Source organism: Stenella coeruleoalba (assembly GCF_951394435.1).
Source record: "Stenella coeruleoalba genome assembly, chromosome: 3".
Classification (NCBI taxonomy): Eukaryota; Metazoa; Chordata; class Mammalia; order Artiodactyla; family Delphinidae; genus Stenella; species Stenella coeruleoalba.
In genome coordinates, this window is record NC_137148.1 from 155718895 (window position 1) to 155787454 (window position 68560).

Consider the following 68560-nt stretch of genomic DNA (forward strand, 5'->3'; position numbering starts at 1 on the left):
GTACTGTGGGCCAATCTTGGGGGAAATGAAGTCACAGGCATGCCCTCTGCAGTGGGAGGGCATGGGGACCAACAGGCAGGGTGGCCTGTGAGGGTGGGGTCAGGGTTGCTGGTATGTGCGGGGGCTCTACTACGGGGGTCTTCCTCTTCCTCCACTCAGATGGGCCCAAGGCCTGGAGCAGCAGCACCCTGACTATGTGGCAGTGGTAGGTCCTTATCATTCATCCTCCCCACCTGTCTCCCTCCCTCCCTTCCTTCCTTTTTCTTACCTAAAGGGGATCACACTATACATTTTTCTCTGCCATTTGCTTTTTATCACCAAACAATATCTCATGGGCTTCTCAGCGCATATAAAGCAATCTCCTCCATTTAATGGCTGCCTGGTATTCCATGCCATGCAGCTATATTAATTTATTTAACAAAAATCTCTTCTTGGGGCTCCTATCTTGAAAATGTGGAGGTTTTGCCATACACAGATTGTAACTCAGAGGCACAGAAATATGTTTTTTTACCCATAATTGGATGAAATTATTCTCAAGCACCAATCCTCATTTCCACAGACGTTGTAAACAAACCTGTGCCTACGTGTTTGTTAAACCATTTCTAGACTGACTCTCAGATCCTCCCCCAAGCTAACTCAATCTCCTTTTAGTAAATGCTTGGTCTGTCAAGGTTTCCCTCACTCTCCATCGTCTCCCCTCCTCCCTGAAGGTGATCTAAGTTTGAATGTCATAGAGGCTCCCTGAAGTTCATGCTTCAGCAGCAGGCTTAAAATCTCCTGTCTTGGACCACTGGTATGTGGCTGGCCAGTCCAGTTCTCCGCTGTGGCTTCCAACTGTGACCACAGCTCCTCCAGGCCATACCTGCTGGGTATGTGCTATGGTAACCAGTTCCGGGACCTCTGTTTTGCCCTCCTGGCATGCACCGTACAAAGCTATCTCTGGGAGGCTACCTTGGGCCTGTTATTGCAGGCATCTCCCTTGGGCCTCGCTTGTCTACTCTGCACAGGCTGGGGTGTCCAGCACTGTGCTGGACATGGGCATCTCTGTGGTGTCCACATTATTCCTGGGCCAGCCCCAAGCAAACAAGGCACTGCCTCTGTGCCCTGAGATATCCCCCCAATAATCATCTCGTGACCCCTTCCTGGGGTATGGCCCAAGTATTGGGGACATCAAGTCCCTCTGAGGACCCAGGACTCAGGAGACTCCTACTCCAGTCCCTCCTCTTCCTCCTGTCTACCTATGACACACAGACCTTCCCAGGACAGTGAAACTACCCTGTAATGGTGGATACATGTCATTATACATTTGTCTAAGCCCATAGAATGTACACCACCACAAGTGAACCCTAAAGTAAGCTATGGGCTTTGTGTGATAATAATGTGTCAATGTATGTTCATCCATTGTAAGAAATGTACCACTCTGGTGGGTAATACTGATTATAGGGAAGGCTATGCAGTGCGGGAGCTGGAGGTATAAGGGAAATCTCTGTACCTTCCACTCAATTTTGCTGTGATCCTAAAATTCCTCTTCAAAAGTCGATTTTTTAAAAAATTAATCCATAAAAAGAAAGAAGAAATAAATCAACAGTAAAAAGATTAAACAAATAGAAAACAAATAGCAAGATGGTGGACATAAACCTAAATATATTAGTTATTATATTAAATGTAAATGAACTAAAGTCAAAGATTGTCAGTCTAGTTTTTTGTTTTTTGTTTTTTGTTTTTGTTTTTGTTTTTTTTGGTACGTGGGCCCTCACTGTTGTGGCCTCTACCATTGCGGAGAACAGGCTCCGGACGCGCAAGCTCAGCGGCCATGGCTCATGGGCCCAGCCACTCCGCGGCATGTGGGATCTTCCCGGACCGGGGCACGAATCCGTGTCCCCTGCATCGGCAGGCGGACTCTCAACCACAGTGCCACCAGTCTAGTTTTTTTTAAGCTAACTATATGATTACCAAAGACATTTTATCTTTTACTTTTTTCACATCTTTATTGGAGTATAAATGCTTTACAATATTGTGTAAGTTTCTGCTGTACAACAAAATGAATCAGCTATATGTATATATATATCCCCATATCCTCTCCCTCTTGAGCCTCCCTCCCACCCTCCCTATCCCACCCCTCTAGGTCGTCACAAAGCATCAAGCTGATTTCCCTGTGCTATGCAGCAGCTTCCCACTAGCCATCCATTTTACATTTGGTAGTGTATATACGTCAATACTACTCTCTCACTTCATCCCAGCTTCCCCTTCCCCCCAAGCCCTCAAGTCTGTTCTCTACGTCTGCATCTTTATTCCTGCCCTGCCACTAGGTTCATCAGTACTGCTTTTTAAAATTCCATATATACGTGTTAACATACGGTATTTGGTTTTCTCTTTCTGACTTAACTTCACTCTGTATGACAGATTCTAGGTCCATCCACCTCACTACAAATAACTCAATTTCGTTCCTTTTTATGGCTAATATTCCATTGTATATATGTGCCATATCTTCTTTATCCAATCATCTGTTTATGGATATTTAGGTTGTGTCCATGTCCTGGCTATTGTAAATAGTGCTGCAATGAACATTGTGATACATGCCTCTTTTTGAATTATGGTTTTCTCAGGGTATATGCCGAGTAGTGGAATTGCTGGGTCATATGATAGTTCAATTTTTAGTTTTTTAAGGAACCTCCATATAGTGGCTATATCAATTTACATTTCCACCAACAGTGCAGGAAAGTTCCCTTTTCTCCACACTCTCTCCAACATTTATTGTTTGTAGATTTTTTGATGACGGCCATTCTGACTGGTGCAGGTGATACCTCATTGTGGTTTTGATTTGCATTTCTCTAATGATTAGTGATGATGAGCATCTTTTCCTGCATTTGTTGGCCATCTGTATGTCTTCTTTGGAGAAATGTCTATTTAGGTCTTCTGCCCATTTTTGGACTGTGTTGTTTGTGATATTGAGCTGCATGAGCTGCTTGTATATTTTGGAGATTAATCCTTTGTCAGTTGCTTCATTTGCAAATATTTTCTCCCATTCTGAGGGTTATCTTTTCATCTTGTTTATGGTTTCCCTTGCTGTGCAAAAGCTTTTAAGTTTCATTAGGCTCCATTTGTTTATTTTGTTTTTATTTCCCTTACTCTAGGAGGTGGGTCAAAAAGAATCTTGCTGTGATTTATGTCATAGAGTGTTCTACCTATGTTTTCCTCTAAGAGTTTTATAGTGTCTGGTCTTACATTTAGGTCTTTAATCCATTTTGAGTTTATTTACCAAAGACATTTTAAATATAAGGGAATAGCTACAGTCAATTGTGTTATAATGCTTGCTGTAAATATTTGACTTTGATCCAACACAATTGATATATTAGGGAAAAATTTGAGTATAACATGAATTTTGCATTTGCCCATGTATGATTTCATCTGCAAGAAACAAAAGTGAATGCAGAAAAGTATACCCAGTTTCAGCTGATTCAGTCATGTAGAAGTGCACAAAAAGCACAAATGCACATACTTCCATTGCCCACCAGCTGTGTTATGTGTATGTGTTATGAACTACAGCCATCCACATTTGGTATAACAACTCTCCATCCCATCTTATTTCAGATAACCTTCCTTCAACCACTTCCAGAAGCAACCTTAAAATTTTGTTCATGGTAAAATGCCATATTTATTATACTGTTACTTAACCATTTATTTCTTAACCATTCAATGTGTGTAAAACTGTGCTATTAATTCACATATCATACAGTTCATCCATTTAAAGTATATAATTCAATGGCATTTGTATATTCAGACAATTATACAACCATCACTACAGCCAATTTTAGAATATTTTCATCACTTTGAAAAGAAACCATGTAGTCTTTAGCTATCACTCTCCTATGCTCCCAACCCCCAGCCGTAAGCAACCTCTACTGTACTTTCTGCTGTTATATATTTGTCTACTCTGGACATTTTGTATACAAAGAGTTATATAATATGTGGTCTTTTGTGATTAGCTTTTTTCATAGAATAATGTTTCAAGGTTCATCCATGTTGCAGCATGTATCAGTACTTCATTCCATTTTAGAGCAGAATAACATTCCATTGTATGGATATACCACATTTCACTTATCCATTCATCAGTTGAATATTTGAGTTGTTTCCATCTTTGGGCTTTTCTGAATAATACTGCTCTGAACATTTGTTTACACAGTTTTGTGTGGACATATATTTTCGTTTCTTTTGGATATACATCTAAGAGTAAAATTGTTGGGTCATATGGTAACTCTATGTTTAACTTTTTGAGGCACTGCCCAACTGTTTCCAAAGTGGCTGCACCATTTAATGTTCCCACTAGCAGGGTATAAGGATTCCAACTTGTCCACTTTCTCACCAAAACTTATTTTCCATTGTTTTGATTATGGCCATCTTAATAGGCATGACTTTGATTTGCATTACCTTGATGGCTAGTTATGTTCAGCACCTTTTCATGTTCTTAATGGCCTTTTGTAGCTCTTTTTTGGAATAGTGTCTATTCAGATCCTTTGCCATGTTTAATTAAATTATATGTCTTTTTGTTATTGAGTTATGAGGTCTTTATAGATTCTAGATACAAGTCCCTTATCAGATAGATATATGATTTGCAAATATTTCCTCCCATTCAGTGGTTTGTCTTTTCACTTTCTTGGTAGTGTCTTTTGATGCACAAAATTTCTTAATTTTAATGAAGCCCAATTTGTCCATGTTTTTCTTCTATTGCTTATGCTTTTGGTGTTATAACTAAGAATCCATTGCCAAATCTAAGATTTATCCCTATGTTTTCTTCTAAGAGTTTTATAGTTTTGGTTGTTATATTTTAGTCTTGGTACATTTTGAGTTAATTTTTGTATATGATGTGAGGTAAAGGTTCATTCTTTTGCATGTGGCTATCCAGTTATCTGAGCACCATTTGCTGAAGGGATTACTCCTCCCTGCATTGAATGTCTTGACTACCTTATCAAAAATCTACTGACCATGGATAAATGTTTATTTCTGACTCTCAATTCTATACCATTGATCCTTATATCTACCTTATGCCAGTGCCACACTGTCTGGATTACTGTTGCTTTGTAGTAAGTTTTGAAAACAAAGTTGTGAGTAGTCCAACTTCGTTCTCTTTCAAAATTGTTTGGCAATTTTGGGTACCCTGGGTTTTCATGTAAACTTTAATGTCAGCCTGTCCATATATTCAAAAGGGCCATTTGAATTTCGACAAGGATTACATTACAGTTTGCGGAGTACTGTCATTTTAACAATTTAAGCCTTCCAATCCCAGAACATGAAATATCTTTCTTTCCACTTATCTAGATCTTCTTTAAAGTTTCAACAATGTCTTGTAGTTTTCAGAGTATAAATTTTCCACTTCTTTTGTTAAATTTATCCCTAAGTATTTTGTTTATTTTAATGCTATTGTAAATATAATTGTTTTCTTAATTTCATTTTCAATTGGTTATTGGTAGTTGATTTTTGTAGAGTGAACTTATAATCCCTTGTACCTTATAACCTTGCTGAACTTGCTTTTGGTTCTAATACTTTTTTTTTTTAGAAGAGTACTTAGGCTTTTCTATGTACAAGGTCATATCATCTGTGAATAAAGAAAATTTACATCTTCCTTTACAATCTGGATGCCTGTTATTTCATTTTTGCCTAATTTCCCTGGCTAGAACCTCCAGTACAATGTTGAATAAAAGTGGCAAGAGCAGACATCTTTCTCTTATTTCTGATTTAAGGGAGAAATTATCCAGCATTTCACCATTAAGAACAATGTTAGTTGAGGGATTTTCATAGATGCTGTTTATTAGGTTGTGGAAGTTCACATCTATTCCTATTTTTTTAGTGTTTTTATTATGAAAAGGTGTTGTATTTTGTCAAATGTGCATTCTGCATCTATTAAGGTGATATTGTGGATTTTGATTTTTAGTCTCTTTATATGTATACTACAACAATTGATTTTCAGATGTTACACTTTGCATTGCTAGAATTAATATCTCTTGTCATGGTATATAGTTATTTTAATACATTGATGGAGATGATTTGCTAGTATTTTGTTGAGTATTTTTGCATCTATATTTGTAAAAGACATTGGGGCATAGTTTTCTTTCTTTGTGATGTTTTTGTTGTTTGGGTACCAGGATAATAATGGCCCAATAAAATGAGTTGGTAAGTGTTCCTTCCTCTTCTATATTCAGAAGAGTTTCTGAACTATTGGTATTAATTCTTCTTTAAATGTTTAATTGAACTTACTAGTGAAGCCATCTGGGCTTGAGTTTTTTCTTTGTGGGTAGTTTTTTATTCCTCATTCAATCTCTTTACTTATTATAGGTTCTGAAGTCAGTATTGATAGTTTGTGTCTTTCTGGGAAATTTTCCATTTCATCTCGATTATCTAATGGCATACAATTATTCATAATATTCCTTCATAATCCTTTTTTTCTTGTAAGTTCAGTGGTTATGGCCCATCTTTCATTTCTGATTCTACTAATTTGCATTATCTCCTTTTTTCTTAGTCTAGCTAAAAGTTTGTCAATATTGCTGATCTTTTCAAAGAATCAACTTTGGTTTCATTAATTTTCTGTTGTTTTTCTAGTCTTAATTTTATTAATTTCCACCATAATCTTTATTATTTCTTTTCATCTTCTTGCTTTAGGCTTAGTATATTCTTATTCTAGTGTCTTAGGGTAGAAGGTTAGGTTACAGGTGAGATCTTTCTTCTTTTCTAATATGGGCATTAACAGCTATAAATTTCTTTCTAAGCATTCCCTTAGCTGCACCCCATAAGTTTTGGTGTGTTGTGTCTTCACTTTCAATCATTTCAAATTAGTTTCTAATTTCCCTTTTGATTTCTTCTCTGACCCATTGGGTATTTAGGAATGTGTTGTTTAATTTCCACGTTTGTGAGCTTCCCAAATTTCTCTCTGTGATTGATTTTTAATTTCATTTTATTGTGGTTAGAGAACATACTTTGTATAATTTAAATCATTAAAAATTTTATTAGCATATCATCTCTTCTAAAGACTCTTACATCTGATGTTGAGAAGAATGCATGATTCTGCTGTTGTTGGGTAGAGTGTTCTATATGTTTTATGGGTCTAGTAGGTTTATAGTGTTGTTCAGGTCTTTTATTTCCTTGTCGATCTTGTGCTTACTGGTTCTACTCATTATTGAAAGTAAGTTATTAAAATCGTTAACTTTGCCATTAATAGTCCCTTTATTGCTGCCAGTTTTTTATTTATATATTTTGATGTTCTGATGTTAACGGCATCTATGTCTGTGATTGCTATATCTTCCTGATGGATTGATTCTTTTTTTAAAAAATTAATTAATTAATTAATTAGGCTGTGTTGGGTCTTCATTGCTATGGCTTTCTCTAGTTGTGGCGAGTGGGGGTTACTCTTCATTGCGGTGTGCAGGCTTCACATTGCAGCGGCTTCTCTTGTTGCAGAGCATGGGCTTTAGGTACGCGGGCTCAGTAGTTGTGGTGCCCAGGCTTAGTTGCTCAGCAGCATGTGGGATCCTTCCAGACCAGGGCTCGAACCTGTGTCCTCTGCATTGGCAGGAGGACTCTGAACCACTACACCACCAGGGAAGTGCCTGGATTGATTCTTTAATCATTTTAAAATGTTCCTCTTTATCTCTGGAGACATTATTTATTGATATTTTAAAGTCTGTTTTGTCTATTAGCATAGCCAGTTCAGCTTTCTTATGGCTGCTATTTACATGATATATCTTTTTCTATCCTTTACTTTTAATCTATTTGTATCTTTGAATTTAAAGCATGTCTCCTATAGATAGCATACAAGTGAATCTTATCTTTTTATATAGCCTGACAATCTCTGCTTTTGGCTGGATCATTTAATCCATTCACAATTAACATTATTATTTATACAATTGGATCATGTCTGCCATCTATTTTTTTCTATATGTCTCATGTCTTTTTTGTTCTTCTATTCGTCCTCTACTTTCTCTTACATTACGTGACTATGTTACGTTATGTAATATTTAAGTTACATGCTTATATATGTTACATAATTATGTAACATTTTAAGTTCTTTAATGATTTTTTACACTATATTTTTATTTCCTTAGTGATTGCCCTTGGGCTTACATATACATCTTAGTCAATCAGAATCTATTCAGATATATAGCAACTTAATTCCAATGAGATATAGAAATGTTACTATTATATAGCTCTATTCCTTTTCCCCTTTTTTATGGTATTATTTTTATACACAATTTCATCTATAAATATTAAAAATATAACAATATATTGTATAATTATTACCTTATATAATTTTATGTCTTTTAAACAAGCTGAGAAAAGAAAGGAGATCAAAGATATAGTTAATAGGGCTTCCCTGGTGGCACAGTGGTTGAGAATCTGCCTGCTAATGCAGGGGACACAGGTTCGAGCCCTGGTCTGGGAGGATCCCACATGCCGCAGAGCAACTAGGCCCATGAGCCACAACTACTGAGCCTGCGCGTCTGGAGCCCATGCTGCGCAACAAGGGAGGCCGCGATAGCGAGAGACCCGTGCACCGTTATGAAGAGTGGCCCCCGCTTGCCACAACTAGAGAAAGCCCTCGCACAGAAACGAAGACCCAACACAGCAAAAATAAATAATAAAATTAATTAATAAACTCCTACCCCAACATCTTCTAAAAATAATAATAATAAAAAGATATAGTTAATAGCTTTTGTCATATTAGCCTTCTAATTTACCACTTCTGGTTCTCTTATTTGTTCCTGTGGCTTCAAGTTAACATCTGCAGTCATTTCCTTAGCCCAACACAGATTTGTTCCCATACTCCTCCTGTGAGCTATTGTTTCTATATGCTAAAGGACCAAAACACAAATATATACACATTATTTTATACAAGTTTTTTAGTTCTGCTAGGAGTAGAAAGAAAAGGAAATATGCATTTATACTATCTTCAATATAATTACCTTTACCGGTGTTCTTTGTTTTTTCATGTGGAATTAAATTACTGTCTGAGATTACTTGCTTCCAGCCTGAGGAAATTCCTTTGGTATTTCTTGTAAGATGGGTTTTCAGGAAACAAATTCTCTCAATTTTGTTTATATGAGAATGTCTTTGTTATGTCTTCATTTTTGAAACATAACATTCTTGGGTATATGATTCTTGGTTGACAATTTTTTTTTTAATTGAACACTTTGACTATGTTATCCAAATGTCTTCTGGCATCCACTGTTTCTGCTGAGAAGTAAAGAAATCTTACTGAGGTTACCTTGTAAGTGATGATTTATTTTTCTCTTCTTGATTTAAAGATTTTCTCTTTGTCTTTCAGCATTTTTCCTATGATGTGTCTGCTTGTGAATCTCTTTGTGTTTATCCTACTAACAATTCATTGAGCTTCGCAAATGTGTAAAGTTTTTCCTCAAATCTGGGAAATTTTCAGCCATTTTTTCTTCAAATATTTTTTCTGCTTTCATTATCTCCTATCCTTCCAGCACTCTCATTACACATATGTTGATGAACTTAATGTGGTCCCACATTTCTATGGGCTCTATTCATTTTTATTCTTTTTTATCTCTATTCTTCAGCTGATATAATTTCTGTTGATCTATCTTCAAGCTCACTAATTTTTCTTCTGATAGTTCAGATCTGCTGTTGAGCCTACTATGGTGAATTTTTCATTTCAGTTATTATACTTTGCTCTAGAATTTCCATTGATTCTTTTTAATCATTTCTACCTCTTATTGATATTTTCTATTTGATGAGATATTGTCAACATACCTCCTTTACTTTAAGCATGGTTTTCTTTAGTTCTCTGAAGATATTTATAATGGCTACTATGAAGTATATGTCTGTTAAATCAGACATCTGTCCTTTCTCCAAGCAGTTTCTGTTGCCTGCATTTTTCTCCATGTAATGGTCAGATTTTCCTGTTTTTTTTTTTCCATTTCATGAAATATTTTTTGTTGGAAACCAGACATTTTAGGTAATATATTATAGCAATTCTGGGTACTGATCTCTGTCCTCGGTGTCCCCAGGACTTGTTGTCATTACTTGCTGTTTATTTGTTTAGTGACTCACAATTATTTTAGTGAAAATTTCTCCCCTTCAGTGTGAAGACTTGGAGGGTGCAGCCTTAGGCATGTGCAGACTCACCCTGGGAAGATAATGATTTTAGCCTCTTTGTCTCTCTCCCTGCCCATACCCAGATGTTGAGCTACACTAATTGCTGACTGATTGCTCTGTTGTTTTTAATAATGCCCTGGGGTTTAAATTGCTGCACAGTCTGATCAAATTAAATTTGGGTTCCTGAACAGGGATAGATTTTGAAGTCGGTGTTTGAGATTTGTTCTGACAACAAAGAACCTAAGGAGAGCTATTCTTAGTGGTCTCATTTCCTGGTTGTCTCTGTTAAACTAGGCACCCTATGGCTTAGCTTATAGTTCTAATAAGTCTAGCAGTGTCCCCTTTTATTGTTTTTCACCACAAGCTCTATTATTTTTTAGCATAATGCTAAACAGTCTTTAGGCTTGAATAATCCTACTTTCTGTTGCAAATAAGCTCAGTTCCTTTTGGACAAGCTTCAAAGTATTCTGTTTGACACCTACCTCTCCCTCTGAGAAAAATCTTTGAGCCTCAGCTCTAGAGCTGGGAGTGGGGACAGTGGCATGCTTTTCTCTGAGAAAAACATCTGCTTTAAGAAGAGGGTACTCCGTGGAAGAGGAGGGCAAGCTGCAGCCTCTGGTCTTGGTTTGCCTCTCCTGGTATGGAATCTGCACTTCACATGCTAGCTGGGGTGAGGGCCATTAGGGCCATTGTAATCTCAGTGGACCACACTCAAGGTAGAGCCCCTCTTGTACAAGTAGAGACTAAACAGAATATGGGAGCCCCCACCTCTTGACCACATTCACCAGGAACTTAGCTTCTACAATGGACAGCCAAGGGCAAGAAGAGAAATGTTGATGCCCTGTCCCTCCCGGGCCTCCAACTGGGGGATGAGGAAGAGGATGCCATGTGTTCTTGGCTGCACTGTCTGGAGTGGAGTTTCCACTGGGGGAAGGGAGCTGGGGGAAGGGAGGGAGGGAGCAGGTTGTGCTTCAGTTGCCATAGACTCTCACTGTTTTTACCAAATTTTAGCAGGTTTTCTTGAATAAATATTTCTTCCTTTTCTGTATGCTTCAGGCCATTTCTAAAGAATTTAAATATTTGTTTTAAAATAATTTTCAATAGTGTCCATAGAGCTCCTCATACTGCCATAACAGTGGAATCTGTGCTACCATTTTTACTAGGTTCCTATCTTTTGTATGTATCCCTGATGAAGTTTTTGAGTGTTATGCCCCTGTCCCATTTCCCCCATACACTCTATGGTTTCAATTGTGGAATTTTTGTATGGAATGATGAATTTTAAGAACCCATATGTTGAATTAAAACAGAGTTGATTGTGGGTTGGAAGTAAAAGATAAACCACACAAATTAAAACCAACAGAAAGCAGGTGTGGCTATAACAATGTCAGACAAATTATACTTAGTTAAGATGTATTTCAAGAGTTAAAAGTTACAAATATTATACACAGCTAAAAGGGTAAATTCAATAAGAAGATATAAACAATCTTAAATTTGTATGTCTCTAATAATATTCTTGCAAAATACGTAAAATTGACGATAGGTGCTACCAAGTCACATTGTAAAGGGCATGGATAGAGAAGTAGAGGATGGTGACCACCCTTGCCATCTATCACATTAATAGAAGAGAAAAAAATAATAAAAAATACTTGATTAATCCATTAAAAAGCAAAAAAACTTCATTAACTCATAGAAAACAAATACATAAACATGTAATAATATAAATTGAAATTATGTAAAGCAAAAATTAACAAAACTAAAAGGAAAATTGACAAATCCTAATTATACTTAGAACTTTAGCATACCTCTTTCAGTAATTGAAAAGAACAAGAAAACAAATAGAAAGTTAAGGAGATAGAAGATTTGGACAGCATGATTAAACAACTTGATCTAGGAACGTGTATAGTGTCATGCTACACAAACAACCTTTTCAAGGTTGGTAAGTTTACCAAGATACACCACATACTGAGCCTAAAGGCAAGTTTCAACAAATTTCATAGTATTGAACTCAGTGAGAATACATTCTCTGATCACATAAAATTAAACTAGAAATAAAAAGTCCCCAAGTATTTGTAAATTAAACAACATACTTCTACATAACCCATAGTTCAATGAAGAAATAACACTGGAAATTAGAAAATTGTATGATCTGATTTACAATAAAATAAAGGAAAACTACAAGACATTATAGATATAAATAAAAGAAAAACTAGATAAATGCATGGGCATACCATATTCATAAGTGAAAACTGTTAAGATGACAATTCCTCAAAATTCCTCAATGTAATTCCAATCAAAGTTCTAGCATATTTTTCATTTTTTAAAATTGACAAGGTGATTCTATAGTTAATACAGAAATGCAAAAAGCCAATAAAAAGTAAGACCCTCTGGGAAAAAAAGCATGTACTTCAAGGACCAACACTACTACATATTAAAAGTTATTATAAAACCACAGTAATTACAACTGTGTGGTACTGGGCAAGACAGGTAAGCAGACAAATGAAACATAACAGTCCAGAAACAGATTAATCCATATAAGGTGACATGGTTTATAATAAATGTGCATCTGCAATGCAGTGAGAAAAGGCTGGTTATTTCCAAAAAATAATCTAAATCAACTAAATAGCAATACAAAAAACTCTTGATACCAATCTTACACCATACACAAATCAATTCTAGATGAGTTGTCAATATAAATGTAAAAAAAGAAAACTAACACATTGAGGAAAAAAGTTGAAGAAAATACCTTTATGAGTTTGGAGTAAGCAGAAAATTTTTAGAATAGAACACACAAAAGTGCACAACAGAAAAAATTTTAAAATGTACTACATTAAAAATAACTTCCATACGCCAATAAAAATTAATTTAATAATAACTTCCATTTACCAAAGGTAATGTTAAAGTAATGCAAAGGCAAATCACTGAGTAGATGATATTTGCAATGTAAATGCTTAACAAAGCATTTGTATCCAGAATACATAAAGAAGTTCTACAGATTAAAAACAAAAAGACAACTACATAAGAAAATATTCCAAAGAACTGAACAGAAACTTCAAAACAGAGAGTATCCAAATAACCAATATACACATAAATGCAAATTCAGCTAAAATGAGAAGACTTCCAATTCCACCATGACAAATTATCCCTCTGACTACAAACAATTAGAAAACCATACAAAATGTATCAAACAATGCTTTTCAAATATTGGACAACAAACCAGGTGAGTTCTACAAATAGTCCAACTGTCTGACTGGATGAGTCATGCAAAATTTTCAACTTTCTAGATCATGGCACAAGGAGAAGAAACCCAAATAAAGCACAGTAGACCTGCTGAGTTAAGACAACATACCTTAGAATTAGGGAGGCCAAGGCAGCTTGAATTTGTGGTACAGGGTTCAGGACAAGATTAAGTTATGCATAAGAAGTACTCCTTAAATCTGTAAATGAGTCACCTCAAGTTTTTTGCTGAGTGTTAAGCTGCCTTTGCCTTTGCATAGGCAAAAATCCAAGAGGCTGGGAAGAGGGCTATGGGCCAAGCATTTCCAAGAACACACAAAGGGCTGGAAGCAACAGCCAGAAGAGACCTTTTGAACACTTGAGACATTCAGTAGAAACCAGAAAATAATAAAGCCTTAGTAAGAGAATACTACATCTCCATAACAAAGCTTAAAAATAAGTGTCAAAAGAAACAAGATGATCTACAAATAACTTGACTGTCTACCAGAACAAATATTAATACCCTCAGAAGGAACATAACAAGCCCAGACATTCATAAGTATAATATATAAAATGTAAAACATCCAATAAAAATTACTAGACATGCAAAGAAGCAGAAAAATGTGACACAAAACCAAGAGAAAAACAGTCAACAGAATACAAACTCTTAAATGAGAGCAATGATGGAATTAGCAGACAGTGGCTTTAAAAGTTATAAATAGAGAGGAACCAAGATGGCAGAGTAGAAAGATGTGCTCTCACTCCCTCTTGCGAGAACACCTGAATCACAACTAGCTGCTGGACAATCATCGACAGGAAGACACTGGAACTCACCAAAAAAGATACCCCAGGGCTTCCCTGGTGGTGCAGTGGTTGAGAGTCTGCCTGCTGGTGCAGGGGACACAGGTTCGTGCCCCGGTCCGGGAAGATCCCACGTGCCGTGGAGCGGCTGGGCCCGTGGGCCATGGATGCTGAGCCTGCGCGTCTGGAGCCTGTGCTCTGCAACAGGAGAGGCCACAACAGTGAGAGGCCCGCATACCACAAACAACAACAAAAAAAACCGATACCCGACATCCAAAGACAAAGGAGAAGCCACAATGAGATGGTAGGAGGGGTGCAATCACAGTAAAATCAAATCCCATAACCGCTGGGTGGGTGACTCAAAAACTGGAGAACAATTATACCGCAGAAGTCCACCCACTAAAGTGAAGGTTCTGAGCCCCACGTCAGGCTTCCCAACCTGGGGGACTGGCAATGGGAGGAGGAATTCCTAGAGAATCAGACTTTGAAGCCTAGTGGGAATTGATTTCCCCCAGGACTTTGACAGGACTGGGGGAAACAGAGACTCCACGCTTGGAGGGCACACACAAAGTAGTGTGCACATCGGGACCCAGGGGAAGAAGCAGTGACCCCAGGGGAGACTGAACCAGACCTACCTGCTAGTGTTGGAGGGTCTCCTGCAGAGGCGGGGGGCGGGGGGGCTGTGGCTCACCGTGGGGACAAGGACACTGGCAGCAGAAGTTCTGGGAAGTACTCCTTGGCGTGAGCCCTCCCAGAGTCTGTCATTAGCCCCACCAAAGAGCCCAGGCAGGCTGCAGTGTTGGGTTGCCTCAGGCAAAACAACCAACAGGGAGGGAACCCAGCTCCACCCATCAACAGTCAAGTGGATTAAAGTTTTACTGAGCTCTGTCCACCAGAGCAACAGTCAGCTCTACCCACCACCAGTCCCTCCCATCAGGAAACTTACACAAGCCTCTTAGATAGCCTCATCCACCAGAGGGCACATACACAGCAGAAGCAAGAAGAACTACAATCCTGCAGCCTGGGGAACAAAAACCACATTCACAGAAAGACAGACAAGATGAAAAGGCAGAGGGCTATGTACCAGATGAAGGAACAAGATAAAACCCCAGAAAAACTACTAAATGAAGTGGAGATAGACAACCTTCCAGAAAAAGAATTCAGAAAAATGATAGTGAAGATGATCCAGGACCTCGGAAAAAGAATGGAGACAAAGATCGAGAAGATGTTAGAAATGATTAACAAAGACCTAGAAGAATTAAAGAACAAACAAACAGAGATGAACAATACAATAACTGAAATGAAAACTATACTAGAAGGAATCAATAGCATAATAACTGAGGCAGAAGGACGGATAAGTGACCTAGAAGACAGAATGGTGGAATTCACTGCTGCGGAGAAGAATAAAGAAAAAAGAATGAAAAGAAATGAAGACAGCCTAAGAGACCTCTGGGACAATATTAAACTCAATAACATTTGCATTATAGGGGTCCCAGAGGAGAAGAGAGAGAGAAAGGACCAGAGAAAATATTTGAAGAGATTATGGTCGAAAACTTCCCTAACATGGGAAAGGAAATAGCCACCCGACTCCAGGAAGCGCAGCGAGTCACATACAGAATAAACCAAGGAGAAACACGCCGAGACACATAGTAATCCAACTGGCAAAAATTAATGACAAAGAAAAATTATTGAAAGCAACAAGGGAAAAACGAAAAATAACATACAAGGGAACTCCCATAAGGTTAACAGCTGATTTCTCAGCAGAAACTCTACAAGCCAGAAGGGAGTGGCATGATATACTTAAAGTGATGAAAAGGAAGAACTTACAACCAAGATTACTCTACCCAGCAAGGATCTCATTCAGATTTGATGGGGAAATCAAAAGTTTTACAGACAAGCAAAAGCTAAGAGAATTCAGCACCACCAAACCAGCTCTACAACAAATGCTAAAGGAACTAGAACAAATCATCTCAAAATTTGTATGGTGGAGACACAAAAGACCCCGAATAGCCAATGTAGTCTTGAGGGGAAAAAACGGAGCTGGAGGAATCAGACTCCCTGACTTCAGACTATACAATGAAGCTACAGTAATCAAGAAAATATGGTACTGGTGCAAAAACAGAAACATAGATCAATGGAACAAGATAGAAAGCTCAGAGATTAACTCATGCACCTATGGTCGACTAATCTATGACAAAGGAGGCAAAGATATACAATGGAGAAAAGACAGTCTCTTCAATATGTGGTGCTGGGAAAACTGGACAGCTACATGTAAAAGAATGAAATTAGAACACTCCCTAACACCATACACAAAAATAAATTCAAAATGGATTCTAGACCTAATGTAAGACTATAAAAGTGTTAGAGGAAAACATAGGAAGAACACTCTTTGTCATAAATCACAGCAAGATCTTTTAGACCCACCTCTAGAGTAATGGAAATAAAAATAAACAAACGGGACCTAATGAAACTTCAAAGCTTTTCCACAGCAAAGGAAACCATAAACAAGATGAAAAGACAACCCTCAGAATGGGAGAAAATCTATCTATCTATATATATATATATTTTTTGCGGTACCTGGGCCTCTCACTGTTGTGGCCGGAGCACAGGCTCCGGACGTGCAGGCCCAGCGTCCATGGCCCACGGGCCCAGCCGCTCTGCAGCATGTGGGATCCTCCTGGATGGGGGCACGAACCTGTGTCCCCTGCACTGGCAGGCGGACTCTCAACCACTGCGCCACCAGGGAAGCCCGAGAAAATATTTTTAAATGAATCAACAGACAAAGGATTAATCTCCAAAATATATAAACAGCTCATGCAGCTCAATATTAAAGAAACAAACAAACAAATCCAAAAATGGGCAGAAGACCTAAATAGACATTTCTCTATGGAAGACATACAGATGGCCAAGAAGCAAATGAAAAGCTGCTCAACATCACTAATCATTAGAGAAATGCAAATCAAAACTACAATGAGGTATCACCTCACACCAGTTAGAATGGGCATCATCAGAAAATCTACAAACAACAAATACTGGAGAGGGTGTGGAGAAAAGGGAACCCTCTTGCACTGTTGGTGGGAATATAAATTGATACAGCCACTATGGAGAACAATATGGAGGTTCCTTAAAAAACTAAAAATAGAATTACCATATGATCCAGCAATCCCACTACTGGGCATATACCCAGAGAAAACCATAATTCAAAAAGACACATACACCCCAATGTTCATTGTAGCACAATTTACAATAGCCAGGTTATGGAAGCAACCTAAATGCCCATCGACAGACAAATGGATAAAGAAGGTGTGGTACATATATACAATGGAATATTTCTCAGCCATAAAAAGGAACGAAATTGAGTCATTTGTTGAGACGTGGTTGGACCTAGAGTCTGTCATACATAGTGAAGTAAGTCAGAAAAAGAAAAACAAATATCGTATATTAATGCATGTATGTGGAACCCAGAAAAATGGTACAGATGAACCAGTTTGCAGGGCAGAAGTTGAGACACAGATGTAGAGAACAAACGTATGGACACCAAGGGGGGAAAACTGTGGTGGGGTGGAGATGGTGGTGTGCTGAATTGGGCCATTGGGATTGACATGTATACCCTGATGTGTATAAAATTGATGACTAATAAGAACCTGCAGTATGAAAAAACAAACAAACAAACAAACAACTAATACTAAAGTATCTTTGGGTTATTTGTATGGAAATATGTTAATATACATGTTTCAGACATTACATGAAATTTCTAAAAATCTTACTTGTTCTGATATAATGTTATAAGTCTTAATTCTAGTTATTATGTTAAAATGCATATCTCAGAAATAACTAAATTTCCTTGACAAGGAAAGATATATTGACCATTACATTATTAATAACTTTCATGAATTCTTTAACCATGGTCATTTTTAAGTCTTTTGGCATTTACAGACAGTTCTGGGTGTATTCTGATGCTTTTGCAAAAATGTTCCTATAAAAGGGACAAGGAATTCATGGAAAAGACTCTTGACAAGTACAGGTGTCTGTTAACTGACTATACTGCTGAACTGCATGAATAAGCATTTTCAGAACTCTAATGGAAAACTGATGAATTCATAAAAGTGCTAACAAAAGATCAAGATGAAAAAGAAATTAATTACATGGGACTGAGTGAACTGATGAGGATGATTACAATTTCTGTGACTTTCTGGGTTTTTTTGTTTTTGTTTTTGTTTTTGCGGTACGTGGGCCTCTCACTTTTGTGGCCTCTCCCGTTGCGGAGCACAGGCTCTGGACGCGCAGGCTCAGCGACCATGGCTCACAGGCCTAGCCGCTCTGCGGCATATGGGATCTTCCTGGACCGGGGCACGAACCTGTGTCCCCTGCATCAGCAGGCAGACACTCAACCACTGCGCCACCAGGGAAGCCCTGTGACTTTCTGTTTGAAAAAAAAAAAAAAAATCCCACAAGGACTCATGAGGCAAAAAATATACAAATCAATTTTCACTGCAAAGTAAAGGAGCTGTTACAGTGGAGGATTACTGGACTGAATGTCAATATTATGACATAGTGTGAGCGTGTTTCATGATTGGTAATTGCAATCATTGTTGCTTTTGTTGTGGTCATCCATTTACAATGCTTGGTGTCAGTTTATTTATCTCTTGTAAAAATAAAACACAGTGTGTGTGTGTGAAAAAATAAATATACAAAATAAATTAATTTAAAAAAAGTTATAAATATGTTGAAGAATTTTAAAAGAAAAACAAACAAACACAATGAGCATGGAACTCGAAGATATATAAAAATATCAATTGGAATTCTGGAGCTAATAATTATAATATCAGAAATGAAAAATTCGTTGGAAGGGTTAAATAGAAAATTAGCAGAAGGAAAAAACAGGGATCTTGAAAAACAACAATAGAAACTATCCAACTGAAACACTCTAGAAAAAAAAGGCTAAAGGAAAAACACACAACCCCAATTTTTAAGATGGGCAAAAGACTTGAATAGACATTTCTCCAAAGATGTACAAATGGCCAGTAAGTACAAGAAAAGATGCTCAGCATCACTAACCATGAGGGAACTGCAAATCACAATGACAAGAAGATAACTATCTCACACCCGTTAAGGATGGATACTATCAGGGGAAAAAAAAGGAAATAATAAGTATAGACGAGGATGCAGAGAAATTGGAAGCCTTGTACACTGTTGGTAGGTGTGTAAAATGGTGCAGCTGCTATGGAAACAGTATGAGGGTTCCTTTAAAAATTAAAAATAGAATTATCATAGGATCTAGCAATTCCTTTAGGAATTTAAAACAGGGACTCAAAGATATATATTATATATATATATATATATATATATATATATAATATATATCTTTGATATATATGTTCCAGTGATCCCACTCCTGGGCATATATCTGGACAAAACTATAATCCAAAAAGATACATGCACCCCAATGTTCATAACAGCACTATTTACAACAGCCAAGACATGGAAGCAACCTAAGTATGCATCAGCAGGTGAATGGTAGCAACAGGTAAAGAAGATGTGGTATATATATACAGTGAAATATTACTCAGCCATAAAAAAGAACAAAGTAATTCCATTTTCAGCAACATGGATGAACCTAGAGATTATCATACTAAGTGAAGTAAGTCAGGCCGAGAAAGACAAATATCATATGATATCGCTTATAAAGGGAATCTAAAAAAATGACGCAAATGAACTTATTTACAAAACAGAAATAGACTCACAGACATAGAAAACAATATTAAGGTTACCAAGGGGAAAGGGGGGAGGGATAAATTAGGAGTTTAGGATTAAAATATACACACTACTATATATAAAATAAATAACCAACAAGGACCTACTGTACAACACAGGGAACTATACTCAATATCTTGTAGTAACCTATAATGGAAAAGAATCTAAAAAAGAAAAAAAAAATATAGATCACTTTGCTGTACACCTGAAACTAACACAACATGGTAAATCAACTGTATTTCAATAAAAAAATTTTTAAATAAAAATTGAAAAAAATTCTAAATTTTCTGTTTAGTGTATTTTACCACAATTAAAAAAAATAAAATGGTTAGAAAATAATGAAGAGACTCTCAGGAAACTATGGGATAATATCAAGTTATTAACATTCATAATATTCATATCATCAAAGTCCCAGAATATAGAAGAAGAAATACTTTTCAGACATACCAAAGCTGAAAGAATTCATCACTAGCAAACCCAGAGTAAAAGAAATGTTAAAAGAAGTCCTCCAGGCAGAAGGAAATTGATACCTGATGATACCTGATGAAAATATGAGATCATAAATAATAAATATATAATACTTTTCTTTTTATTTAAATGTCTTTAAAAGATAAGTGACTAGCTTATACAAAAGTAATGACACTATATTGTGGGGTTTATGATACGTACAAATAAAATGAATGACAACAATAGCATAAGGGTTGAGAGGGAAGAATGGAGGTAAACTGTTGTAAGGTTTTTATATTATACATGAAGTGGTATATCTATCAGTTTAAGGTAGACCACTATGAGTTAAAGATGTATACCATAAACCCTAAAGTCAGAAAACAAAGAGATGCACAGCAATGATAACCAGAACAATAATAATGAGAAGTGGCAAAAGACTCATATCCAGAATATATAAAGAACTACAAATAAATAAGAAAAAGGTAGTACTAAGAAGCAAAAGACTTGAAATCCAAATGGACCATTATAAAAATGTGCTCAAACTCAACATTAATTAAGGAAAAGCTAGCGAAAATCATAAAGAGATGCCACTACAAACCAACTAGAATGGCTAAATTTAAAAATTAAAACTGACAGTAAGTGTCAGCAAAGATGTGGAGCACAGGGAGCTAGTTATACTGCTGTGGAGTGCAAAATGATACAAATAATGAAAAAGATAGTTGGTACCATCTACAAAGTTGAAGATACATATACTACGACCTAATAGTGTCACTCCTAGACACATAACTTAGAGAAGAGGGCACATGTACACCAAAAAACATGTAAAAGCATGTTTGTAGCAGCAAAAGTTGGAAACTGGTAACAACTCAAACTTCCATCAACAGTAGATGGACAAGTGAACTATGCTGTATCACACATAAGACTATGCAGCAATGAAAATGAGTGAAGTATAGGTTTTCATAGCAGTACACATTAATCTCACAAAAGATGCTGAGCAAAAGAATATATGTGTGATGAATCCATTTAAGTAAGGTTAAAAAACAAGGAAAACATATTTGGGCAATAAAATGATAAAGAAAAGCAAGGAAAAGATAAAGCCAGGATTTGGGGGTTAGGGAGGGCTTCTGGAAAGCTAGTGCCATTCTATATACCTTGATCTGGAGGGTTGAAACATAGGTGTTTGCTTTAAAATTTACATTTATAATACATTGATATATACTTTCGGTATATTAAAACTAGACAAAAATTGAAAGAAAATCAATATATGGTTGAGAAAAAAAATCTAACTTCGTTTATTTGGTTGCCTACTTTCCCCAACATTACTTATTAAACCATCTATATGTGATTACAACTTAATATATTCCATTCTTACTTGCACTTGAGATTTGGTAACTGTTGTTATCAACAATAGTTTTTGGCAAGGATGAATGGACTTTTGCGAGGGGTGGGTAAAGGGGAGGGATAGTAAAAGTGTAAATAAAAAAGCAGGAGTGGGAGATAGTCATCCTCATGGGATTTGTTTTTAAATAGGAAAATTCTAGAGACAGAACCGAAAAGAGAGAGGAAGTCTGTGAGAGGTTTGCCAAGTCAGAGAGCAAAGTGTCACCTGATAAAAGGACTTATGAATGAGCTCAGAGCAAAACTATTTGGAGGAAATCTAAAGAGGACATGCCTGAAGGATGGAGGTTGGTTATACTGGGTGCCTGGCTCAAGGGTACAGCCTCCATCTACACCACGTAGACGGTAACATAAAGTTTGCTGAATGTTCTCAAATATTTGATATATTGCTATTTTAAAATATGTTTATTGCTCATTTTTCTTACTTTAAACATAGTATTTATTTTTTAACATCTTTATTGGAGTATAATTGCCCTACAGTGGTGTGTTAGTTTCTGCTTTATAACAAAGTGAATCAGCTATACATATACATATGTCCCCATATCTCTTCCCTCTTGCGTCTCCCTCCGTCCCACCCTCCCCATCCCACCCCTCCAGGTGGTCACAAAGCACGGCGCTGATCTCCCTGTGCTATGCGGCTGCGAGTGGCATGGACATATATACACTACCAAACGTAAAATAGATAGCTAGTGGTAAACATAGCATTTATTGATGGAAGAAAATCACAGAAAAATACGTAGTGCCACATCTTGTCCAACCTTGACAGCGGGATTCATTCCCTTTTTAGCGCACAATTTAGGACTGGTCGGAGCAGCCCCAGGGCCGGCATGAAGGGCTGCGGTTGATTTGGAAGTGGGGCACGGACCAGCCTTCCCTCCACAGTGCAAAGCCAGCAACTCTCCTGTCTAGGCGGGATTCTCCCTAGGCTGCAGGGCGGGACTGAGAGGTGCGAGGGCTGCTTTAGATGCCAGGCCCTTTCCCGGGAGCCCCGCCCAGGCCCCGCCCAGGCCCGGCCGCAGCCCCGCCCCGGCCCCGCCCGCGCCTTGCCCCGCGCCCACACTCAGAGCCCGAGCCGCGGTCGCCCATCTGACCCGAGCCACAGCGGCCGGAGATGCAGCGGGGTGCCGCGCTGTGCCTGCGCCTGTGGCTCTGCCTCGGACTGCTCGACAGCGAGCGTGGTGAGCCCTCCGCCTGCCCCAGTGTACAGCTGGCCACGAGGGGGGACATTTTCCCTGGGCAAATGGTGGGACCTCACCGATGGGAGACGGGCGGGGGACAGGGCCCGCGGGACCCTCCGGCACGAGACAGGGTCGGGAGCCAGGGATTCAGACACCGGAAGGAGCACGGCGAGTCGGGCCGGGCTTGCCGGGATGAGGAAAGGGCGGGGACGGGGCGCGGGGCTGCACCGCAGCTTAGAGGTGGTGCTCAGTCCCCGACTGCGCTCCACAGTCTGTGGCTCAGCTCCCTTGGACCTGGGCCCCTTCGCGCTGCACCCTCAGCCTGGATCCTTCGCTTGCTTACACGCTTTCCCGCGAAGTCCAGGCACCGTACTGTTCTGTCCTCGAACCCGAGAGCACTGGGGATTGTACCCCCGCGCAGAGGCTGCAATCCCCGCCGAGTCGTAGACCTGGGTGCGCACTTCCCGACACCTCTAGTCTGCGCTCGAGATTGGTCCTCCAGAGGGAACTCTGGTTGGTGTCTACCTTCCCCAGGCCAAGGACTGCGGGGGCAGGGGCTCGGGATCGTGGGAGATAGGCGCTGTGTGGCGGATTGGGCGCAGGTGCCTGTTGGAACTTGAGGAGAATCTTGAGTCGGCAACTCGTAAGTGATCAGCATGGCAGAAGAGGCAGAAGGCCGGCCCTCGCCGTGTTTGAGGGGTAGGACCCCGGAAGGCCAATCTAAGGATCTTGGATCATAAGGCAGGGGCCGACAAGGACGGGTCTTAAACACAGGAGAGGCAAGGTCTGGTTTGTGATGGGAACACGACTGGAGGTTGCTGCTGAGGGATTGGAGGGAAGAGAGTGTGGGGGATGACGGAGGGAGCAGAGGGGTATGGTTGTTCGGAGATGTCAGGATAAAGCAGCAGGAATAAGGGGAGGATGAGCTGGAAGCCCATGCAAGATCTGGTGACCGTGGAAATCAGAGGGTGGAGGAGGGGTAATGGGTCCCCAGTGGTTGAGGGAGGAGTTCTGGGAGGTCTGAAGGGAAAGATGGGGACCTCGCTATTTGTAAACACCATGGGCATTGAATAGTGGCTTTACATGCTTCATTTCTTTTAATCCTCACAAGGGAGTGTTAGACCCGTTTTACAGATGGGAACACTTAGACGAAGGACACTTATAACTTCCCCCAAAGTCCCCGGGAAGCCAGTAGTAAGGGAAATTGTCAACCCAGGTCTTTGGAATAACAGAGCTCTGTTCTCTGTGCCTATATGGGCTGAAGAGCTGAGGATAGTGGAGGTGAGGAAGGCGTGGGTGAACCTAGGGGGAGGAGGAGGGAGGAAGACATCTATCTGGCCTCCAAGTCAGGGCAGGTCTGAGCAGAGGGGCTGCCACTTGGCCCTTCCTCGCTTCCCTGCACCCTGCCCAGGACCAGGCTCTCACAGGTGCTCAGCATGTGTTAAGTGACTGAATGAGTGTGGGGAAAGAGTTGAATGGCGCCATGGCTGGGCTTTGGGGCAGAGGAGTGGGAGATCCCACCTTGAGGTGACATCCAGCAAGCACTGGGTGTAGTGTCCAAGGCTCAGGAGAGAGGCTGGGCTGGAGAGCTGGAGAGGAAGCAGACCAAAGGGTCTAGGATGGGAACCTCTCCCCCAAGGAGGGGACCAGAGAGGGAGAGGCTTCCAGGGAGACGGGAAACATTCGGCATGCAGGGTTTGAGGAAAACCAGGAGAGGCTTGTGTCCTGGTGCTCCTGAGTGGAGCAGAGTGGAAGGTGGAGGAGGGAGCGGGGATGAGGTCAGTCTTGCAGTGAGTGCAGGTGATTCTTACCAAAGTTGGGCAATGAAGGGGAAGAGAGAGAATGAAGCTAAGTGGCCCTTGGAAGGGGGGTGGACTAGGTCATGGCTCGTGGGGAGATGTCCCATGGAAAACAGACCATTGCCGCTGTCCCTGAGCCTTGCATTTGCACCACCCATTTCTGGGCTGAGGAGGGCCCTAAGAGCTGCCAGCCTGATGGGGGATACTGGCGCAGAAGCATAAACACTCCAGTGCAGCCAAGTGTCAGTGCAGCCAGAGTAGGAGGCCAAGTGCTGGCAGGTGAGCAGCCTGGCCGTGAAGCTGACTTCAAAGGTGTGATGTTGGTCCCAGAACGAGACTCTTGTCCTAACTCTACCCCTAAATTCCTTGCTATATCACCTGGGCTCCTCTCTTCCTTTCCTTGTGCGTCAGTTTCCCCATGCATAGGAGTGCAAGAAGCTGGCAAGCACTGAGGGGCTGTGCTTGGGGTTGGGCTTTTTGCCCCAGTAGTGTCCCTGTAGAGAAGGTAGGTGGCAGAGGTCACCTCCAACAGACTTTGTCTCTTGGAGCTTAGTCTAGAGTGAGGCTATTTGTGCCTCTGAACAGTGGGCAGTCAGCTCAGGGACATGGTGGGGAAGGAGGCAACTGCTGGGAAGCTTGGTTGGCCCAGCCTGAGGCTGCTGGCTCCTGCCATGGGCTGAGGCACACATGACCATCCCAGCTCTTCGCTGTCCCTGCTCCTCAGCCCTGAGCCAGACCCAGGTGTGGGGGTGGGGGTTGTGGATGCAAGTCAGTGCAGGCAGAATGTGGGGGCTGGGCCCATCTTACTTGGTGCCTGTGGATCAGTGGCTCAGTGCTCTGGGGACTCAAGTGTAGGTGCTGCTCACATCCCCAGCATGCCTGAGGCACCAGGTCAGTGTGGCTGAAGGCTCTCTGCCTCCCCAGAGCCCAGTGCCCACATGGCCAGGCACCAGACTGGGCATGAGGTATAACAAGGGGACTGTCTGGCCAGCTCCTTGCTGTGCCATCCCCACCCTGACCCCCAGGCAGTGGCACCCCAACCTGGGGAAGGGGACTGCAGTTTTGTGCAAGTTGAAAGGTATAGTGTCTGCTCTAGGCAGTCTAGGGAGGATTGGACCAAGCACATCCTGCAGGGGTTTCCTGAGCGCCAGACTAGCAGGAACACAAACATGGTATCGTAGCCCAGGGGCGAAAGTGCTCAGTGACCCAGTGGGGCCCAGCTGGTGGCTGTGGGCTGCTTCTAGCTTGGGGCTTCCTGGAGGGGTCTGCAGACTCCAGGGAAAGGGATTCCAGGTAGGGCAAAGACCCCCTCAAAGGCCCAGAGGCAGAAGAGTCAGATGGTGATCAGATGAAGCTAGACTCCTAGGGGCGGAGAGATGAGATGGAGGAGACAGGCAAGTGGAGGTGGCAGGAGCCAGCAGCACACCTGGAAAGGGGAGGTCTGAGCAGGGAGTCACCTGGTCAGATTCCCCTGAAGGCATCACCGGAGGGGTAAAACCAGATGCAAGCCCACAGCAAGGAGGCTGTGGGTGAACCCAGGAGATACGCCAGGGAAGGAGGTAGCAGGGGATGGTGGAGAGAAAGGGACAAGTGCCAGTCTCTGGCTTAAGCAACAAAACAGGTCATGAAATTGTTTACCAGATGGGGACCCTGAGAAGAGGAGGAAATGTGGGGAAAGATGAGACACTCCACTAGGGAGGCAGGGCCTCAAGTCGAAGACAGGGAGGAGGAAAGTTGGGAGCACTTGAGTGTGATGAGGCAGAGGGGAGTCGGGGAACCCAGGGAAATTAAGTGGTGTCTCAGCCATTAGGGGAAGTTCTTCTCTATGTCTAGCTTACACCCCTCCTGCTGCCGCTTGGGTGTCCCCCCACCGCCCCGCCATTGTAGATTTCTCTCCACTAGGGCCTAGCCTGTGCCCCACAGCCCTGAGATACCCCTCAGAGAGGGGGGATGCGTAGGGAGAGGGGTCCGGAGAGCCTCTCACACTCCTTGCACCGACCTCTGAGCAAGACACAGCCGACGTGTCCAGCTGGAGCCAGGGATTCCTGAGTTTCGATCCTTTTCAGACACTGGCTTCCTCTGGGATCTCGGTTTTCCGGTCACGCCGAAGGGAGAAGCCTGGGAGCAGGAAGATGCGGGCTTTGGCGCTGGCTGCCGCTGAGGCTGGGTGTGGCTGACAGCAGGCACGCTGCTGCCTGCCTCTGGTGCCCCAGGCCACCCCCATCCCCGAGGCCTGGCTGGGGTGTGGGTGGCCCAGTGAGCAGGCACAGGTTTCAGGGTGGCAAGTGGGGGAGCCCCGCCACGTGGCCAGCGAGGTCAGCATGGGTTCATGGGAAAGGACTTGTCAGCCACAGGAGAGGACATCCTGCCTGCATTTCCCTCTTCCTGCAGCAGGAGCCCATGGCCCAGATTTAGCAGCGCTGGGGGGCCACCTCTGAGCCAGCTGGGCTGTCTGATAACACCACCCGTCCCGCTGCCACAGAGCAGAGCCCTGATCCCAGAAAGGCCAGGGCGACTGCCTGGCACAGTTGGCTGCACCCACAGCTGTGCTGCACTGGGAGCTCCACATCTATCAGGGTGCCCTTCCTCCCCATCTCACCCCCAGGGGGTACTCAGGCAGCCCACGGTCCCACTCAGCCTCTCCAACACTCCCTGCTTCCCAAAATTGCCTCTAGGCTGCTTCAGCAGGACCACTCTAAAACAAAGATCTGAGCCTTCCTCGGGCCACCCGCCCCCGCCGGCCCCTCTTGGGCTGATAGTACAGGCCCTCCTGCTAGGGTCCCAAGGGCAGCCGTATGTAGCCTGACATCCACCTAGCCTGCAGCCATCACATACCCCAGCCTCAGCACATGACCTTTCTCCTGCTCCAGATACATGCAGAAGGCTACTGAGAATTCCAGGCAGAAGGTGATGCCGCTCCAAGTGGGAGGGGTCTACTAGGGCGGGAGGGGGGCTTCATTCCCACTCCCTGTGTGCCCCAGGAGCACAGAATCTAGGCTTTCAGGTAGGTTCAGGGGAAGCTCTTATCCTTATCCAACCTAAAGCACCATCCTCAAAGCTATCCTGAATTCTACCAAATGGAGTTTCGTTTGTATGAAGCAGCACTTATGTGCACACATACACGCACACACACTTGGAGTGTCTACCAGTGAAATGGTTAATCAAATTTCTTCACACTAGCGTGTGTGAAGATTTTAACCTTGTGACATAGGCTATTGTGCCCATTTTAAAGATTAGAAAATTAAGGCCAGAGGAATGAAATGGCTCATTAGATGCTAGAGCAGCTTTGAGGGAAGTGACAAGTGTCTGGTGCCTGGTGCCAGATGGCATAGGGGCTGAGGGGCAAGAAGGGGCAGGCATGGCAGGTGTTGTCCACATTCTCCAGGGAAAGCACTAGAGAGGTGGGCATGTGGGGTCCTAAATTTCTGACCACCTCGTGGACATTTTCACCTTGATGTCCTGTACAGCTTTCAAAAGCAGCATGCCACTAGACACATTGCTTTCCCCCAGGCCTACCCCTGGCAGATGTGCCTACTTCAGGGCAGGACATCTGCACCTCCATCCCTCGCCTCCACACCTGCCCACACACTGTGTGCTGTTGCTTTGTTCCCTGGATCCTCAAAGCCAGTCAAGAACAATCCAGGGTCAAGTCCATGCTGGGGATGCCACCCTGGAAAGGCTCTCATCCTTGCACTGAGGAACTGTCAAGTGCAGTGAGTCAAGCCGCTGCATGAAGCTGTGGAAACATGCAGAGAAGCCCCCAGGAGGGGACCTAAAATTGCGACCCTGGGGCTAGAGCAGGCACCAGGCAGGTGACGAGAGTGACTGGTGAGTCCCTTGAGAAGATCAGATTCCATCCCTAAGTAGCGGAGAGGCAGGAAATTGTTTTAGGCAGAAGAGTGATTTGTGTTCTAGAAGACTCCTTTGACCACTGGGAAAGGCCTGGACCAGTGGGGAGACACTGGTGTGGTGAGCCAGAGGAGGGATTTTGAGGCTGGCCAGGCAGTGGGGTGGCAAAGAAGGGGACTGGAAAAGGCAGCCCCAGAATGTCTAGGGGTGACACTCGGGCTGGAAGGCATCTACTGCTAAGCGTCTGAGCTCTGCGAGTGCAAAGCACTTTGCCAAGTGGCAGGGAGAGGAGAGGGGCAGGCCTGGTGCTTCCAGCCACGCTGCTGTTGGTGCTAGTTCTGAGGAAGTATAGAGTAAATAGCAGCTTCCCATAATCCTGTCCCCCAAAGATAACCTCTGACTAGCAAGTTAACCTCTGTGCCTTCGTTTTCTCATCTGCAAAATGGTAAGAATAGTACCCAGGGGGGCAATAGAGGGGTGTGGTATGCACAAGTGCATAGGCTGTGCTGGCATACAGAAAATGTTTGCTCTTGTTGTCTGTTGTTGTAACAGGGTATATTGAGGTAAGCAGAATTTGGGGGTCAAAGTATATGAGCATTTTTTTTTATTACTGTGAGTGCCTGTTTGTCCACATCCTTGCCAACACTGGGAATCCTCTATAGTTTTAACACTTGCTCATCTGGGTCGGGGATACTTCTGTGCCCTTTGGCTCATTGTTCTCCTCAGTGGGTGGTGTGGTATGAGGGCTGGGGGCGCCTGGCAGGAGACATCTGGGAAGCAGAGTCCTCTGGGGCTGGAGCTCAGGAGAGCTGCCAGGGAGGGTGGGGGGCTCAGAGGTAGGCTTGAAGCCCTGGGGTTGTGCCACCTCCAGGAGGAAGGAGCGCACCTTGAGCAGCTCCAGTTAAATGAGCCACCAAGAGCCTAAGGCTGGGCCTGTAACCCGGGGCCTTTCTCTGGGGCCTCATTCCTCCACACCATGCTCCATCTGTTCCACCTACCTGACAGTCCAAGGTCACCTGCACTCTGGTCTTTGCACATGTCCCTCTGCCCTCTGTGCCCTCCTCCTGGGCCAGCAAGCTCCTGTTCAGTCTACAAAGCCTATTTCAACTCACAGGAGCACTCCCTCCCACTGGCAAGGCTTTCTCTGACCGTCCCCCACCTTGGCACTTTGACCAAAGCACAGAGTCACAGTGAGATGCAACTGCTGTGACATACAAAACAGTGGACAGACAGTGACAGTGAAGGTCTCAGTGTGCCTGAGCCAGCAACAGTTTATCCTTACAATGGTTCTTAGTGTGGTATTATGGTGGTCTGTGGTTCCCAATAATCTTGGGGACAATTCTCATTTCATAAGTTTGGAGCAGGGGAAGTGACTTGCCTGAGGTCATAGTCAGAATGACATTGTAGGGTGTGCAGCTGGGCTCACGGGGCTTCGGGCACTCTCTCTCAGTACAGCCCCTCCCATCTCAGCCCTGCAGGGTGGGAGGTAGGAGGACTGATGGACTATTGACCTCACCCTTGACCTCTGGAGGCACAGAGGCTGCCATCCAGGTGGTGGTGGGGGGACTCCAAGACAGAACACCCCTGAGCCTTCTTCCAAGGTCTATGCACAAGCCTGGCCCCAAGAATGAAGGGAGAGGGCCTTAGAGCCAGCTCTCCAACTCGGCCCACCCCTGGGACTGATGCATGGAGACCCCAACCTGGCCTCACCTGCCCCCAGTGCTTTCCCCTCAGCTTGCCTTCAATCTGCAGCCATGGGCCTGGCCCTGGCTGCCTCTGTCCTCCAGGGCACAGATGCTAAGGAGAGTGTGGACCAGACTAGCAGGACTGCAGTACAGCGCCTGTCACCCACCAGGTGACCATGACATTTCCTTGAAATAAGGAATTGCAAATGCAAAAACCACTACTGCTACACTCTGCCAGAGTATGTAGGGGCACCCCTGAGCTTACACACCATCCTGACATCATCCCTGGGTTGGTTGTGCTGAACCTGAGGACAGAGCCATGGGCCAATGACATCCTGGCCCCCAGGAGCCACACAAAGGTACAAACCTTCCCCATGTGGTGGGTGAGGGCCTGGTGTGCTCAGCAGGTGGATACTGGGTGTGGCTGGTGTCTTGACTGTGTGGCAGAAGAATTGGGAGGTGAAGCTGGTTAGAAGGGGGGGCCTGTTGGGCAGGGCATCACCCTGGAGGCCGGGCCAAGGGCATTCACAGCTCCAGAGGGCCACAAGGAGCCAGTGAAGGTGTCCGCTGGGCTGAGCAACAAATTGGAGGCCAGGAAGGAGACTGCTAGGGAGCAGAGAGGTAGGGAGACTGGCACTCGGGGTGGCAGTGGGAGAGAAGGAGATGGAGAGATGTGAGGGCTGAGTCCCAGGCAGGGATGGGCCTGGACTTGGTCAGACTTGGGCTCCTGCACAGCTGCTGGTTATCACTGATATGGAGCCTGGAGCCTCAGTTTCCTCATTGCTGACTGGACTCGTGATCCCTCCCTCCCTCCCAGGCTACGTGAGGATCAAATGAGGCAGTGACTGCTGGGCTGTGGTTCAGTGCCTAACCCACAGGACTTCCCACCCCTCCTGCCTGCCCCTCACCCAGGATCCTGGTGTGCTGCTTCCACAGCCAGCGCCTGTGGCTGACCCCAGGGTCCCACTGCCCAAGGCTGCTGACAGCACAGAGAAGAGGAGGTATGCTCTCTGGCCTCCCTGACCTCGGCCTGGCGCCTGCCCGGATTGCTCTGCTCAGGCTAGGGGGCCAGGGCTGCTGGCCAGGGGAAGGAAGAAGCCAGTTCCTGGGTCAGGAACAGGAAGGCAGGGGGAGTGCGGCAGAAGCCAGGATGACAGTGCTTCCTGCTTCGGGAAGGGAAGGACAGCGGGGACAGACAACAGCCAGGCAGGAAGGATGCGCCTTCTTTGGGGTTTCAGGTGGGGGCTGGGCAGCACGGAGCCTCTGGGCATGGCAAACTAGGCCTGAATCTGCCCCAGCTGCTGAGCAGCCTGTACAGATGGTCACCAGGGAGCCTGGCCTTTAAAACCAGAAACATCTTTTCCAAAGGAACAACAAGGTTTGACAAAGCTCCAACCCAAAGAAAGACCTCAGAGGTTTGTTAGGCCAACCAGTCAGCCATTCATCCCTCCTTCCATCCACCCATTCTTCCATCCATCCATCCATTCATCCATCTATCCATCTGCCTGTCCATCCATCTGTCCATCTGTCCTTCCATCTAGCCATTCTTTCTTTTTTCCACCTTTCCATCCTTCCATCCATCCATCCGTCTGTCCATTCAGCTAACCATCTTTCCTTCCATATTTCCACCCATCCATCCATCCACTCAACCTTCCATTCACCCACTCATCCATCCATCCATCCATTCGTCCATCTGTCCATTCGTTTATTCATTCAACAAGGATCTATGGAGCCTTGACTCTCTGTCAGTGCTAGGCATGGAGTGGGGTAGAAAAGAGGACTGTTTGGGTCCCCACAGCCTGGAGGCCATGGTGGCTGGAGGACAAGAATAGGACGTGAGAGTGGACCAAGAGGGTGTGGAGGGGGGGCGGGGGCCAGGCCACGGTCAGAAGTTTGGATTTTCTTTAAAGTGTAGTGGAAAGTCACTGACGAAATTTAAGCAGGAGCATGATTTGTCTCCTTTGCGTTAACTATCTCTGTCAACTGTGTGAAGGATTGGAGGAGGGCAAGAGTGGGCCAGGGGCTACTGTGGGGGTGAGTGCAGTTGGTTAGGCTCCAGCAGGAGAGTGGGGGCTGGCTCTGGGATGCTTTGGTGGTGGGTGAATGGGCCAGGGTGGGAGAGGTGGGTATCCACAGGAGCTCCCATCTGGGGAGATGGGAGCTATCAAGGAGATAGCTTTGGCAGGGGTGGAGAGGATGTGAGTCTGCAGTTCAGCAACAGAAATGTGGAACTCAAGGTGTCTGTGGGATGGCCAAGTGAAGTGGCAGCTGGATACTTAAGGCTGGAGTTGAGCAAAGGGGTCTGGGCTAGAGGTAGAGATTTCGCAAGTATATGGACGCTTAGGAGAGAGACTGGTACAGAAGAGAAAGTGAGGAGCTGCAGCACTTGGTGTTGGACAGAGGGGACGGAGGACGAGGGGAGAGTGAGCTCACAGAAGCTAGCAGAAGAGGGAACAGCTCTGCTCTCTGCCCTGGAGGGCCTCCCACAGCAGCATGGAAGTCACAGGATACCTTGACCAGTGGCTCCATGAAGCAGGGGAGGGGGCTGCACCCTGTGGGAAGATGAGCAAATGTGAGAGCAAGGAGTCAGCGAGCAGAGTTTTTGCTAGGAATGGGAATAGAAAAGAGGAAGGGAATATAGGATCAAGGAATTGAGGAGTTTTTGTTTGTTTATAAGATGCGGGATGATTCCATAGAGAAAAATTGGTAATCAGGAAAGAAAGAAATTATCTACAGTGGTCAGATCTGGGGGGTTGGGATCCCTAGCTCAATGGAGGGCTTTGCCTTGGGAGCAGGAATGTCAGAGAGTTTCCAGGGCCTAGGGCAAGGGTGTGGGATTTAGATGTGGGAAGATGAGGTGTCTCCATCTGATGGCTCTACTTCATTAGTGCTGAGAGTGAGAGAGAAGGGAACACCCTGAACTGCAGCCCGGGGGTCATTTAGGGTCTGCCAAAAGGAAAAGAAAGGGGAGGCAGCAGCATGGGGCTCTGGCTTTGTGCTGCAAGCCGAGCCACTGAGGGACATGGGTGCTGCAGGGTTGCGGTGGAGAGCAGGGGCAAGGGAGCATTCAGAATGATGGGCCATGGGACATGCAGTGCCAAAAGAGAGGTGAGGCCAGGAGGAGGTAGCAATGCAGAGGGGTCCTTGGCCTCAGAGTTTTGATGAGGTTGAAGAACTTAGCAGTGGTGGGACAGTGGCACCTGGCAGGAGGCAGAGGAGGCAAGGAGAGAAGTGCAAGAAGATAGGCACTCAGTGATGGCACAGCTTCTGGTGGGGACCAAGTCCAGGGTATGCCCAGGAAGTGAGGGGCTGAAGGGAGGAGGGAGGACAATGGAGATGAGGACTGCAAAGGCCAGGGTGCTGGTGACTCACCCGTGTGGATGTCGAAGTTATGAGGAATGGCCTGAGTTGGGGTGGAGGGGCCTGAAGAGCTCGGAGCAGAGAATGAGGGGAAGTGACCAGGACAGCAGCTGATGACAGCTTTAGTGGGGAGTGGCTGGTGCTGCTGGAAAAGGGGAAGTGACTGCAAGGAGTTCTCTGATGTGTGCAATGGGAGCAATAATCACCCCAGGGGCAGTGGTGTCCTCAGAAAGCCAGGTTTCAGTTAAGGCAGGAAGGATGGAGGAGGACAGTGATGTCTGCAGTGAAGACTACTGATCACACAGGGTCCAGTGGAAGTGACTGAAGAAAGAGAAGCACTGGGGAAATTCAGGGCACGTGGCAACAAAGGAAAGGCTCTCTCAGATGGGTGAAATGGTTGGCAAACACTATGGATCTTCCCGTTTAGCACACTGATGGAGATGCTTCCTTTGGTGGTATGGTGGCCTCTAGGGAGGAAACTCCTATAGGCTCCATCCCCCATCCATCCACTCAACCCACCCACCCTCCCACATATCCATCCATTTATTCATCTGATCATCCATCTTCCATCCGACCATCCTTCTATCCATACCCTCAATCTTTGGTGTGCACCTCTTTTGTATTAAGGTTAGAAAGATGAATAACATACAGCCTCTGTTCGGATGTGACCAGAAAACCACAGTTCAGTCCAATAAGTGTTCTAACACCATGAGCCTAGGAGACCAACACTGCCTGAGTAACAGTGACTGCCCCACAGAGAAGGGACTCATGAACTAGACCCTGAAGAGGGAGCTCCACAGGAGGGAAGGAAGTACAAATGTCCAGGGCAAAAAAAATTAGCAGACAGAGACTTCAAGATATGAAAAACCTGGCACTTTGGGACAATGGTGAGAGGTCTGTTCCTCTCAGATGTGTCAGGAGTTGAAGCTGGAGAGAAGGGGAGTAGGCAGAAGGGAGAGGGCTGGGGTCCCCCACTTTATCTTAGAAGCAAAGAGGAGTTGCACAAGGAAGCTGGGCTGACAAATGCCATAGCTCTGTTGCCAGGGTGCCAGGTGTGTGCCCTGGAGGAGCACCCCAGAGAAGGGGACCCTTGCTTGGCCTCCCCAGGGGCCCCAGGGCAATGCTGCAGGCCTCACCATGCAGGCATACATAACCCAGGGCAGGTGGGTCCTGGCCGCTGCACCTCTCCTCTGGTGCCCACATGCCAGCCTCAGGCCTGACTCCTGACTGGTCCACAGGGACAGCCAGTTCTTTCATCCCCTCACAAGTCCAAACCCAAGTCCATCATTCCCCTCTCCCCCCACTTATGTAGCTCAGAGGCCAGTTTGCCTGGCATGGCTTTATTCACTTTCCACTGCCTGGAAAATCCTACTTCTCTTTCAAAGCCCATCTTAGTGGTGTCCGCCTCGGATTCCTTCCTGGCCCCTCAACACCAGAGCAGAGCCTACCCACTGTGGGGCTCCTACACCCCAGCAGCCCTGGGGGTACATGGTGGGGAGATGTGATGCGGGGGCTGGTACCACCCTGGGGAGGAGTGGACCTGGTGGCAGAGCCCAGGGCTACTTTCCCATCTCGGGACCCCAGGGTGGGGCGACTGTCCTGAGTGCCAGGAGTGGGTGCACTGGATTCGAGTTAAGGAGAGACTTCAGTGTTCACAGCATCTGGCTAGATGAAGGGCTGCCTTCTTAGGGCTGTGGTGTAGTCCAGCTGGAGGGTCTCAGTTTCCCTGGCTGTACTAGATACTAGTGGGATTAGATGCTGGATGAGGGCCTTCTGCCTCTGACCTACGGTGGTGGGGTACCTAGAAAAGTTTGGCCAGCAGGAGGCACAGAGGGAGAGGCCAGCCAGGCCCTGGCAGCCAACTTGTCCAGGTGATGCTGAAATGAGACCTTGGGGTGCAGAGTGTGCCGTCCTGGTGCCTCTTCCTAGGGCAGCTTGGGGTCAGGGTGGTGTAGAACCAAGTATGGTGGGGATTCCCCCAGCCTCTGCCTCCCACAATTAGCTGCCAGGGCAAGACCCCAAGCCTCAGGGAGCTGGGCTGGAAAGGGCAGAGGAGCTGAACCTGTAGGACTGGGGGCTGGGGCAGGATAGTGCGCTGTGCCCCCCAGGAGGACAGGGACTTGGGGGAGGGACAGGACGCAGCCCTGGGCCTCCGGCCACACAGTCCTCTCTTCCTGTTGTCTCAGGATGGTCCTGGCAGGATGCATCTGCTAGAGTTCCAGGTCCAGACCTCCCCTGGGGCCTGCTCCCACCCTCCCCCAGGATCACACACACACACACAAATTCACATGCGTGCACACGCAGACATGTCAATGACACACACACAAAGTCACACACAACACTCACATATCAGTCCTATAAACACAGATCTATGCACACACAGAGACAACACACACGCGTGCATGTGCACACACACATGCAAACACTACACACACTATCCTGCTGGGAGGAGGATGGGGAGTAAGGAGCTGCGTGGGCAGCAGGGCCAAGGTCCTGGAGGGCCACAGGACGGTGTTTAACCAGGCGAGGCAGTTACCTGTTTGGGGATTAGCCCTTTTGGAGGAATGGGGGGCTGAGGCAGGGAGAACAGGGAGAGGAGAGCTGGGGCAGCCAGAGGGCGCCTTGGGGGTGAAGAGAAACTGATGGAACCAAGGACATGTGAGCTGGACTCCATGGGACATGGGAGAGGGCGAGGTCACAGGCAGGATTCCAGGGAGAAACCGAGGCCTGAGTTCTGTGCATGTTTGGCAGTCTGCACTGTGCAGGTCTCCCTCACAAACAGTAGCTGTGCATCTGGGGGGAGGAGCCTTCAGGCAGAAATGTGGGGGTCACAATGCCGAGGAGATGTGCTCCAGGCCTCACCCAATGTAGGATGAGGCCTGTGGTCTCCCCTATTGACTTCATGTTGACAGCTCTGCTCATGCGGGGCTAGAGGTTCAGTCCAGGGCTCAATCAGGGCTCACTTGGGGCTGGGCCCAGTCTGCAGCCAGGGGGCAACCTGAGGTGGAGGTTACCAGTTGTCTTGGGGCCTTATAGGTACTGGTCAGGGCTGAGAGCCTAGGCAGCCCCTGCCAGGGGAGGGGCCCATCAGCACCGGATGGATGTCACCATGTGAACTCATGACCCAGTCCCCTGCTAACCCTATCTCCCACCCCAGGCCTGGCGAGTGGCTACTCCATGACCCCCCCAACCCTGAACATCACGGAGGAGACACACGTCATCGACTCCAGTGACAGCCTGTCCATCTCCTGCAGGTATTCAGCCCTCAGCCAGGAGGGCAGGGGACTGGGTCCCTCCTACCTGGCAGGCCAAGGAGACTACAGAAGGCCAAGCAGATGGTGGCGGAGCACCCAGAAGGCAGCCTCTCCCCAGGGCAGAGGCCTCGAGGCTTAGGGTTGCTTCCAAGTGGCTTGAGTTGTAGGTGCCTGGAGGCATAGACCATCCCCTGCTCTGCAGACACAGGCACCCTGCACCCACCCCCATTTCACCCATACCCACCCCTCTTAATTTCATATGGACCACAGATCAGTCACCCTGCATCCACCCTTGGGTCACCCACACTGACCCCAGGCCACCCCATGCCCATGCCCAGGTCATCCTGCATGGACCCCAGGTTGCCTGCACCCACCCTCAGCCACCCTTCACTGGCCCCAGGCCCACCCACACAGACCCCAGACCTGTTATCTTCCCTGCAGCCCCAGCTATAATCTGAGGCTCAGGCTTCTCTGCAGGACAGCCTGCCACATGCAGGCCCAGGAGCCAGGCAGAGGCCCCAAGGGTCTCAGGGAGCACCCTGCCCCAGGTTCATGGTATGTGCCCAAACGCTGGTCTGCCCTGACCTCTGGGTGAGATAAGCTATGGGCCAGGCTTGGCTCCTGAGGAGGTTCCACAGGGACTGTCCCCCAGGGCTGCAGCCTGGGCCCCTCTTGATGTCCTGCATCCTCTGCCAGGGGGCAGCACCCCCTGGAGTGGGCCTGGCCAGGGGCTCAGGATGCACCAGTCACAGGGGAGAAGGACGGCGAGGACATGGGGATCGTGCGAGACTGTGAGGGCACAGATGCCCGGCCCTACTGCAAGGTTCTGCTGCTGCAGCAGGCCCACGCCAATGACACGGGCAGCTACCGCTGCTACTACAAGTATATCAAGGCTCGCATTGAGGGCACCACTGCAGCCAGCACCTACGTATTTGTGAGAGGTGAGAGGGGTCCAGCACTCACCCATGCGGCCACTCAGGAGCCACAGGCAGGGTCCTGGGTCCTGGAGGGGTGGCTGGCACCTGCACCCCCACCCCCAGCCTTTGAACCCCATGGGGCTGCCCTGCAGCCTCAGACCTGGGCAGAGACCCCCTGAGCCCCGCCTTCCCCTCCCACAACATGCCCCCTCTCCTCAGACTTGGAGCAGCCATTCATCAACAAGCCGGACACACTGCTGGTCAACAGGAAGGACTCCATGTGGGTGCCCTGCCTGGTGTCCATCCCCGGCCTCAACGTCACGCTGCGCTCGGTACAACCCCACGCCAACACCCACCCTGGATCTGGCCCTCCAGTCCTGTCCCTGGGAAAACTGCTGCTTCTCTGGCCAAGAGGAAGGGGGCAGCTGGGCGCTGACAGCCACCATGTCTCTACAGCAAAGCTCAGCACTGTGGCCTGATGGGCAGGAAGTGGTGTGGGACGACCGCCGGGGCATGCGTGTGCCCACTCCCCTGCTGCGCGATGCCCTGTACCTGCAGTGTGAGACCACTTGGGGTGGCCAGGCCTTCCTATCCAACCCCTTCCTCGTGCATATCACAGGTAGGGGCTGCCTAGGGCTGTAGGGCCCTCACCCAGCAACCACTCCCCATGTCTTGGGAGGAGAACTGCAGGAAGAGGACAGGGACCCCCCATTTCACAGTAATGAAGCTGTAGGTGCCATGGTTTGGCTGGTCTCAGTGGGTGCCCTGTACTCTGTGCACGTTGTCCTATGAGGGACATGGGGGTCACTGTGTGTGTGTCACCAGGAAATGAGCTCTATGACATCCAGCTGTTCCCCAAGAAATCACTGGAGCTGCTGGTTGGGGAAAAGCTGGTCCTGAACTGCACTGTGTGGGCTGAGTTCAATTCGGGTGTCACCTTCGACTGGGACTATCCAGGGAAGCAGGTGAGGTCAGCAGCCCTGCCAGGGGCTGTGACTGAATCATCCCCAGGAATCCCCATCACTACCCACACTCACCCTGGTCAGGCACACACTTACCTCTGTGTAGAAGAGGTGCAGGCTCAGTCCTGCCCCAGGAGCCCCTGTCTGATACAGAAGTTTTCCTATCCTGAGGAAAACTCTGGGTCTGGGTCCAAGGCTTCTGGAGCTATTGCTGGCTGGGCTGGGGTGTGTGCCTATGGGGGTTAGTTCTCTCAGAGCCAGCCTGCTCTGACCCTATGCTTCCCCTGGTCCTGGGCAGGCAGAGCGGGGTAAGTGGGTGCCGGAGCGGCGATCCCAGCAGACTCACACAGAGCTCTCCAGCATCCTCACCATCCACAACGTCAGCCAGCACGACTTGGGCCCATATGTGTGTCTGGCCAACAATGGCATCCAGCAATTCCAGGAGAGCACTGAGGTCATTGTGCATGGTACGGCCTGTCAGGTCATTGTGCCCAGCATGGCCTGGGCTAGGTCAGTTGTCAAGCCTGGGGAACAAGGGTTCTTGTGCAGTGTGGGCCCAGGGTCATAGGTCATGGTGCACCTGAGCAGTGTGGCGTCCAGCCAGAGGGAAGGGAGGGCCGTGAGTGGACGGACTGCCCGGTTCCCACACCACAGAAAGCAGGGCATCTGGCCACTGGGGGTGGCTGTGAATCCCTGGGTGGTGGTGGGTCAGCGATGCTGGACCCAGCTTTACCCTGATGCCTCCCGTCTGGCAGAAAAGCCCTTCATCAGCGTCGAGTGGCTCAAGGGTCCCATCCTGGAGGCCACGGCAGGAGACGAGCTGGTGAAACTGCCCGTGAAGCTGGCAGCATACCCCCCGCCGGAGTTCCAATGGTACCTCCCTCGCTCCTGCCCCTCACTACCCACCAGGTCCAATGCAGAAAAGAACCACAGGGAGGGAAGGGCAGCATTCTCCCCACCACGGCCTACTCCTTGAGACTTGGATGGGGAACTGTCCCCACTATCAGAGCCTTCACCCTGGGCAGGGAACCCTTATGAAGATTCTAAGGAATATGCACATAATGCGATATTTTGGCTAGAGGAAAGGTTGGCCTGAATTGCCGCTAAACTGTGAAAGAGTGTAAATACCGGTCTCCTGTTATGTGTGGGTGTGTGTGTGGGCACAACATAGGGCTTTATCTAACTGTTTCCTGCACCCACTCAGCCTCTCTGAGGGCCCCCGCTGGAGGGTGTCATAGAGGGATGACTTCAGGTTTCCTAGGCCCCTCTCCAAACAGGTTGCCACACCCAGGATCCTTCTAACCAGAATTTTGGAGATGTCACAGGGGTTTCACAAATTATTATGGTGCTGGGCCCTGGGCTGATGTGTGTGGCAGTGGGCTAGAACTTCCGGAAGGCCTTCAGGCTCCAGATCCCCAGTTCTGGTGTGTGACCTGAGAGTATGGTCTCCCTTGCAGGGTATGCCAAGTGTCAGTGAGGGGTCCCTCACTGGTGGCTTCACCCTCACCGGGCACTCCCAGAGAGCTCCCAGAGAGCTCAGGAAGGCATAGCACCCCACCATGCACCCTTCGGCCATCTGAGCAGTCCACTTGGCCTGACCCTGGGAGGTCACACTCTAGCCTGACCCTTATCGTACACATGAGGAAAACAGGCCAGGAAAGGGGAATGGCATTCCTGCCCAAGCCCTGAGCCTCCTGGGAGGAGTCTGCTCCATTCTTTCACAGTTGGCCAGAGGAGCCTTGCCTTCCCAGCCAGGAGCACCTCCCACCAGGCAGGATGACATTTGCTGAAAGCCTGGAGCTGGGCAAGCAGAAGCCCAGACATTCTCAGCCAGAATCCCACTTCATTGGCCATAGGCTGGAAACAGGCTTCTCCTGGGAGAGCCCCCAGATGCCCTGGGCCTGCGCCTTCTGTGACCCTACCTCTGAGGCCACAGGCTTTGGGGTCCATCAGGGGCATCTGGTACAGGACCGGGACCCTTGAGACAGGGTCCAGAAGGGCGCTGATGCAGTCTGGAGCCTCCCTCACAGGTGCGGTCTCTTGGAGACGCCTAGGGCCCAGTACCCTGCCCTTCAAGGCCAGTAGTACTGACCCTGTCTAGGAGGGTGGCCAGCTCTGTTGCATCAGAGATCTGGCCCAGGCCTGATCCTCTGGCAGCTGACTGCCTCTCACCATTCCCACCACATCTGGCCTTTCTTTTCTCACTTGGCCAATACCTTCCTCCAAGAAGTGCTCAGCTGGGCCCACTGTTCACAGAGACACCTGCCCCAGGGCACTAACGGTGACCATAGCTCCGCAGGGGCCAACTCTTCCAGGTAATCGTGTGATGATTATGAGTAAGTGAATGGATGGATATCTAGTGGACAGACAGACAGGCTGGTCCTGGTTCCCAAAGCAGCCTCTGTGTGGCCGGCATCGGGCTGACCCTAAAGGCCATATCTTGGGTAGGCCTGACGACACCTGCAAGAAGGTTCATTTGGTTTCCCTGGTTTTCAGATGAGGACACAGGGGCTTGGGTCAGTGAAGCAGTTCACCTAGGATCACAAATGGGGCAGGTGGCAACCAGGATTCTGCACCAGAGACCAGCAGACCTCACAGCCTTGGTCCTGCTCTGCCCTGTTGTGTGACTCTTGGCAAGTCACGTCTCTTCTGACTGGGCTGTGGTGTTGCAGCTGAGGGTCAGACCCCCGCATCCCCCTCACTGTTACTCTCTGCCCCGAGGGCTGTGCTTCTCCTAGTGATTCTCTGGCTTAGTAAACCAGGGTAAGGCACCTGCCTAAGGGAGGGCAGCTTCCAGGCAGAGTCCAGAGCTTGGGTTGCAGGAGCACTGCCTACAGTACTGGGGAGGAGTCTCCTTTGGGATGTGAGTTTATTTATTCATTCACATGTGCGTCGAGCACCTACTTGTGCTGGGCGCTGCTCTACGTGTAGGGGATATGGCAGTGAGGGGACAGTCCCTGTACAGCTCAGTAGGGGAGACGGACAGTTAACAGACATACATGTGAACACTAACATGCAGATGGGCAGGCACAGGCCCGAGGGCCAGCTCCCGGTTCACACAGCTTCTCTGACGAGTGGGTGATATGAATATAGGAGAGAGGGAGACTTGCAGGTGTCTAGCATCCAAGCAAGGCAGGACAGTGAGTTGCATAGCCCTGGGGAGGGGGCAGGGCAACAAGAAGTCCCCATATCTGGAGAGCTCCAAAAAGGGCAGAGCCAGGGTCAGGGCTCCTGGACCCGCATGTGGTAAGGAGCTGTGCCCCTTGGGGACTGCACCTCCACCCCTTCACAGCACACACTAGTGAAGCCTATGAGAGACAGACAAGGCCCCCTGGGGACTGCAGTTGTCCCTGAGCCTATAGGTGTTGTGAGACCCGGTAGGTTGAGCCTGGAGACCATCCCCATAGCCTTTAGGCCATCTGTTCCCCAGTCCAGAGTCAGTTGCCGCAGCCCACACCCCTACTACTCTTCCCAGCAGCCTGGTCTGGTGCAGGAGGGGCCTCTTGCTCCTGGCCACTCCTGCCTCCTGACAGTATATCTCAGTTGTAGGGGCTGGGGTGCTTCATGGAAGGAGTGCCAGGACAGGGCCAGGGTGGGGTCCGCAAAGCCCCCTGAACTCCCTTCCTGGTCCAGGTACAAGGACAGAAAGGCAGTGTCGGGGCGCCATAGTCCACACGTTCTGGTGCTCAAGGAGGTGACGGAAGCCAGTGCGGGCATCTACACCCTCGCCCTGTGGAACTCCGCGGCCGGCCTGAGGCGCAACATCAGCCTGGAGCTGGTGGTAAATGGTATGTGTGGGCAGGACAGGAGAGGAGATGGTGGATAGGCGGGTGTGGTGGGGGAGGCTGACTGATTGGCTGTCTGCCTGTGTCCCCAGTGCCTCCCCACATCCACGAGAAGGAAGCCTCCTCCCCCAGCATCTACTCCCGCCATAGTCGCCAGGCCCTCACCTGTACTGCCTATGGAGTGCCCCCTCCTCTCAGCATCCAGTGGCACTGGCGGCCGTGGACGCCCTGCAAGACCTTCACCCAGCGCAGCCTGTGAGTGTGGCTCCACCCTGTCTCCCCTTACTTCCCAGCCCAATCTCCAACCTCAGTCATAACCCCCACTTACTGTCCACAGCCCTCCCCAGACCCCTGCTCTAAACCCGAACCCTATCGCGATTCAGGGATTGTAGCCAATCCCTGACCTCACCTCGCCTGAGCAAGGCTCACTTATATCAGTCAGGCCGGGCTGGACACTGGGGATGGTCCAGCCCACCCACCTCCCTTGAAAGCAAAGCCCTCCTGACACACAATTGCATATCTGGAGAGGACCTCTGGGCACCAGGGAGGACACCTCTCACAAAACAGGCAGACCTAGGCTAGTTTTGTGAGACTTGTACCAAGCCCCAAGGCACACTAAGTATGTCCAATGCTCATCAGCTCATCTGTGCAGCGCTCACCATGACCCCTTAGAGAGGAGAAAAGTAAGGTCAGAGAAGGGATGTACCTTTCCTAAGGTCATGGCAAAATAAGCAGCAGATCTTGCCCCACTGCTGGGCCACACTGCCCTACCTGACTGGGCGCCAACAGGACAGTCTGGGAGAACAGAGAAAACTTGGACAAACAAGGACCTGGAATGGAGGGGCCAAGGTGGTCAGTGGTCTGGAAGGCACTAGAGAACCAGTGAATGGTGTTGAGCAGGGGAGTAACTAGTCACATTTGCCTTTTAGCAAGAGATCCTAATGGGCAGGGTGCAGGGTCACAGGCTGGGAGCTGGGAACCCAAGGGAGACAGGGTGGCTTATACCGGCAAAGGGGCTGTGGCCCTGGCATGATCAGTTAGGAAGGTTCAGTCAGGGTGGCCAGTCCACAACATTCAAGGCTCATAAGAGATTCTTCTAGACCACGAGGTTGCAGGTCCCTGGCACCTCCAAATGTGCTTCCCTCTTAAGCTCTACCGTTATGCTCTGCATGATTACAGAACCCTGGGGCCAACTCTGCTCCATTAGGGACAGACAAGAGCCTCCCTTGGGCCACCCCTTCCCCCCAGACCCCCATCCCAGCAGGAGACCAAAGGTGCTGGGATGCACAGCCAGCCCAGGGAGGGGCTGCAGCTCTAGAAGGGGTAGGGAGGGAGAGGGCTTCCTGTAACAGGATTGGTGACTTTGCTGCCCTAGGAGATCTGGGTGGACTTTGCAGGAAGGGACACATGCAGGTAGAAGCAGGAGGCACAGCAGACTAGAGGATAACCGCAGAGCCACGGGCTTGTGGTGCTCTGCAGGCGCAGGTCCTGGCTTACTGGGGAAGGCTGTGTCTGGCAGCTCATGCAGGATGGGTCGCTAGGCCCTGAACAGTGTCCCAGAAACAAAGCCTCCCCACCTCACTTCAGCCCAAGGGCCAGCCTTACCCACCATGATGTGAGATGAATCTGAGTAGAAAAGCTTGACCCCACCCCCAGTGTGGGCCCTCTCTGCCTGTATCCCTGACCTGCCCTTGCCCCTTCTTGTCTTTCGCAGCCAGCGGCGGCAGCAGCGAGACCAAATGCCACAGTGCCAGGACTGGAGGGAGGTGACCATGCAGGATGCTGTGAACCCCATTGAGAGCTTGGACACCTGGACTGAGTTTGTGGAGGGCAAAAATAAGGTATGGGCCAACCAGGCCACTGAGTGGCTGGGGGAGAAGAAGTAAGGAGGCGGGGTGGGGCCCTCTCCTGGCCTTCTAGGTTTCCACTGGGCTTGCAGAACTCTTGCGATAGTAGCTGAGAGTCAGTAACCTTTCTGCAGTGTCTCTGGGCATCAGTTTCCCTGCCTGCATGTAGACTGTGGGGGCCAAACCTCCAACTGCTTCCCAGACAGGGAAGCTGAGATTCAAGGCCATGGGCCCAAGCCACCCAGGGCTAGGAGGGTTGGGGCTGGGGGCCGGCTCCATCCTTACCAAAGGCTGCTGAGCTGCTGGCTCAGGCTGGGGGCAATGCCTAGAAAAGGCCAGGCAGGGGAAGGACTGAACAAAGGCACCCACTTCCTACAGTCACTTCCTGTTTTCCTACACACCTCCAGAGCCTCTTCCTGTTCCAGGCTGGCCAGGAAGTGCCCGGCTTGGGGCTGGGGGGTGGGGTCTTTGGATGGTAGGCAGGGCCTATGGCCCTCTCTCCTCCTCTGCTTCCAAGCTTCCTACTCCCCCAGGCCAGAGTCCTTCTGGAGCCCTGGAACCCAGCCCCTCCCCTTGCCACTACCCAGGGCACTTGTGGGCACATCACAAAAGCCCTGGGGCGTTCATGGGCACATCACAAGGATCTCACACAGTAACCAGCTTCTCCCCTTGGACCACAGGCTGACCCTTGATGTGACCAGAGCATGAATCCTAACTCTGGCTTGGACCATCCCAGTGCTACCAGGCCCCTGTCCCCTCCTCGATATGGCCACAGCCTGAGCCCATCCACAGCCAGAGGTCTCTCTGGTCCTGCCTAATGCTGCCCTCTGACCTCAGCCACAGTTGAGGCCAACTGTCCATAGTGCTGTTCGTTGGGTTTTCTGGGGAGCCACCTCTTGCTGCTGCCCAAGGGTCTCACCACCTTTTCCCTGCCTCACCATTCCTGGTACTGTCTCTGAGCTTTGGTCATCTCCAGCTCAGAGCCTCAGTTTTCCCCATTACTCTGGTGGGCACAGCAACCTCCATGCAGAAAAGGAGGTTGGGGTAGGGGAACTCATGCAGGAAAGGGATCCTTATGCCTGACACATGTCCTGTCCAGACGGTGAGCAAGCTGGTGATCCAGGACGCCAATGTGTCTGCCATGTACAAGTGTGTGGTCTTCAACAAAGTGGGCCAGGATGAGCGGCTCATCTACTTCTACGTGACCAGTGAGTGACTTGGGCAGGCCTGGATGGAGGTCAGTAGCCAGGTGGGCACAGGAGGAGAACAGGCCTGGGAGAAGATGATATGCCTAGATTGGGGCCCATTGAGTTCTGGTGACCTTGAGGCACCCAGGAGAGATATCCAGTGTCCACTGGGCCCCTGGGTCTGGGCAGGAGGGATAGAGTTGGAGGTCATAGGCATATGGGCTGGGGTGGTAATCCACTGGGATGGATTGGCACCGTCTGCCCCCAGACCTGGAGTGCCTCCCCTACGGGTGCCCTCTTGTTCCCCACAGCTCCGCCTAACTCCACTTCCCTCCCACCCTCTTCCTAATCCCTGGATCCTGCACAGCAGCTGGTTCCTATGTGCATTTTGCCCTGGGGGGAAGGTCCATAGTTTCCTCAGATTTTCAAACTTGTTAGTGACCTCAGAAAAGCTAAAAAGATCATGGAAGGACAGTCACTGGGCCCAGAGGTGTAGACGAGGGCATGTGGAAGAAAGATGGATCCAAAGAGAACACTTTGGAGGGGAGAGGAGCCCGTAGGAGCTTGACAATGAATGGCCAGAGGGACAAAAGGAAATTGGGAGGCATTGCCAAAAGCTAATGAAACCAGATTGTTTCAAGGAGAGGACAGTGGTGGGGAGTGTGGTCAGCAGTGAGGGAGAATGGGGACTTAGGCCCCTGCTGAGCCTGGTAGCAAGGAACTCAATGATGATCTGGGATCCTGGGAGAGGTAGGGGCAGCAGCCAGTTGGGGCTTGTCTAGGAAAAAGCTAGAAGGAGGCAAGGCCGGAGGAGACCCTGGTGGAAATGACTTCAGAGAGCTGGTCTCTTGTAAGTGAGAGGGAAAAGAGGGCTCCAGAGTGGTGTCCCTGCCCCAGATACATGTGATGTACACCCTTAGTTGAGAGCTGAGTGAGTCCAAAGGCCAATGAAAAAGGGAGAGAGAGCCCCTGGGCAGGGGGGTAAGTGAGCCAACACTGTGACACAGCTTCATAGTAGTTCCTCCTCCCTCCCCAGCCATCCCCGATGGCTTCAGCATAGAATCGGAGCCATCAGAAGATCCTCTAGAGGGACAGGCTGTGCGCCTGAGCTGCCGGGCTGACAATTACACTTATCAGCATTTGCGCTGGTACCGCCTCAACCTGTCCACGTTGCATGACGCTCACGGGAACCCACTGCTGCTCGACTGCAAGAACGTGCACCTATTCGCCACGCCGCTGGCCGCCAGTCTGGAGGAGGCGGCGCCCGGGGTGCGCCACGCCACGCTCAGCCTGACCATCCCCAGCGTGGCACCAGAACATGAAGGCGACTACGTGTGCGAGGTGCAGGACCGGCGCAGCCACGACAAGCACTGCCACAAGAAGTACCTGTCAGTGCAGGGTGAGGCAGGCAGGGCCTGAGGGCAGGGCAGGGCGGCGCTTCCCAAGGAGCCTTCACCCCCAGCCCAGCATGCGCCTGGGGGGTCCATTCCCGAGCCCGAGCCTGCAAGAGCGTCACCCTCCCCAGCCCTTCTGTGGAGGTGCGCAGCCCGGCCCACCCCCGAACTCAAATCCTGACCCTTCAGCTTCGAGAGTTCCCAGCCCTGGAGGGCCCTTTCCTGGAGGGCCCTCCCGCTTTCTGAAGCTCCAATTAGCTCCGTCTCCACCCCGCCCCCAGCCCTGGAAGTCCCGCGGCTCACGCAGAACTTGACTGACCTCCTGGTGAATGTGAGCGATTCCTTGGAGATGAGGTGCCCGGTGGCCGGGGCGCACATGCCCAGCATCGTGTGGTACAAAGATGAGAGGCTGCTGGAGGAAGAGTCCGGTAGGGGGATGGACGTGGGTAAAGGAGGGAGGGGGTCCGGAAGCTGGTGAGGCCAGGCCCCAGACCTACCTGAACTCGAACCTGCACCAACTCGCTGCAGGAATCGACCTGGCGGACTCGAACCAGAGGCTGAGCATCCAGCGCGTACGCGAGGAGGATGCTGGGCGCTATCTGTGCAGTGTGTGCAACGCCAAGGGCTGCGTCAACTCCTCTGCCAGCGTGGCCGTGGAAGGTCCGGCCTCCCCTTCACGCCCCTCCACCCACCCTCCGCCTGCCCTTGGCGCCGTCTTCTCGTGGCCACCTCACTGCTAGTTGTGCCCACCAGAAGGGGCACTTCCCGCAAGGTGCACCCTCTCCCTCCTCACAACACGCACACACTAGCCTCTTTCTGCCCACTCAGGCTCCGAGGATAAAGGCAACATGGAGATCGTGATCCTTATTGGCACCGGGGTCATCGCCGTCTTCTTCTGGGTCCTCCTCCTCCTCATCTTCTGTAACATGAGGAGGGTGAGCACTCCTCCCCCAGCTGAGTCTCTCCCCAGCTCCTCATGTGGTCTCTCTCCACCCTGGCTAGCCCTTAAGTTAAGGAATATTGTTCCACGTGGAAGCCTTGTATCCTGGGAGGCCTCCCTGTCCCCTCCATGCTGGGCTGTTACAGGACCAGAGGTTGTCTGTCCATCTGTCCCCTCCTATATTGAAAGTCCCTAAGGAGCTCCCATCTGTCCCAGACAAAGTTTTACCCAAGCCAGGGTGGTATGGCCAAGTCAATGAGCTGTCCCCATCCGCACCCCCAGCCAACCCATGCAGACATCAAGACCGGCTACTTGTCCATCATCATGGACCCTGGGGAAGTGCCTTTGGAGGAGCAGTGTGAATACCTGTCCTATGATGCCAGTCAGTGGGAGTTCCCCAGGGAACGGCTGCACCTCGGTGAGACCCCGCACCCAGCCTACTTCACCCACCCTGTACTGCTGGGCAGAGACAGCTTCAGCTGCTATGGGGCTGGGCAGGCTAGAGCCTTGAAATCCCTCCATTCTCAGAACTCATGCCAGAAAGTCCCACCTAGCCCCCACCTGGCCCGACCTGTCCATCTAGGCATGCATCCCCAGAACAATGATTGGGGCTCTCAATTCCCAGGCCCCCAAGGTCACTTCCTGCTGCTCTAAGCAGGGTGGGCCCATCACACCTGCTGGGAGAGGATGCAGGCCTTCCTGTCTGCCTCTCCTCTCCCTCTCTTCCCACTCCCACTCCCCATGCACTTCCTGTTTGGCAGAGGGGAGCCCAACTTTCCTCTGCCTCCTGGGCCTTCCTTCCTGGCCCTCCACAGGGGTTGTCCCTTCTGCCCAATCCTCTCCACCCTCACCCCCATACAGCTCACCTGGAACCGGCTCCCTGCCCCCACAGGGAGAGTCCTCGGCCATGGGGCCTTTGGGAAGGTGGTGGAAGCCTCGGCCTTTGGCATCAACAAGGGCAGCAGCTGTGACACTGTGGCCGTGAAAATGCTGAAAGGTGTGGGGTCAGCTGGTAGAAGGGGTGGCTGAGCTGGTGAGAATCAGCAGCTCTGGGTGGGCTGGTGGGTCTGTGGTACAGGAGGGGAAACTGAGGTTCAGAACAGATTCTTACCCTAGGTTCTACAGGGAGTCCATGGGAATTAGAGCTGAGCCTGGGGTTCATCTCTGAGTAATATTTACCAGTTCCACCTAAACCCTTTGCCTCAGAGAGGCAGGTGGGATGTGCTGCGCCCATACCAGCAAGAGCACTGGCCATGCCTCAGCTAAGCTAGTGGTGCAGAAAGAGGGTCGTGCAGGGGCTGGGTGGTGGGCTGGGCACCACGCGAAGCCCCCATGTTCCCTCCAGAGGGCGCCACAGCCAGCGAGCACCGTGCCCTGATGTCAGAGCTCAAAATCCTAATCCACATCGGTAACCACCTCAACGTGGTCAACCTCCTGGGGGCGTGCACCAAGCCCAATGGTAAAGAGCTCGGGTGCCCTGGCGGGAGGGTGAGTCCCCCAGGGTGCTCTGTCTTTGTAGGTGCAAAGGGCCAGCTGGGCTGGGAATGGGCAGGGATGAGGAGGGGCGCAGGAGGGCTTTGGGGCAGGGCTGTGGCTGTGGTGCTTGCCCTCCAGCGTACCCTCAGTCAACAAGCTCCTGGCTCCTGCCCTGCCCCAGGCCCCCTCATGGTGATCGTGGAGTTTTGCAAGTACGGCAACCTCTCCAACTTCTTGCGTGCCAAGCGGGAGGCCTTCAACCCCTACGCGGTAGGTAGGCGCCCCACCAGGGGCCAGAGCTCTGCTGGTGAGCAAGCAAGGCTCTTAGATAGGCTGGGGAGAAGGTGTGGGGAGTGATTTTGCAGTAGATGGCCAGCCTCCTCCCCCTCGGACCTGCTTCGTGCATCGCAGGAGAAGTCCCTTGAGCAGCGAAGGCGCTTCTGCTCCATGGTGGAGGGTGCCAAGGCTGACCGGAGGAGGCCAGGGAGCAGCGACAGGGCCCTCCTCACAAGGCTCCTGATGGGCAAGGGTGGGGCAGGACGAGCCCCTCCGGTCCAAGAAGGTAAGAGTCTGGCTTCCCCTTGCCTGAGTTGGCTGGCACACTCATACCTCATGATCAGGGACCCTGGGATAAGCCAGCCTGGGGCCCTCCTGGAGAGAATTATGTGGGAGAGCATGTAATGCACTCTGCCTTAGGAAGGGAGGACACCTCAGGAACAGTTTTCACAGAGACTTTTGATGTTTGATTTGGACATCTAGACATGAACAGGAGTTTGCCCTGCAAACATGGTGGGGAGCAGTCCATGCAGAAGTAGCAGGAACAGAGGTCTAGTGTGGCAACAGTATTCATTGCTCTGGAAAGTGGTTAGTGGGTGTCACAGAGAGAATGGAAACTGAGGGGCAGGAGAGGGGGCCAACATGCTTGTTAAGCCTGGCCAGGAGGGATGCAGCCAGGTTCAGTGAACAAATGCTCCCTTTGGGGCTGGGTGGAAGATGGGAGTCATGGATAAGGACCCTCCTGAGCCAACCTCGCTTCTTTGTGCAGCTGAGGACCTGTGGCTGAGCCCACTGACCATGGAAGACCTTGTCTGCTACAGCTTCCAGGTGGCCCGAGGGATGGAGTTCCTGGCTTCTCGCAAGGTGACTGCCCCAGCAGGCTCTTCAGAGGGGAGAAAGGCCAAAACTCACCAGCATGTCAAGCTTGGTCCCAGCTCACCCCACAGCACAGCTATGATCAAGGCGCATCTCTCCCACTTCACAGAGTTATAAACTGAGCCCAAAGGGTGGAATTGACTTCCCAAGGTCTCCAGCTAGTCAGAGGCAGAGCTAGATATAGAATCAGTCTGTCCCGCTGCATAGCCTCTTCTGCTGTCCACACGGTTCCACAAGCTCTCTCCATGGCAAGTCCTGGGGGCACACAGAAATCTGTTCTCAAAGAGCAGGGCTCAGGTGGGGCACCCTGGAGCTCTAGGTGTGGGTGTGGCCCCAGGGGCCTGCACTGATCACTGCATTGCACCTCACTGCACCCCTAGTGCATCCACAGAGACCTGGCTGCTCGGAACATCTTGCTGTCAGAAAGTGATGTGGTGAAGATCTGTGACTTCGGCCTGGCCCGGGACATCTACAAGGACCCTGACTACGTGCGCAAGGGCAGTGTGAGTGCAGACCACAGAGGAAGGATGGGGGTTGGGGGCCATGGAGCAGGGTGGTGGACTCACTGCCATCCACATGGAAGGTCTGAGGGCCTGCGCCTACGGGGATTCTGGTGGCCTTGCTGAGGCACCTGGAGCAGGTGAGTGGAGACAGGAGCTGACAAACAGGGACCACAGCGCTCCAACTGGAGCTTGTGTTTGGCCCCGTACCTTGGTCCATTAGGTGGGCACTGACTCCCCATGCCTGCCCACGAGGGGCTGGACATGCAGAGGTGGACCCTACATGGCATCTGTCTTGGAGGTGGACAGACCTGGTGTAGCAGGGTCACAGCAAAGTACATGGGTGCTAGGTGCAACTTGTGTCTCATTGGTGGTGCTCAGAGGCAGGCATCTGAGCATCCATCGCTGATTAGAGTCTTGCCCCAGGGGAGGAAAGAAGAGGCTTAGAGGGAGGTCAACAGGCAAAATGGGTCCAGGCTATGAGAGGCCCACCGTGAAGGCTTTTGTCCTTCATTCTAACTGGCAGGGGTGTGGAGGTAAGAGTCAGGTGTGCCGTCCAGAAGCACCCCCCTCTGCAGGCTGTGAGGAGAGGGGAGTGGGGGTGCTGGGGTGGAGGCAGAGGCAATTCTGGAAGGGCCATGGCCCTCAGGGCTCCCAGGTAGAAGCCATAGGAGGAAAAGCACATCAGAAGCCACAGGTCAGGAATGATGTCATGCTTCCAGCTTGGGGACCAAGTGAGTGGAGAAAGGTGGAGCTGGTGAGGGTGTGCAGGGATACAGGTGTTCCTCTGGATGCTGGGCTGAAGGGTCTAGAGCTGGAGGAGGGCTGCAAGTTTTCCCTGGGAGAGCACAGAGGAAGAGAGGGGCCCAGATGGACCCAGGAGAACAGTAGCAGGGCAGAAGCCTTCAAGGGAGGAATGAAGGCTTCTGCATCCTACCTGCAGGATGGGGGAGGGGCAAATTGCAAGAGCCATCTGAATACACACAAGGTGGATGTAACCAAAAAGACTTTCTTGGGATGTGACTCCACAGAGTCCTGGGGAGACTGGGGGCAGGAGGAGGGCTGCCCAAGGGTTTGGCCTCTTCCCTCTCTTCCCTCCCCCACTGGGGACACATGTTCCTCCCACAGGCCCGACTGCCCCTGAAGTGGATGGCCCCCGAGAGCATCTTCGACAAGGTGTACACCACACAGAGCGATGTGTGGTCCTTTGGGGTGCTGCTCTGGGAGATCTTCTCCCTGGGTGAGTGCAGGGCAGGGTGCAGGGGAGGGGGGAGGTAGGATCACAGGTTCCAGGTCACTCCACCAGCCCCTCTGCACAGGGGGCTGTGCAAACCTGGAGCGAGCAGCCCAGGTCATTCTGAGGCAGGTGGTTGGAGAGCCCCCTGCCTCTCCCCTTCACCTCCAGCCTATGCCAGGGCAGAACCCTGTGTTCACTCAGCAGCCCCTGGGGTCAACACAGGTCACAGAGGGTAACACCATACGAGTTCCCCCAGATCTCTCCCTCCCTGGCTGAGCCCCTTCCTCACCTGCCATTAGGGATGCTGCTCCTGCTTTTGCAGGACTGGGAGCAGCTGGGAGGAGACAGGGTGCTCACTCAATGACCACACCTGCAAGAACCTCACATGGGAACCTGGGCCCTGCTGGGACCAAGGTGAAGCCCCCCCGCACCAGGGTAGGGGTGAGGCGGTAAACAAGTGGGAAAGTGAAAACACTGAATGGCAGCCGTGACTGATGCTGTTACTAAAAATAAAAGAGCATGGAAGAGTGCAGGAAGGACAGCACTGTGTGTGAGCCAAAGGGGCCAGGAGGGCCCAGGCTGATGAAGGTGGGTGGAGTAGAGGCAGGTGGGCCTGGGAGGATAGCAGTCCAGGGTGAGGGGTTAGCCATGGCCATGGTCCCCGCGTGTTGGAGGTGGACATGGTATAAGCAGGTGGCATCGGGAGATGCAGTGAGGGCTAGGAGAGGTGGCTCATGCAGCCTCTGCAGGCCTGCTGGGCTGAGGACCTGAAATTTAAGTCTACTGGGAGCCATGCAGGGTTTTGGGGGAGGGATAGAGCAGTCTGACTCTTGTCTTAAAAGGGTTGTTCCACTGCTGTATGGCTTGCAGGAGCTGTTTTTCCCGTGGTCAGGAGAGGCAAGGAGGGAGCTAGGCAGGGTTAGGTCCTGTTTGCTGGTACAGCCACAGGACTTAAGGAAGAATTAGAGAAAGCTTCTCCTAAGAGGGGTCATTGTGACAAGACAGCTCAACTGGCTTGTCGAAGCTCTACTGACCCTGATGATCCCAGGATGGGACATGTTTTCGCTAATGTGCCTGTAATAAGCGGTGATGCTCATGGCAGCTCTAGCAAGCGGGTGCCACCGTCCTCTTAACCAGATGAAGAACTAGCAGTGGGGGAGGGGAGCAGCAGGCCAAGCCCTCTGCCATGGAGGACCAGGACAGAGGCGATTTGGGGTCTGGGCTGAACAGTAGTAGCCTGCTCCCCACACACCCACCCATCCTGTTCCTGCCCTCAGGGGCCTCCCCATACCCTGGGGTGCAGATCAATGAGGAGTTCTGCCAACGGCTGAAAGAAGGCACCCGGATGAGGGCCCCAGAGCTGGCCACTCCTGCCATGTGAGTCTCTTGGGAAGCCGTGAGGCACTGGGGGGCCAGAGGGGTGGGTGGGCATTAGGAAAGGGGAAGAGGGGTTGTGTACGGGCACGGGAAGGGCGGTATGCAGGCAAGGGTGGGAGGTGGGAGGTTGTTCAGTCACAGGGGTGGGGGTGGAGGCCTGCAGACACAGTCTCTCACTCCACCACTGGTCCATTGACAACTCTCCTCCCTGCAGGCAGGAGGGACAGCCCTACCTAGGCCCTGGGGAGGGAGGGAGGCAGAGCAGGTGTGAGGGATCGTTAGGCAGGGGGCTTGGGGTTTGCTGGGGTAGGGTGAGGGGTGCACTCAGAACACAATCCAGCATCCGGCTGTACCCGCAGACGCCGCATCATGCTGAGCTGCTGGGCCGGAGACCCCAAAGAGAGGCCTGCATTCTCAGATCTGGTGGAGATCCTGGGGGACCTGCTTCAGGGCAGGGGTCATCAGGTGAGCCCCCACTCTCCCTGTCCTGCTACAGCAACCTCTGGCTCCAACCCAGGGACCATCACATGGCTGGTCAGAGCCCAACTTTGCCCATGAAGAGCCCCAGGCTGGTCCTCAGGGAGCCTACAAGGAGCCCTGTCTCCCAGCAGAATAGTGATATGTTCCTCTACCTCCCTCTCTGTCCCTCTGCCCCCTTCACCTGCCTTTGACTTGTATCTCCCCCCACAGGGGTGGGGAACAAAGGCAGCTCAGGGCTGGCTCAGGGCAGCTCAGGGCCTCAGCAAGTGCCCTGGGACCTGGAGGAGGGAGCAGGGAGCTGCTGCTGCCCCAGCCTCAGGGGCTGGAGACTGGCACTTCGGTCCACTTCTGCCCAGGAAGAGGGTGGGAAGCACTAGTGCTGGTTCTTGAGGCTGTGGAGCAGCTGGGGCTCTGGAGTGAGGATGCTCTTCTTGTGCCTACCTCCTCCTTTGATGGGGCACCTGGGAGGGCTGTGGAGAGAATTTGCCTGCTCCTTTAGTCCTTGGTGCCCTTGAGCACAGCACTTGAAGGGTGAGGAACTCCAGCAGTCCTGAGTGCAGGCGTGGGGCTAAGGGGGCACAGGGGCCTCTGACCCTGGCCATTTGTGCCATTCCTGCCAGGAAGAGGAGGACTGCGTGGTTTCCTGTGGCTCTCAGAGCTCAGAGGAGGGAAGCTTCTTGCAGGCGTCCACCACGGCCCTGCATGTCATGGAGACTGATGCTGACATGGAGGACAGCCCACCAAGCCTGCACCGGCACAACCTGGCTGCCAGGTTAGCCACCCTCTCCAGGTCCAGGGGTCCCCCAGGCAAGGGGGACATAGTATGTTTTATCCTCATCAGTCATCAGGAAAAGTGAACTACAAGGACTTGAGAGGCCATTGTATACCAGCTCAACAAAGTGACATTAAATGACAGTGCCAGTGTCGGTGACGCCCTGGTGGACCTGGTCAGTCTCGGGGCCCCCGCAAGGCCATGCAGCCTTGCGACTTTGCTTTTCTCCACACCTCCTCAGTTCTTCCCTCTGCCATCCTCTGCTTGCCCGCACTCTTAGCCCCTGAGAGGTCCTCCCACTGACAATTTCAAGGAAGTGCCCATCTCAGGCACAATGCCCTGGCCAGCTCCACACTGTAGGGAAAGAAAGTGGAGCTGGTGGGGAGAGGGGCGAGTCTCAAGAGCCACTGGTAGGGACCCTGGGAACAGGGCAGGTCACTCATTAACCTGTATTTAGGATTTAGAATGCAGCCTAAGTTCCCAGAGTTTGGGGTCAGAAGTCTCTTGCCAGTGTATGTCTACAGTCCAAGAAAGTCGTGTATCCACATTCCCATTGACATTGCTGGGAGAAGGACTCTGAGACTCCCCACCCCATCTTCCCCAGCATAGAGCAAAAACAGGCCTGGAGGACAGGAACACCCAGCTGGTTCTTGCCAGGCTCCTTCCACCAGCCCCCGAACAGGCACTCGAATGTTCACACACATACACGCACGTGCAGATCAGGCAGTAGCTTGCAGCACCGGGACTGACTGCCTTGTACAGGGTGGCCCATCCTGGGGTGAAGTCCTCCTCCAGTCTCTCTCAAGTTCCATGTCACACATAAGCTGGGTGCCCTCCACTCACCTTCCACACCCTCCCCACTGGAGAGGGGTGCAGAATGAGAGGTGGAAAGAGCTTTCAGGAAGGGTGCTGGAGTGCGTTTCTCAGCACTTAACGTTTTCTCCCCACAGATATTATAATTGTGTGTCCTTTCCGGGATGCCTTGCCAGGGGGACTCAGACCCAGGGTCCCTTCAGGATGAAAACGTTCGAAGAATTTCCCATGACCCTGACAACCTACAAGGCCTCAGTGGTAAGTGGGGTGGGTGCACCTGTGCACCCCAGGTCAGGCCCACTGGGCTCTTTCCACAGGGAGTCAGATGTCAGGAAGTCCTGAGGCCAGCAGCAGAAACCAGCTTGAAAATGTCAAGTCCAGGTTGTGCCTCAGGCATGGTGGGGTCTGGGCACCCATGCAGTGCCACCATGTCTCTGCTGCTTTCACCTGTACTTTCACCTCCCTCACAGAGGGGCTCACCTCCCTAGCACCCCCTTTCTCTTCCAGCAAGGTAGAAACCCCAGTAGGAACCCAGTGGAAAGATGACTCCTTCTAGATGGTTCTCCTGGGATCGGCCTGAGTCAGGACCCCCCTTTGTTGGTCATCAAGCCGCATGGCCAGAGAGGAGGAGATTGTGTCACTAGAGGAGGAGGCTGGGATAAGGGGCATGGAAAACCACCTGTGTTCTCAGATGCGGTCAAGCAGAGTAGACCTCTTACAGCTCCGTGAGGCTGAAGGCACAGACAGCCTCCCAGCCTCCCTCCAGATGGGGTTGGGGTGCAGAGGCGGCAGTGGGTGCCCTGGACCAGAGCCATGCAGACCTGGGCTCCCATTCCCAGGGCCAGATGAAAATGCTGGGGGACCCCCATCTTTGACAAGAGTGCAGTTCCCCTCCACGGAAATCAAAATGAAAACCACGCCAAGTCAGGTTAAAGGTGACCTAGGCCCCCTAAACCTGGAATGTGTCTAAGGATCATTCTTCTATACTATGAGCTGCCAGATCCTTTCGATACTTCCTTGTTTCTCCCCGTGCTCCTGCTCTGCCTGTGCCTTGAGCATGTGTATAGCCACCTTTTATGTCTCCCAGTGGGGTGTTCCAGTTTTGCCACCCTCCTGAGTAGTGAGGCATGGCCCCGCCAGGCCTCAGTTTCTCCCTCTGTGGTGGGGGCACGTGACCCTAACCTACAGGCCCTGGTGATGGAACGGATGCCTGTTTCCCACACACTTGGCGCAGGATGAGTGTCAGGTTGCCAGCGGGGCAGGTCCTTGGGGCCCACAGCCTTAGCTTGTTTTCTCTGCACAGGATAGCCAGACGGACAGTGGGATGGTGCTGGCCTCCGAGGAATTTGAGCGGCTGGAGAGCAGGCACAGACAAGAAAGTGGGCTCAGGTAGGGCTTCTGGAGCCTCCTCTACTGGAAGGGGCCAGGGAAGGGAGGCCAGGCCGGCATGTGCCTGTCACTCTCTTACCTGAATCCTTTCATGGCTCCATAGTGCTTTTCTGTGTGTTCAAGGCAGGCCACTCTGGGACTTGAGGCCTGTGTCCACCAGCCTTACCAAAGGCCCCCTCTCCCTGATCACTGTCCTGACCCAGTACGCCTGGTGCTGGTCCCCAAACCTCCCTGCCATTCGACAGATGCTCAGACAATATCTCTTTGTGAAACCAGGAAAGATCCACCATGCCCAATGTGTGTAACACCCTTCCCCCAGCCAGGGGAGGCCACAGATCATGTGACCTAGAGCTGGCTGGTGTCCTACCTTGATAAGAATATGGTTACAGAGAAATCCTCCTGTGTGCTTGCATGGGGGGGGGGGTGACCTGCATAAAACAGTGACCTCCATTTGCCCAAGAAAATAGCCCCCGTCTCTAAAAAAACAAACAAACAAATGAAAAAACTGAATATTTAAACTTTTAAGGGTATATATAAAGTAGTTAAACGTCTACTTATCCACTTTACTAGTTGACTTGCTCATAGCTGTTTAAATGACAGGACCTACCTGTCTATACCTACCTACCTATATAAAGCTGTGCTCTTTTCTTCAGATCCTTGTGTTCAGACCGTTCACTTCCACCTTTGACACCTGTGTCTGTCAGGGTGTCAGGGTGAAAAAATAAGCACTATCCATATAAGAATAAAAAAGAAAATTAGAATTAAAAGTTTTCAGTAGCTGTAAACACTCCAAAAAAAAAAAGGCATGGAAAAACTGTGATACAACACATCAACATGAATTAATTTATAATTAAATAAGCAGCTGCACAATGAATCATAAATTCAAAAATTCAGAATAGAAATGGATGAACAGTGTGAAGATATCAAATGGGAGCTGACTAAATTCATGGAAGAAATTGAAATAAAACACAAATCCTCTCAAAAATGAAGAGCAGAGTGCCCAAGGGACAATTAGATATGATCAGACTTACAGTGGAGGGCACATATGATAGACACGAAAAGAAGTCAAGAAATTAAAACTGAAATAAGTAAAGAGGTAAAAAAGTGTCAGAAGGAACGTGAAAAATTTAGAAGTTGAATAGAAAAGATCCAAAATATGTACAATGGGTGTCTCTGAGGAAGAAGAATGCCAACAGTGAAATAGAACTAATATTTTAAATATGTAATTCAAGATAACTCTTAAATAAAAGGAGACCTGAATCTACATATTGGAAGGGTACCTGGGAAAACTGGCCCAAGAAGAGTAAACTCTGAGGCATATCCTAGTTGAACTATTAGACTTTAGAGATAAACATTCTGGGAATTCAGGCAAAAAGGCCAAGTCACTTAAAAAAAAGAGAGAGAGAGAGAGAGATTGGCATCAGGTTTTTCAATAGCACCATGCAAAGCAAAAACAGAAGCAAAAGCAAAGAAACAAATTTTCAAAAATCTCAAAGAAAATGAGTGCTAAGGAGGGAGAATCATAGGGCCATCAGTGAGGCAGGTGGGGACTGGAAGCAGCAAGGCCTCCTGGGCCAGGGGGAGAAGCTTGGATTTTATTCTGAGGGTGATGGGAAGCCACTGAAGGGTGTATCAAGAGGAGGACACCATCTAACTTGAAGGATCTCTGAAGACTGGCCTATAGGGTGGCATGAGTGAGAGAAGAGAGATGTGCTAGGGCAGCCCAGAGCATGCAGTGATGGCAGCTCACTCTAAAGTAGGGGAAGAGCATGGATTGAGGGGCATGGATGCATTTTGGAATAGACAGGACAGGACTTCTGGGTGGGCTGGATATAAGGGATGAGGGAAAGGGAGGAAGAAAGGATGACATCCAGGTGCTTGAGTCATTGAATCAGCGTTGGTGTCATTTACAGAGATGGGCAAGACTGGGAGAGAAGCAGGTTTGGGGGGATGAAGTTGGGCTTTCTCCATTGTCCCACACCCAGGCTTGGGACAAAGAAAGCTCTGGTGTTTGCCAACAGTCACATCGGTTTGTTTTTGTATTTAAGTCAAGTCTGTGTGTGCTTCCATTGGCTTTTCTTATTGCTCCGGTTGTGTCTGGTGATTCCTATAAGACCCAACATGGTTTCAATCACTCTTCTCTTCTTTTCTTACTGACATCACCTTCCCTGTCTCAGCAGCTGTAAAGGACCAGGCAGGAATATGGATGTGACCATGGCACACGCTGACCCCCCAGGGAGGCGGCAGAGGCCAGACCCAGGGGCCCAGGGCCAGGTGTTCTACAACAGCGAGTACGGGGAGCTGGCAGGGCCACCAGAGGAGAGCGATGGCATCCCATCTGCCCAAGTGCCCTTCTTCACAGACAGCAGCTACTAAAGCAGCTTCGGGCAAGGTCCACTGGACCCTGGGCTCCAACAGTTGATGGGGACCATGCCTGGCTAGCGAGCAGAAGGCTGGAGGCCCAGGCCAGGAACTCATCTCATTCAGTCTGGGGAAGAGCAAAACCCAGGCTTCAGGGCTCTCTTGAACTCCATCACCATGCCTGCCCAGGAGCACCCTGCTGATCCCTGGGGCCCTTCTCCCCTTCAGATTCAGATTCCACTTAGCTCAACATCCACAGGGGCCAGCCCTGGGTCAGGCACTCTCGTGGGAAATATCTCTTTGGGTGCTTCCTCTTAGTATGGTGGGTGGTGTGATCCCTGATTTCTGATGAGGAATATGAGGGTCTGAGAATCACATAGTAATCAAGGTTCAGCTGTGGTCTCCCAGCACCCACCCAAAATGCTGCCCCCTCCATGCAGCCTCTCTTCCCGTGGGAATGGCTTTCTTCACTTGCCACTCCAAGGCTCAGGAGAAGATGCATATGGCTCAAAGATGCATTCCACCTCAAAGCAACAAATGAGAAATTTGTGGGGGGAATGGGGGTGTCCTCTCCTGAGCCTGGCCAAACAGCTCAGAGTAGCCATCTCTGCAGTGCCGAGCCAGTTACAGCAAGCCTTCTTCTCCTGCGTGTTGAGAAGTACTATTCAACATTGTTTTCTTCCTTAGAACTTCAGAGACTATTTGAGCTGCTGTGAAGAATTTACTTTTTAAAACTTCAGTCTGAAGGGATCCCAGGGAAGGTTTTTCTGAATCTGGATGATCCTTGCCTCTGACACCCAGTCAAGTGCTGTCATAACAGACCCCACTGTGGCCACCTCTTTCTGGAGAAAGTCCCCAGCCTCACCTGCCTACCCCAGAACTGGAAGAATCACCCGACGGTCTAGAGCTGCCCCATTTGAGAATCACCTGGTTCTTCCCTCTGGGACCTAGATCTGCCACCCAAGGCACCGTCCAAGCTGTGAACATCCTTATGAGAGGCAAACACTGTGGGTTCCACCAAGGAAGGCTTTGGGGCTGGCCCAGAGGACCCACTGGCATAGCTCTGTACCAGGAGGCAATCAGTGGATGTCCCTGTGGCCCCAGGAAGGCCCTGTCTTCTGCCCCCTGATCTGTACCTGACATCAGTGCCCTGGGGAGTGAGTCAGGCAGGTCGAGCCTCTACTCTCACAGAACAGCAGAGGACCATCTGGAGGCTGGAGCCATTCTGCCCAGGGCCCACCCCCCCAGCCCAGTTCACACTCCCTAGCTACCCACACCCCTAGCAGGAGAAAGACCCTCATCCCAGTTAGCACCACAATGTTTGACACCCCACCCCCACCCCATGAGACGCTTGCAGGACAGGCGGCCGTGCAGCGAGCAGGGGCTTGCCCGGCAGGAACCCCCCCACGTTGTGTATTGTTCCTTTAAGATATGGTGAATGCAGGTATGACTGTCCCCAGTGGACCTCCTCTGATGTCATCTGCCTGTGAGATTTGGGTCTCAGGTTTACCTGGTGGAAGTCCAGAGGCTGTTTTCAATCAGAGGAGCAACTCATGATTTGCGTGCAGGGGCCCAGGCCTGAGACCCCTCTCACATGTGTACCACCTGTTTGTGTCACTTATTCTCCTGTCACATAACTGCACACACAAAAATGTACTGGGAAGAAAATCTAGCCCCACCCCCCTTGTAGAACATATGCTCTGAAAATATAAAATATTTAACAAAAGATAATAATAAATTTGATGCCAGTCCTGAGTTACAGTGAATGGGTTCGCAGCTAAATCCCAGGTCTCTGTGATCAGCCTTCCTCCTGCTGATCATCAGCCCCACAAGGTCACAGGACTGGCCACGCAAAGGAAAGGGCAGCAGAGGCAGCTCAGCCCCCCTTCTCTGCCCAGTAGGCTGTGGAGTCTCCCAAAGCCACCAGCAGAGGGTGCTGGAAGCACCAGGACGCGGGGTTCCACTCTGAGCTGGGAAGCGCCCAGCTTGGCTCCCGAGAGAGCCAGGAACGCATTCCCCTAATGTTTACTTTATGAATAAAGTGACAGTGCTTTGTCCCCACCTACTAGAACCAAATGCTGCCTCAGGCCCTAAGCACCGGTGGCCCATGGGCCTGAGAGCACAGCCCAGGCTGGGTCCCTGCCATCAGCTCCCCAAGTCTCACCCTCCACCCCAGAGCCTATGACCACCTCCATCACAGACCACAGACGGGGACAGGAAAAGAGGGGTTCAGCGTGCACCCAGGGTCACCTCCATGACTGAGTGCACTCCTGGACTCCAATATCAGGGGATTCTGAGCTAGGACCCTTACTTCAATCCCGACCCAGAGAGATGAGCTCCAGCCCGGAGAGTGTGGCAGGGCCCTGCCCTGGGATGTTTGTATGCCTTCCCTTCACAAGTGAGTGGCTGGCATAGAGGTGGCTTTAGATTGGGGTGTGACACTGGCCCTCTGGACACGGCCTCAGCAGGTTTCCCGAAAGAGCTAGCCCAGGAGTAGTCCCAGGGACTCAGGAAGGAAAACGGGCCATGTCACATGGACCCAGCTGTCAGCACAGCACAGCGGGCACCTCACCCAAGTGAGCAGACAGAAGCCCAGCAAAGGTCAGGAGCCAGAGGCCACTTTGTGGTCAGGCCCTGTGCCTACCCTGTTCAGGCCTCTCTCACTCCTCGGGCACCTGCTGTGTTGCCTATACCCCGTGGCTGCAATGCCCACTGTCCCGGCCTCGTTTTCAACTTTCATGGGCAAAGTCCCTCCCGACAAAGGCAGCTTTTGGCAGTAGTGGGTTTGCTGTTATTTTTACCTCTATAATAATTCTAAATGTGAATACGGAAAAGACCCCCACTGAGTTTGGACATTTTAACTTTACAATATCATTGGTTGAATTTAACCACTTTCCCTTGGCAAATGTCTCAACCCAGGTGTCAGCCATCCGGATGCCTGCCTGTTCACCCAGCCCAAAGTGCACCCACATGTTGTGGGAACCAGTGCCCTCAGTTCCAGTTCTGCCCTTCTGGGCTACTCTGGTCCTGCCTGGGCTGGATACTCAGGGCTGCACTGAATGTCCCCACCTGCCCTCACTCCCCAGAGCACCAGAGACTTCAGGTGTGAATAGGAACTCGGCCAGCAAGGGCACCATCCAGGAGCATCTTACCAGGCAGCAGTGTATTCCCACCTCAGGGTCCCTCAGCCCCTCCCACATCCCAGGAAGCTTCTCTTCTCTCCTCCTCTCAGGCCCCAGCCCTTCACAGGATGCCCACCCACCCTCTTGTCCCACCTCCCCTCCTCCCCAGTCTCACACTCCTATTCATTTCTACCAGAGAGCCATGAGTTACCTCCTTTAGAAGGAATCAGGCCAAGGGAACACTTGAGTGTCCCTTGATTCTGTCCTAATGTCACCACTGCTCCTTGGCATCGGGCCCTGCTCTGAGCCACGCATTGTCCTAGGCCCTGGGACATGGCAGAGTCCCTGTCCACAGTTCCCATTGTAAGTAGTGACATGTGGGTGGAGCTCTGCACAGGAGAAAGATTGGTGTGGAAGGCCTTGGGTCAGAAGGAAGGAGGGACCTGGGGGGATGGGTGGAGGTAAAGAGGAGAGGCTGGCAAGACCCCATCCTATGGGTCCTGGGAGCCCAAAATTAGGAGTTGGTTTCTTGTTTTAAGGTGAAGTTTAGAGAAAGTGGTGATGAGCTCTGACTTACATTTATGCTCTGAGAAACACACCTCTTGAAGGAGCAGAACAGGACCTCCTGGGAGCTGGGTGAGGCCTGGGTGAGGAGAGTCTGGGCTGTGAGGGGCAGAAGAGGACAGCTTTGGAAGACGCCAGAAGGGCAGAGGAATTCTGTTCTTAGTTGGGTCCTTATCCAGGTTAGATACGTGCAAAAATCCCTTTTCCTAAATGGTCTTCTACAAGAGCCAGTCCTAAGACCTGCTCCACCCACATTGCCTGAGGCCCAGGGTGTTCTCAGTCCAGGAGGAGGGTCTAGGCGCCTAAGTACCAAGTGAAGAGCCCAGAGGATGAGCAGAGGATGGGGACACAGAGCCTGACCCACACCCAAGGAAGGGTCTTCCTGGCTTCCTCAGGACTGGGAAGTCCAAATGGAAGTCCAAATGGAAGAAGAAATAGTTCAAAAGAGAGGAGAGAGCCAGCACTGGAAGCACCCAGGATCTTCTGGATGAGGTGGTAGTGCTGATGTCCTGGGGGAAGACAGAGGGACACCCAGAGTGGGTAGGTCAGGACTCCAGCCCTGTCAAGCTGGGCTACAGAGTCCCTGACCTTGATGTTCACTGTCAGTAGGTGGAACCCAGGAAACAGCTTCCAGCACAGACACTGGCCTCCCCCACCCCCATGGTGGATCCTCCAGGCCACTTGTCCCTAGGAGGCCTGGGCCAACTCTTGAGGCTGGGCACCTCAGCCCAGATAATCAGCTACAGAGAGTGTCCAAGGTGCTGGCCAGTGCCCATGTCATGGGGTCCACCCCACCAGATGTCCACATGCAAGTTCAGAGAGGGAACTTCAGCATCACCAAGAAGGAGGCCTGCCCTGTGGACCCCTGAGCAAGACCTGGGTGCCATGAGACTCCAGGTAGAGAGCCTGGGCCAGGCTGTGCTCTGAAGGCTGTTCACTGCTGAGAGTAGAGAATGTGGCACCCTGAGGCTGGGTGGCCCTGGGCCAGCCACTGCCCCTTAGGGCCTTAGTTTCTCATTTGTGACTTGCCACCTTGATGATGAGATAACAATTGAAATGCCCCTAGGAGTGACCACACTAAGGAGGAAGCCCTGCCCTCACCAAGTCATGTCCTTCAAAAGCAACATTAAAAGTCAACTGGGAAAGACACTGTCTGCAGTGGTATCCAACCCCAACACCTCCTCTCCATGGACTCACCCACCTACCCATCCCCCAGATACCCACTGCTCAATCCACCCACCCAACCATCCACCGACCTGTCCATCCATCCACCCACCCATGCATCCATCCATGTATCCATCCATACATCCATACATCCATCCATTTCCCCACCCATCCATTCATCTGTGGCTGAATAAACGGGAACTCAACCCACCCACAAATGCCCCTTTCAGGAATCCCAGAGACCTTTTGGGGCTTCAGCCAGGGAGGATGGGGACAGAGTGATTCTCAGCTAATCAGTGAGGGCTTCAGTGAGGAGAACAGACAGGGGAGGTGGAAAGCCTGTTTTTAGAAGGATTAGGGTCAACCTGTTGTTAAAAGAAGAAAATGTATCCCTTGTATGAGACCAAACTGGGGAGTTCAAGAAGTCAGTGAGCAGCCTCTGAGGATCTGCTGGAGCAACTGGCTGCAGGTACCACTGCAGGGCAAGTGAGTCGTTCCTGTCCTGGACCGCAGTGGAGTAGGTGCACCTCTGTCTCTTCAAAGCCAGATAGAAACCTCTTTACTTCCCAGCTGGAGCCATAGGCGGCAAAGTTTGTCATAAGCCAAATGTGGGGGGCAGGAGGGATAATGGAGGTGCTGAGGGAGGAACACAGAGAGGTTGGGGAGAGAGAATTGAGGGCTTTGGAAGGTGGTGGGGCAGCATCTTTGAAGGCCTCGGTCACCCTCCATGGGACACGGGGTCCAGTTAGGCAGGTCAGAATGGCTCCCAGGGTGATGGGCTGCTCTGGGCTACTGCCAGAAGTCCATCAGAGCTGGTTTGCATGCAGCAAGACAGCCAGGTGTGGACCACCTGGAAGGAGGCTGCTCCCTCTCCCCAGAATGGAAGGCCTGGCCCCCTTGGGCACAGATAGGTATCATGGTTTCCTCCATGGCCTGGAGAGATGGGAGTAACAGAAGGGATTGCTATTAAACCCTTGGGTTTTAACCTGTTGAATCAGCTTCAAAGAGTCCTCACTTTGGGATGGCAGGGAACATTTCTGTCTGTGGGTTGGGCTTTGATCTGCAGTCTGGGCTGGGACATCCCCTGGGGTTTGATCCACAAGCTCCCATTCCTCACCTGGCAGGCAGCTGCTCCCAGTCCCAGTGTGTGGAGGCAGCACAAGGTGCTGGTCAGTGGGGGACCTTCCAGTCCTGAGGGGCAGTAGAAGGCATGGGAAGAGAGCCAGGTGTGCAGACACACCTGGAACTGGCCTGGGGACCCCTGGCAGGTCACTGACTTTCTCTGAGCTGCCTTTCTTCTGACTCGTAAGGGTGATACCATTCCATTTAAGGAATGACTGCTGGCTACACCTTCAGTCCATGGATTGTAGGGCCTCACTCTAGCCCAGGCTGAAACAGGTGGACTGGACTCATTATACAGGACACAACTTGGCCACAGCCACTGCAGTCAGCACAGCCACTTAGAGCAGTGCAACCTGGAGGAACCTCATGGGAGATCTCTGGGGATAGTGGCTTGTCCCCCAAGCCTGAAACAGTGTCTGAGGTTTGGTACTGCTGGCTGCCAGCTTGTCACCCCAGGGGAGACACCTATCTGAAAAACCAGAATTTCAGTCTTTGCTTAAGCCATCACTTTCACCAATGCCGGGAACCCACACAGCAAAACCATGTGGATGGCAGCTGACCCTGTCCACCCTACCCACAGCAGGGTTTTGCGGGGAGGAGTGCCGTGGACAGGAAAGAGGAAGAAGGAAGTAGTTGAGGGAGCCCGATCAGTATTGACCCAAGGGAAGCTGCCCATGGAGACAGGAATAGACATGTTGGTAACACAGTTCAGAGCCCCAGGGCCCAGATGACTGAGCTATGAGGAAGAGAAAGGAGCCCACAGTGGGTTATTGGGATAGATTCATGGCATGACCATGGGCAGGACACCACAGCTCTGAGCCCCGCAACCCTCCTGCTCTGGCCCTGCCCCCAGCCTTCTTATCTTCAGCCATTCCAACTTGTATAAGAGAAAGCCCCAAAGCCTTGCTGGGATGGCCTCATCTGGGCTCCCAGGAGAGCCCTGGATATGTCGACCTGAGTCATGGTGACTGCTCAGAACAGGAGAGGGAGGGGTCTCCTGGTTGGTTGGTGTAGCAGTCCTGGCCCAGGAGGACTTCTCTGGGAGGGGACAGGGTGGCCATATGGGCAGGGGGAGTCTCTGAGACCAGGCTATGGCAAAGGGGCCCCAGGATCCTGGGAAGCCCCTGAGGACTGCCCATCCATGCCCAGCCTCCGTGGGAAAGGAGCACAGAGGAATGAGGAAGGGCACCATGAGGGCTGTTTCCGGGCTTGTGTGTGCACTGGCTTCAGATATTGACAGAGGAGAAGTTTATACTTGAGGAATATCACAGGTACAAGGAGAGTACACCATAGTGAGTTATCGTAAAAAAAAAAAAAAGTGGGCATTAAAGACCCTCCAACGATGTGCACTAACCAAGGCACCAGCTGCCCACTGGTGTGAAAGGCGCAGCTGGGTCCGCCGACCCAGAGTGTCCATACTCCTCACTGAGAGGTGGAATTGGTGCCCACAGTCCTTTCCATTTTTCTTAATAATTTACTTAGCCAGGTTCTCAGACAGGGCTCAGAAACACAGATGCTGGTCTGGCAGAAAGAGAATGAGAAGAGAATAAGAGAGCTCCTGGGACCTCACGGGAAGTGGGTGCCTTGCAAAGTGGCCCCAGCCCAATGTGAAGGGGCTGCTGGCCTTGCTGCCTGTGGCACAGCACAGCGACAACTGCCAGACACCCTCCCCAGGTGTTTGCTGAAGTCAGAGCCACAGGGGAGGCCCAGGCAGATGCTGCTGGCTTCTGCTCGCCTCTGCACCCTCGCCCTGGGCCAAGTGGGCTCCAACATCCCTCTGGGCACCCTCTACTGACCTGGAGGGGAGGAAGTCATGCAGATCTTGGAGGATGTGGTGGCTTGAGAAGTACCCTCAAACTATCCAGCTCTTAATTCCTGAACCTTTGAATGTTACCTTATATGGAAAGATAGTCTTAGCAGATGTGCTGAAGTTAATTAGCTTGAGATGAGGAGATTATCCTGGATTATCCAGTGAACCCTGAATGCAATCACATGAAATCTTATAAGAGGGAGGCAGAGATTCACACACACACATATAAAAGGAGGAGGCAATGTGACCATGAGGCAGAGATTGGAGTGGTGTGGCCACAAGCCAAGGAATGCTGGCAGCCACCAGAAGCTGGGAGAGGCCCATAGAGCCTCTGTGACAATGTGTTCTCCAGTTACTTCTACTCAGGGTTGATGGCTTCTCTGTGAGATACATGAGGCCCAGAGCTGAGGACCAGCGATGTACTTAGGGCCATGGAAAGGTTTTCATTTTAATTTCTCTTTAAATCAAAAAAATGTCAGAGTAATGAATACATGTATATAAAATAATGGATCCAGCCTGGATTATATTTTTTTAATTGAAGCACAGTTGATTTACAATGCTGTGCTAATTACTGCTGTATAGCAAAGTGATTCAGTTATACATATATATACGTTATTTTTCAAATATTCTTTTCCATTATGGTTTATCATAGGATATTGAATACAGTTCTCTGAGGTATACAGTAGAAACTTGTTGCTTATCCACTCTATATATAAAAGCTGACATCTGCTAACCCCAACCTCCCACTCCATCCCTCCCCCAATCCCCTTCCCCTTGGCAACAAGTCTGTTCTCTATGTCTGTGATTCTGTTTCTATTTCACAGACAGGTTCATTTATGTCATATTTTAGATTCCACATATAAGTGATATCATATGGTATCTGTCTTTTTCTTTCTGACCTCACTTAGTATGATAATCTCTAGGTCTATCCATGTTGCTGTAAATGGCATTATTTCACTCTTTTTTATGGCTGAGTAGTATTCCATTGTATATATGTACCACATCTTCTTTATCCATTCATCTGTAGATGGACATTTATGTTGTTTCCATGTCTTGGTTATTGTGAATAGTGCTGCTATGAACATAGGGGTTCATATATCTTTTTGAGTTATAGTTTTGCCCAGATATATGCCCAGGAGTGGGATTGCTGGATCATATGGCAATTCTATTTTTAGTTTTCTGAGGAAACTTCATACTGTTTTCCACAATCATCCTGGATTATATTCATCTTTATGCTAACACAGTCATAAACTGTATTTTTTAAACAGTTTTTATGGAGGAAGATACCCACTTACTAAGGCAAAAGTGCCCGGGGCCCACAAAAGGCACAATGCAGGCCTTCCT

At 49.9% G+C, this 68560-nt stretch overlaps 1 protein-coding gene across 1 annotated transcript; it reads left to right on the top strand.

The window, feature by feature from the left end:
* Nucleotides 1-22801: 22801 nt before the first annotated feature.
* FLT4 (fms related receptor tyrosine kinase 4) lies at nt 22802-59944 on the top strand. Its single transcript, XM_079916931.1, has 30 exons — nt 22802-22898; nt 36749-36845; nt 37542-37786; nt 37982-38094; nt 38219-38381; nt 38588-38727; nt 39023-39191; nt 39480-39597; nt 42358-42512; nt 42602-42764; nt 44224-44350; nt 45456-45564; nt 46580-46942; nt 47219-47365; nt 47466-47597; nt 47766-47872; nt 48160-48295; nt 48770-48874; nt 49223-49336; nt 49535-49623; nt 49765-49915; nt 50399-50493; nt 50886-51008; nt 52134-52245; nt 53520-53619; nt 53979-54084; nt 54720-54871; nt 55822-55942; nt 56988-57073; nt 59251-59944. Exons 1-30 carry the CDS (start codon nt 22832-22834, stop codon nt 59447-59449), a joined length of 4104 nt encoding a protein of 1367 aa, XP_079773057.1. The 5' UTR covers nt 22802-22831; the 3' UTR covers nt 59450-59944.
* Nucleotides 59945-68560: the final 8616 nt, after the last annotated feature.

What these genes read in the sequence shown, in the direction of transcription:
- FLT4 (XM_079916931.1), top strand. Translation starts at nt 22,832, where the DNA reads ATGCAGCGGGGTGCCGCGCTGTGCCTGCGCCTGTGGCTCTGCCTCGGA. An exon ending in TTGTGGAGGGCAAAAATAAG is followed by an intron (nt 44,351 to 45,455) that starts GTATGGGCCAAC and finishes TGTCCTGTCCAG; the next exon opens with ACGGTGAGCAAGCTGGTGAT. An exon ending in TGCCAGCGTGGCCGTGGAAG is followed by an intron (nt 47,598 to 47,765) that starts GTCCGGCCTCCC and finishes CTGCCCACTCAG; the next exon opens with GCTCCGAGGATAAAGGCAAC.